This window comes from Pinus tabuliformis, chromosome 8, assembly GCF_031772625.1.
Source record: "Pinus tabuliformis cultivar Carrire ecotype Pingquan chromosome 8, CPIR1, whole genome shotgun sequence".
NCBI lineage: Eukaryota > Viridiplantae > Streptophyta > Pinopsida > Pinales > Pinaceae > Pinus > Pinus tabuliformis.
The window spans coordinates 825406889-825478977 of record NC_142294.1 but is presented as its reverse complement, the minus strand read 5'-3'; positions in this window follow the sequence as shown (position 1 = coordinate 825478977).

Genomic DNA, 72089 nt, shown 5'->3' with positions numbered 1-72089 from the left:
CTTTGTCGTCCTGCACAAAACCACGAGGTGCTAAGAGTGGGAGTCGTGTTCGTGATCTGTCTCGCTATAATCACAGCTCTGGATTCCTCAAAGTTAATCCGTGTTGGAAATTGCTGGCAGTTTCAAACAAATATTGAACAGAGGAAATAATTTGTTTCTGCCATAGGATCTTTTGCACAGGGAAGCCCCAAAAAAAATTCTGAACAAAGCAGAGTTTCTCAGCTAAAATAAACTTTTATTAATTTATAAACTGCCTGATACAATTTTCTTCCTCTGTTGATCCAGATTTAAACAGGAACGCAACAACTTACAGAGATAACCATATACACAAAGATGCAGCGGAAATAATACTTCATTTCATTAATGGAAAATACTGAAATATGCTTACAATCAGAAATGGAAATAAACCAGCTAGGGCGATGGTAGCTTATCTCTGAGAAGAGATGTGGTGGCTACATGCCTCTGAACTGTGTTACAATGAGGCTCGAAGGCCTATTTATTGTTGAGAAACAATGGAAAACCCTTAACATTCCAAAACCTAACCCTAGGAGATGAAACGCCAAACTGTGGGCCCCGTTTGGGGTAAATTGGTACATCAACTTCCCGGGGTCGTAACTTTGGCATATGATCTCTGTTTGACGCGTATAATAGCTCATTAGAAATATCTATCCGAGCACTATCATTGTTGGAACGGGCAACATCGATCCATTCCATGGACCCATGTTGCCCCTGGATTCCCCAAAAAATGTCGTTTAGGGCCTCAAAACAGCTCTGGAAGTTCAGGACCCGAAAAACTGCTAAAAATAGTAAGTTGTGCTACAATTAAGGAAACTGAAAATGCTGAGAAAGACAATGGTGGGGGTCCAGGTGGACTTGGCAGGTGGCCACCAATATCCACCTGGATCATTCATCCCCCCTTAGGAAGCAATGGTCCCCATTGCGTTGAGCTCCTACATGAGATGAGGAAACTTCTGCTAAACTTGTTCCTTGGTGAGCCACTTGCCCTGCTGAAGGAGTTGGCCTGCTTTGACAACTCGATACAGTTGGATATTCTGTTGGCGAGTATTCTTGATCTGTGTGTCCATGATCCGATCAGTTGCAGCTTGTTCCATGCAATCTAGATTTAATTATGTGGGTTTGAGCTGTTCTGCAATGTCGGATGTGTCTAGCAATGGTGGAAAGTATGGCCGAAGGCGGTCCACATTGAACACTGGGTGCAGGCCAAGGAATGGGGGAATGCTGAGCTCAATTGCATTGTCTCCCATAGCCTTAGTAATGGTGTAAGAACCATATCGGAGTGGTCTCAATTTCCGATAGGCTCCAGTAAGGCGTTCCTTTTGCAAATGCAACTAGACTTTGTCGCCCACCTGAAACTTATGTGGCACCCGATGTTGATCATGTCGCTGCTTGTACTTGGCATTTGATTTCTCAAGAATGTCATGGACTTGCTGGCGAATATGTTGGATGCGCTCAATGAAGCTGGTGGCCTTATCTGTTTCGGACTGGACATGAGCTGAATTCATGTGAGTAGCTGCAAGTAGCATGGCCACATCAATGGGGCATAGTGGATGGAATCCCAAACCCACTTGAAAAGGGCTATGGCCAGTGGAGCTGTGAAGAGCTCGGTTGTAGCTGTGCTGAACATAGGGGAGGCTCTCGTCCCATGTGCGTGGATGCTTTGAGTTATACATGCGCAGAATGTGCACAATCATCCTATTGACAACCTCTGTCTGGCCAACATTTTGAGGATGGAAGGCTGTGGACTTCGTGAGTTTGGTGTCCAGCATTGACCAGAGACTGGACCAAAATGTGCTGAGAAACCGACTGTCCCAATCTGAGATGATAGACTGTGGGATCCCAAAGTGCACCCACACTCGTTCAAAGAAGAGTTTAGTAGTGGCTTCTGCCGTGATATTCTTCTTGCAAGCCACCATAATGGCCATCTTCGAGAACCTGTCGACGACCACAAAAACACAGTCATTTCCATGCTTAGTGGAAGGAATGCCTGACATGTAATCCATGGAGATGGATTCCCACGGTCGACTAGGGGTAGGCAACGGGGTATAGAGGTTGTGCTTCTTAATGGTCGGTTTGGCAATGGCACAGGCAGTACATGATTGGATGTACTTCCCAACACCCTGTCGAAGATTCGGCCAATAGAAATAATTTTGCAGTACTGCCACTATTTTCTCGACCCCGAAATGCCCAGCAGCTCGACTATAGTGTGCTTCCCAAATCATCTTGGCACACTCGCTTGAAGGAACACAAAGGTGACCGAGGTGGCATAATAAGGCATCCTGGAGGTGAAAATCTGCAACATGCCGACCCTCCAAGAGTGTCTGGTATGTGTGGCCGAATTCTGGGTCGCTTTTGTAGAGAAGTGGCCAATCAGAAGTCTCGTGCCCATAAGAGTTGAGCACGGTGGTTAGCGCCATGATCAGTGGTAGACTGAGGCAATCTGCAACATTATTGGTGCTGCCCTTTTTATACTTGATATTCAAGTGAAACTGTTGCAGGTATGTAGACCACTTCTGATGGCGATCATTCTGCAATTTCCCTTGGGTCTGTATGAACTGCAGAGGTCGATGGTCTGTGTGGATGACCGTTTCCTTCCCCAAAATGTAATGCTTCCATTGTCGGCATTCCTGTACAATGGAATACATCTCTTTATCATAAGTGGGGTACTTTCGGACTGTGTCTGAAAGTGTTTCACTGTGATATGCCATTGGATGTCCATGTTGAGTAAGGACTGCCCCAATAGCATAGTCAGAGGCATCTGTCTCGACCTCAAATAATTGTTGTAAATCTGGTAACGCGAGCACTGGTGCCGTGCAGAGGCGATCCTTCAACTCCCTGAATGCCTTCTGTTGAGATTCAGACCAAAATAATTTTGCTTTCGCCCCGCCCTTGGTGACTTGACTCAAGGGCCAAGAAATATGAGAAAATCCCAACACAAACCTGCGGTAGAAGTTGGCAAGACCTAGAAAGCTGTGGAGCTCTGTTAGAGTGGTTAGAGAGGGCCAATCCCGAATGACTTGCATCTTGGCTGGATCGACATGCACCCCCTGTTCATCAATGATGTATCCCAGATACTGAACCTGGGTCATGCCAAAAGTGCATTTCTCCAAATTGGTACATAGCTTGTGTTGTCGCAGTGTTTAGAGAACCTGTCGGATGTGGTGGAGGTTCTCTTCCCAACTTTGGCTAAAGATCAGAATGTCATCCAAGTATACTACTACAAAGGAGTTGGTGAATGGCCACAAGATGTCATCCATTAGCCTCATAAAGGTTGCAGGAGCATTCGTCAATCCGAAAGGCATGACCAACCATTCGAAGAGGCCCTCCTTGTATTTGAAGGCAGTCTTCCACACATCGGAGGGTTCGATTGGTACCTGGTGATATCCTGACTTCAGATCGATCTTGCTAAAATATTTCGCCCCCTTTAGTTGGTCTAGGAGGTCATCAATCCGCAGGATCAGGTACCTATTACGGACAGTGATCTTGTTCAGCGCCCGATAGTCAATACAGAGTCTCCACGTCCCATCCTTCTTCTGTACCAACACGATCGGGCTCCCACAGGGTGATGAACTCGGACGGATGTGACCTTTCTGCAGGAGCTCCTGAATCTGCCTCTTGATTTCATTGTTCTCCAGAACGGAGCGTCGATAAATTGGTCCATTGGGTAGCAGCGCACCTGGGGTCAGATCGATGGAGTGCTTGACTTGACAGTGCAGAGGAACCCCTGCCGGGGAGGTGAAGATGTCCTCGTACTCCTCCACAACCTTGTCCATCTGTAGTTGTCGTGCAGAGGGACCCCGTTTGGAGGCCGCGGCCACTGTCTTCTTCTTTCCTTGAGGGCGTATCATCAGGAAAACAAATTTCCTGGTTTTGGAAATGATCTTACTGCATTGTTTCGCAGTAATTAAAGAGATGGCGGCAGGTGGTGCTACCTCTCGTATCCTGAACAACTTATTTCCCAATGTAATAATAATAGCACGGGGCCTTGATTCATACATAGCATGTCGCTTCCACAAGTATGGTTGTCCTAGTAATACATCACAAACTTCAAGGGGAGCAATGTCGCACAATGCCTCATTCGTGAAGGGCTTGATGTTGTATGGAAGGCGACACTGCTGGCTCACGCGAAGATCTCGTCCTTGGTGAAGTCACCCAATGGTGTATGGTTGTGGATGTGCTGTGGTTGGTAAGCCCAACCGCTTCACGACCTCTGCCGAAATGAGGTTCTTTTGACTCCCGCTATCAACAATGAACTGTATTGGGGAGCCCCTTACCCACATCTGGGAGTGGAAGAGACGCTCCTCCTCCTCTGGATCTTCGGGTTCATTTTTCTGGATCTTTGCGGTAGCAACAGTGGCGCTGGGATCCGCATCAATGATCTGCTTCCCTTTTTCACACCCCTTATCAGGTTTTGACTCAGAGTCGGAACATGCATCTGATTTTGAAACCTTTAGCTCAGCCACCAGTGACTGCTTGGCCCGACACTCACTTGTGTTGTGAGTGGAGCTCTTATGGAACTCGCACCATTTTCCAGTGTCCTTTCTCGGCTTCACGGCGCTGTTCTTTGCTTGCAGCTTCGGCTGGTTGTCTTGGGCTGTCCCGCCTTGGCTTTGTCCTTTGTTCTGTGGTTTCGGGGCACCTTTCCCGTGCTTTGGATTCGCAGATCCAAAGTCTCGCTTCTTTTGTTTAAACTTCTGCTCGACCTTGACGGCATATCGGTATGCTGCGCCGAGCGAGGGGATGTTTAGGAATTGTATTTCTTCCTGGATGTACTTGTGCAGGCAGCCACGATATTTGAGTATCAAATGTTGCTCCGAATCCTTGATACCCAACTTTGTGCGAAGGGTATGGAAAAGATTGGTGAACTCCGGCATGTCTTGGTCCCTTCCCTGCCGCAGCGTGGTCCACTTTATGTATTCATCCTCATAGCTTCCGACAGGGTAGTATTACTCCTTGATGGCATCCCGGAACGAATCCCAGGTGGGTGCGGCTGAAAATAGTGAGCCAGTACTTTCATCCTTCTGCTCGCAGTAGGTTTCCCACCAGTCCTTGACATGGGAGGCTGCTTTGAGAAGAGCAAAAACAATCTTTTCCTGACTCGAAAATTCATGAACAGAAAAATAACCCTCTAGCAGATTTAACCATTTATCTACGACATCTGCGTCTATCTGACCCTCGAATATGGGGATTTCAAAATTAACTTGTACCTTAAAGGGTGTGGCATTTCTAGAGTAGCTACTGGAAGCCGATGCGCCAGTTCTGGGTAGCTGCGGAAGGATCTGGGCAAAGTTGTCCATCATCGCGTTCCGTTGTCGCTCGAGGGCTTCTTCGAGCAAGATTTTGATGGGATCTCCTGCCCCCTCGTCTTTCTTCTCATCCGCCATGGGAGGCCGTCGGGATTTGCGAGGCTGGTCTTGCAAAGGTTCAACCAGTACAAGCCCCAACTCCTTATATCCCGACCTTGTTGGGGACATGCAAAGAAAAACAGAGAAAAAGCAGACCGCTCTGATACCACTGATCCGGATTTAAACAGGAACGCAACAAATTACAGAGATAAACATATACACAAAGATGCAGCGGAAATAATACTTCATTTCATTAATGGAAAATACTGAAATATTCTTACAATCAGAAATGGAAATAAACCAGCTAGGGCGATGGTAGCTTATCTCTGAGAAGAGATGTGGTGGCTACATGCCTCTGAACTGTGTTACAATGAGGCTCGAAGGCCTATTTATTGTTGAGAAACAATGGAAAACCCTTAACATTCCAAAACCTAACCCTAGGAGATGAAACGCCAAACTGTGGGCCCCGTTTGGGGTAAATTGGTACATCAACTTCCCGGGGTCGTAAATTTGGCATATGATCTCCGTTTGACGCATACAATAGCTCATTAGAAAGATCTATCCGAGCACTATCATTGTTGGAATGGGAAACATCGGTCCATTCCATGGACCCATGTTGCCCCCGGATTCCCCAAAAAACGTCGTTTAGGGCCTCAAAACGGCTTCGGAAGTTCAGGACCCGAAAAGCTGCTAAAAATAGTAAGTTGTGCTACAATTAAGGAAACTGAAAATGCTGAGAAAGACAATGGTGGGGGTCCAGGTGGACTTGGCAGGTGGCCACCAATATCTACCTGGATCATCTCTCTCAGAGGGATTCACCAAAAAAAAGACTCTGCCTCTTTTACAACTGATTTTTACACTGCTGTGTAAAATCTTCATTCACATTTACTGTTGTAAAAAGGATTTTTACATTTACTGTTGTAGAATAAAAATTATTACATTGATTTACTGCTGTAAAAGCAATTTACTTACATGGGTTTACTGCTGTAAAATAAAAAAAACTTTCACAATCACTCCCGTGTGAAATTTCTCTTTACATTCAAAATTCTGGGTTTTCACATTACATATAAAAAACTTTTCCATTCCCATTCGTTTCAACAAACTGCAAGTACCTGTAAAAAGGAATTTTAAATGTTCATTTGCTGTCGCAAGTTTTCTTTGGTTTCAATTTGTTCGCACTGCAGTGCTCCCCTGTTTTTATTTGCTCCTCTGTTTGTTTTTCGCTGCGGCGAACCCTATCTCATTTCATCCCTGTGTGCAAAAATTACAATACAAGGTCAACGCTCACACATTATATATGGGTTAACAAAAAAAATACATGCCGTATGAAAACTTTAAATATTTTACCTAAAACTATGACAAAACATTAAATGCATTAAATGAAACGGGGGTAAAAACAAAAACTAATGTTCTGGCAGGTTGAATGAGATCGAAGTACGTTGACCTGATCGGACGCTTTTAGGATCCTACAGCCACACAACCTAAACGAACTTTAATGTCCGGGAGATGGGCAGTTTTGTGTTTGTACAGTGGACGCGTGGCTGGAGCGGATTGTGTTGGAGGCCCTCTGACAGAAACCACATTGCTCGAAAGGTGGTGCGATAAAGATAAGTGGTTTTCTGAAGTGGTTTCGCTGGAGTTAATGTGGGCAGTTGGTAATTAATATTTCAACACTCCCCTTTAATTTCAACTACTGGGTTATCAGTCATACCCAAACATTTCCTCAAAAATTCAAAGCTTTTCTGGTCCAGTGGCTTTGTCAGAATGTCTGCTACCTGTTCCTGAGTCCTGCAATGTTGTAGAACAATTTCTCCATTGCTCACCAATTCCCTGATGTAATGAAACCTTGTGTCAATGTGTTTCGTTCTCTTATGAAACACCGAATTCTTGGATAATGCAATAGCAGAGCTATTGTCACAAAAAATCATTGTTGCTTTTGCCTGCTCTTGGCCTAAGCTCCTCAACATCCTTCTCATCCAAACTGCTTGACATGCTGCTGCTGTAGCTGCCACATATTCTGCCTCTGCTGTAGACAATGCTACAATGGACTGCTTCTTAGAAGCCCATGAAATGGCTCCTGAACCCATGTGAAAAACATAACCAGAAGTACTTTTCCGATCATCTACACTTCCAGCCCAATCACTATCAGTGTATCCAACTAAATTTGAACATTTTGAGATTGTATATAAAATGCCAAACCTTTTAGTACCTTTAACATACCTCAGAATTCTTTTTGCTGCCTACCAATGTGCTTCCTTTGGCCTCTCCATGAATCTGGAAATTAAACTAACAGCAAACATTATGTCAGGCCTAGTTGCACTCAAATACATTAGGCTGCCAACTATACTCTTGTACAAACTAGGATCAAAGTCCTTGCTGTTGTCCTCTTTGCTGAGTTTTAATCCCATTATTGTGGGAGTGATTGCTGCCTTGCACTCTTGCATATGGAATCTTTCCAACACTTCATTTACATATTTTACCTGTGAGATAAAAATTCCATTTTCATTTTGATCTACTTCTATTTCTAAGAAGTATCTCAGAAAACCCATGTCAGTCATTTCAAATTCTTCTTTCATGACTGTTTTGAATTGTTCAATGAGGTAGTCATCATTACCTGTGAAAATCACATCATCAACATATAACACAACAATTAGCAATTTACCATCCTTTTATTTGATGTAGATGGTGGGTTCTCCCTCACATTTGTCAAATCCATTTTCCAGTAGATAGGAATCTATCCTACTGTACCATGCTCTTGGCGCTTGCTTCATCCCATAGAGAGCTTTCTTCAATCAGCACACTTTGTGCTCTTGGCCTTTCTTCTCATAGCCTAGAGGCTATTCAATGTAAACCTCTTCCATTAACACTCCATTTAGGAATGTTGACTTCACGTCCATTTGATAAACTTTCTGCTTGTTTTGTGCTGCTATGGACAGCACTGCTCTCACGGTTTCCATTCTTGCAATCAGTACGAAAGTGTCCTCATAGTCTCTCCCATACTGCTGCTTGTATCCCTTGACAACTAGCCTTGCCTTGTGCCTTTCTATCTTGCCTTCAGCATTGCACTTGGTCTTGTAGACCCATTTAACTCCTATGACCTCTTTACCTTTTGGTAGTTCTACCAAATCCCATGTCTTGTTTCTCTCTATGGCATTGATCTCCTCATCCATAGCTTCTATCCATTTCTTATCCTTAATTGCACCTTCGAAATGAATAGGGTCATCAACATGACAATACAAAGCAAACAAGGAATCCATACCTTCATCATAAATGTCACTTAAATTTCTGAACTTCTTACCTCTTTCATTTGGTGTGCAAGTGCTTGATGATGCACTTGAATTTCCTCCTTGTGGTGTGCTTGGAGAAGCACTTTCATTTATCCTCAAGGGTGTTCCTTGCTGTCCTTGTGTTGGAGCTGCTATTTGGGGATGTAGTTCAGCTATCTCCTCATCATCTTCATCATGAGACAAACAGCTTTTAATGTTCACTGTTTTCTCTATGCTTCCATCCCAAGCTTCCTCCTCAATGAACTGAACATCTCTGCTCACAAAAAACTTCTTGGTGGATGGGATATACGACCTGTAGGCTTTGGATTCCTCACTGTATCCAATGAAAATACATTTCTCCCCTTTCCTGTCCAACATCCTCCTTAGCTGATCTGGAATGTGTGCATAAGCCACACATCCAAAAACTTTCATGTGGGTGACTCCTTGCTTTCTCCCACTCCATGCTTCTTCCGGCACTTTGTTCATCACTGCTTTTGTTGGACACCTATTCAAGATATATACTGCACAATGTACAGCTTCAGCCCAATAATCATTTGGCATATGCTTTGCCTTCAACATGCACCTCGCCATATCCATGATGGTCCTGTTCTTCCTTTTAGCTACTCCATTTTGCTGTGGAGTGTACCTTGTGGTAAACTATTTGTGTATTCCATTTTCTCTAAAAAACCGTAGGAATTCCTTGGAGATATACTCACCTCCTCTGTCAGTTCTCAAAACTTTTATATGCAGTCCACTTTGATTTTCTACAAGTGCCTTGAAATTTCGAAATTTTTCAAACACTTCACTTTTGTTCTTCAGGAAATAAACCCAAGTCTTTCTAGTAAAATCATCAATGAATGTTAGAAAATATTGGTTGCCTGCTAATGATGGAGTTTGCATCGGTCCACATAAATCTGAGTGGACAATCTCTAAGGGTGCCTTTGCCCTTATGCTTTTCCCTGATGGAAAACTTTCTCTGTGTTGTTTACCCAATATGCAACCTTCACAAAGGCTGTCTGGTTTCTCTATCAATGGTAATCCTCTTACCATTCCTTTCCTACTCAACAGGTTAAGACCTCCAAAGTTGAGATGTCCAAATCTCAAGTGCCATAACCAATTTTCATCCTTTGGTACGCTTTGGAAAGCCTCTTGGGTAACTTCTGCAATTACTTCTTTGTTTTTCAAATCTGCCCTTATTCCGAGAGGGAACATCCTGTTCCTTGTCATCTTCACTTCAGCAATACATCTTTTGCTGGGTGCTCTATCCATGATGGTGCATACATCATTCTCAAAGAAAACATTGTAACCCTTTTGAACAAGCTATCCAATACTCAAGAGGTTACATCTCATTCCAGGGACATAGCAGACATCTGCTATGGTTTTCTTCTCACCTTTCTTTGTAAATATTTTTACTTCTCCTTTTCCCATTATAGAAATTTTGCTATCAGTTCCTAGTGTGACTTCTGATTTCACATTTTTATCTAGGGAAGAAAACAGGGCTAAATTTCCTGTCATATGGTTGCTGCAACCTGAGTCTAAAAAACATATGTCTTCACTGTTTGTTTCAGCGATGTTACAAGCTAACAACACATTATCTTGACTGATGTTTTCTCTAGTGACATTTGCATTTGGTTTATTACTCATATCATGCTGCTTCTTCCTACATTCATTTGCATAATGCCCATATTTTTTACAATAATAACATTGGACATTGGATTTTTCATACCTTTGTCCTTGAGCATGATGTTGTCCTCTTTGTTGGCTGCTGCCTTGGCCTTGGTTCTGATTTGGATTGCTGCCCCTTCCTTGAGCATTTCCTGGACTGTTCCTTCCACCTCTATTTTGGCTTCTGCCTCTTCCTCTCTTGTTTCCTCTACCTTGACCTCTTCTTCTTCCAAAAGACATCTGGGTCTTGAAGGCTTGCTCTAGAGATGATTTTTCATTTCTACTCAACCTCTGCTCATGTGTTATAAGTGATGCATGTAGCTCATCAACTGAAAAGTTTGAGAGATCCTTTGTCTCTTCTATGGTGGTGACAATCACATCAAACTTTGAGGGTAGGACCCTCAATATTTTCTCTACAATCCTCCTTTCTTCAAGAGTTTCTCCATGAGTCCTTATCTGTGTGACCAGACCAATCACATGTGTGAAGAATGAGTCAATATTGTTTGACTCCTTCATGCACATGTTCTCAAAATCTTTCCTCAGCAACTGTAGTTTTGTTGTCTTCACTTTCTCCATGCCTTGATAGGTTGTCTTGAGAGTTTTCCATGCTTCTTTGGATGTCTTAGTTGTTGCTATCCTTGGAAACACACTCGGGTCCACTGCTTGATACAAAAATACAATGGCTTTTGAATCCTTCTTCCTATTTCTCTTCAACAGATCCTTCTCTGCCTGAGTTAATCTGTTAAATTCATTTTCATCTGCTGGTTCTTCAAACCCATATTCAACTAATTCCCATAGATCTTGTGAGACAAACAGGGCTCTCATGGTTATTTCCCAGTAATCATAGTTTTTCCCATTAAACTGTGGAAGGTGAGTATTAAACATGCCCATGCTAATGCTTGTGCTAGCCATTCCTTGCATTCTCAGCTATGCTTCTAAATCCTTGACTGTATATTAAAAAAAATTGACTGTTTCTTCAGCAATAACACAAAAACTGGTCTGAGAAATACCTGGATCCTTTTGCCTGAGACTTCACTTTGCTGGAGAGGATTTACTACTGCAACAAAAGGACCTTCCTTCAGCTTCTTTATCACTTTCAAAGAGCCTGGATCAGCTCTGATACCATGTTGGAAATTTCTGGTAATTTCAAACAAATATTGAACAGAGGAAATACTCTGTTTCTGCCACAGGATCTTTTGCACAGGGAAGCCCCAAAAAAAATTCTGAACAAAGCAGAGTTTCTCAGCTAAAATAAACTTGTATTAATTTATAAACTGCCTGATACAATTTTCTTCCTCTCTCTCAGAGGGATTCACCAAAAACTTTCACCAAAAAAAAGACTCTGCCTCTTTTACAACTGATTTTTACACTGCTGTGTAAAATCTTCATTCACATTTACTGCTGTAAAAAGGGTTTTTACGTTTACTGTTGTAGAATAAAAAATCTTACATTGATTTACTGCAGTAAAAGCAATTTACTTACATGGGTTTACTGCTATAAAATAAAAAAAACTTTCACATTCACTCCCATGTGAAATTTCTCTTTACATTCAAAATTCTGGGTTTTCACATTACATATAAAAAAACTTTTCCATTCCCATTCATTTCAACAAACTGCAAGTACCTGTAAAAAGGAATTTTAAATGTTCATTTGTTGCCGCAAGTTTTCTCTGGTTTCAATTTGTTCGCACTGTAGTGCTCCCCTGTTTTTATTCGCTCCTCTGTTTGTTTTTCGCTGCGGCGAACCCTATCTCATTTCATCCCCGTGTGCAAATTACAATACAAGGTCAATGCTCACACATTATATATGGGTTAACAAAAAAATACATGCCGTATGAAAACTTTAAATATTTTACCTAAAACTATGACAAAGCATTAAATGCATTAAATGAAACGGGCGGTAAAAACAAAAACTAATGTTCTGGCAGGTTGAATGAGATCGAAGTGCATTGACTTGATCGGACGCTTTTCGGATCCTACAGCCACACAACCTAAACGAACTTTAATGTCCGGGAGATGGGCAGTTTTGTGTTTGTACAGTGGACGCGTGGCTGGAGCGGATTGTGTCGGAGGCCCTCTGACAGAAACCACATTGCTCGAAAGGTCGTGTGATAAAGATAAGTGGTTTGCTGAAGTGGTTTCGCTAGATTTAATGCGAGCAGTTGGAAATTAATATTTCAACAATCCGGAGGTTTCGTTGGACAAGAGTTGTTTTCTTGGATGTGAAATGCCAGCAGGATTGAGAATCAGAATATTTTGACTTGCATGCTCTTGATCGAAATCCCCTGCGTCTATTATGGGGCGACACCACGACCTTTTGGATGTGTTGTTTCAAAAAATAAATCACGAGAGCTGCCTCGTCAACCATTCAAAGAAGCCATGGCAGATGCGTTGCAGACTCACATGTTTTGACGATATTTCATTGGTTTCCTACGTTTGTCTCTTCGCAGCAAGTAAACACAACGCAATTCAAATGCAATCTAATATTCAACCGTGCTTGTGCAAATGAGATCTTTGTTCCAATGACCCACTCAAAAGGATTCGACTTCATCCGTCAAGTTTCATAGTCGCTGCCACCTCGGGCAATATTTTCGGCATTGTGGCTCTATTGATGACTGCCATCTCATTGGATTAAAGACTGGTTCACTGCCAAGGTGGATGGTAAGTCGAATGAGAATAGCATGAGCGCTGGTCGAATTACATGGATGTTCTATTCTACATGATGCTATGTTGTTGTGTGTTTTGGAAGTGGGCAACAATATTAATTAGTAATAGATTTTCTATAAACCATTAGAATTTTGTTTTGTAAAAATATTAATTGATTGTGAATTCTAAAATTAGATAAGGATGTTATTTTGTAATAACTGATTTTAGATACATTTTGTATCTAGAAGATTTTTCTATACAATTAGTGAGTAGGTTGACACTTATGTATTTCGGTAAATGGGAGCTCATCCATAGAATGACTAGCAACTCAATTTTTATTGCAAACAAGTGATTGATTGTGTCTGAAGCAACTATTTTTAAAGATCAAGTGGTGTAAAACTCAATATGGATGGTTGTTGAACTAGTTTGGCATTCAATAATTGACTTCAAGAGATCCGTAATTCAGGAGTTCGAGAGTGGAACTCGGGAATCCAGTTTTCCAACCACACCTTCATGAGTGTTCTGAGACAACTTGATGGAGTTTTCTCTATGCCATTTCGAACATGTTTAAAGAAGCTAATGAAGACTTTGCATACATGAAGATCAAAGACAAATACTCGTTAAGGGAGAGACTTGGAGATTTAACTCCTACTTGTCTTGTGCACATTGGATGAGATTCATCATCATAAATGTAAGTGTTATGTGAGTGTTAGATTTGAGAGATTTAGTTACTTTGGTGTTTGGTTGAGATATTTTCTCAACTAGTTGATTGTATGGTTAAGAGAGAATTTCCATCTTAAAATAATACTTGTTGTATTTATATGTGATGTTTAATAGAATGCAAGTAGGTTTTGGTGTGAAATTGTTTTTTCAAATTAATATGCTTAGTGAATTAATCTTAGGATTAATTTAAAGTTTGTATATACATGGATAACCATCATACTCTTTGGTTGTGCCTTTGTGTTGGTCCTACTTAGATTTTGGTAAGGATGAATGCATGAAGATGGGTTACACCTTTTGTCCAAATGTGGCAATGAAACTTAAAATTTTCCTCTTTTATCAAATTGAAGCCCTCAAAATTCATATAAGCATTGTGAATTTTGATTTGGAGTAAAAATATAAAATGTGAAAAATTATGTTGTTGTCCTAATGATCTTTTTTGCAAAAAAAATAGTGTTGTATAATCTCTCAATTTTTCATTAAATGCAATACTTTTCCTTGCAAATTTTCACACATATTAAGAGATATGTGTGTGTTCACCTAGCATAACTTAGTTTAAAATGTGTAATTTCAGATATATATATATATATATATATATATATATATATATATATATAGCGATCCTCCCGTAGAGGCATTGGGGGAATAGCTTGTTACATTAAGAAGAACATCTCCCCCCATGTTAGGATTTATAAAAACGACTCTTACAACCAATATAGTTGGATAGAGATCAAAGACATTAATAATAAAAAGTCCTACATAGCAATATGTAATTTTCCCCCCATCAATTCTAACTTCTATAAGAAGAAGAATCTAGATAAAACTAACCCTTACAATGGTTTAGAGAATGATATTTCTAGCCTAAGGAATGATGGTAATATCCTTTTAATAGGTGACTTTAATGCTTGAACTTCAAACAACCAAGCTATTATTCTTAGCAATCATTCCAACCCTAATCCTCTTTGGTTAGACGAAGACCCTACTCTGGCTAGTAGGTACAAAAGGAGCTCTCAAGACCTCGAGGAAAATTTGTTTGGGTCGGAGCTAGTCAAGCTCTGTAGTGCTCAGGATCTCATAATCTCCAATGGTCTAAAGAAGTGGCCCAATTCCAGCAAGATGACCTGCATCCATGGACTTGGTAGTAGCGTGGTAGACTACATTATTTTCGATCTCCCATTATACAACGAAATGGTAAATTTTGAAATCTTAAATGACCACGAACCTGACTCTGATCATAGGCCTTTACTTATAACTCTCAATTTTGTCATGCATAGAGTTCCCATAGAAAATAATACTTACAGCCAAAACAACTTAATATTTGATAGAAATAAAAAATATCTCTTTCTAAATGAATTAAAAACTAATTTTCTTCCTTTATCTAGTATAGACAACATAGAAGACCTCTATCATAATTTTACTACAACCCTCTCATATTCTATTAACAAGTTCTCAATTGAAGTTTCAAATAATAAAAGAAATAACAAAACCAATCCATGGTATGACAAAGATTGTAAAAGTGCGAGGAGAGAAATTAAGGAAGCTGTTGATGATTCTCTTAATATGGACAAGATAAAAATATACAAAGCCCTAAATAAAAGGAAAAAGAGGCAGTACATTCGTCAAAAACAAGAGAATCTCTTACACCTCTCTAAGGTAGCTCCTAAGAAGTTCTGGAGGCAGATTCTGACTAGGAAGACTAAGGATAATAATAAAATTGCTCTTCACGACTGGAATTCTTATCTTAAAAAGCTTTATGAATCTCCAAATGTCATGGATAGTTTGGAAACCTTGCTCACAACGAAAGAAGTTTTCTAGTTAGAAGACATTAAGTTTGGGGTTAATCACCTCGCTAATGGGAAAGCTAAGGACATTAAAGGTTACCAGGCAGAAATCTTAAAAATTGGAAGTCCTGTCCTCATCCCTCACATCCACAAGCTTTTCAATCAAGCAGTCAAGCAAGGGTTCCCTAAACCTTGGACTGAGAGCCTCATTATCCCTATTTTTAAAAGTGGGGATACAAATAACCCCCTTAATTATCAGACAATTATGATTAGCCGTCTCTTAGCCAAGTTATATGGTAGTATTCTGGAAAAGAAGTTAAGCATATGGCTTGAAAGTGAAGGTAAGCGGGCTAAAGGCCAAGCAGGTTTCAGAAGGCATCACTCAACAACAGACCATCTTGTTACGCTTAGGATCATTGTGGAGGAATGTCGTAATGATAAATCCAATTTATTCTATTGCTTTGTGGACTTTAGAAAGGATTTCGATACGGTTCCTAGATACAACCTTTGGAATAGGTTAGCAGAGGTAAAGGTTCCTCTTGAGTTGAGAGCTGCTGCTATAAGGTTATACGAGAATGAAATTTCCAAGCTAAAGAGCAATGAGGGGTGGTCAAAAGATATTAAGTGTAACATCGGAGTTAAACAAGGTTGTCCCCTCTCCTTGACCCTATTTGGCATTTACATCGATAATCTTGAAGGCTATTTAGAGGAAGTAGGATGTGATGGCACGATCTTAGCTGGGATAGTCATTATCCTTCTTCTCTATGCTGACGATATTGTTCTATTGGCAAGGTGCCCATCTGATCTTGATAAGCAACTCAAGCTTCTTAAGGATTTCTGCTCTACCATGGGTATGACTGTTAACACTGACAAAAGAAAAGTTATGATTATCAAATCCAAGAAGGACACTTATGCTAATTTTATGTATGACAATAATAACATGGAGGAAGTGTAATCTTACAAGTACCCAAGAATTGATATCCATCACAAGCTCAACTGGAACCATAGCATTGAGAAAAGGATTAATGGGGGGTGGAAAGCTTATTTTGGTCTTGAAAATAATTGTAAAACAACAAACCTTGTAATGTGGGATAAAAAGAAGTTCCTCTTTGAAACTTTAGTCACTCATGTTATCTTATATGGTTGTGAGGTTTGGGGTTGCAGCATCTCCAGAGAATCATGGAGAAAGATTGAGCAAATCCAGAAGCGTTTTATAACTTATAACCTGAAAATTAAAGGTAATACGCCCTATCCTATTCTTCTTATAGAAGCAGGTCTTTCCCCTATTGAGAGCCTAGCTATGCTTAGGTTTCTATTGTACAAGCACAAACTCAATAACATAGACGATCATAGACTTCCTAAGCTAGCTTTAAATTCCAGCCGAAACCACCTAAGGCTCAATCTAGGGTGGCATAAAGAAACAAGGGCCTAGTTAAACTACTGGGAGATCAACGAGAATGATGCATTGCAAAACATAAATAACATTAAAGATATTGTTACTTCTAAGTTCAAAGAAAAATTGTGGTGTGAGAAAGATTTAGTGACTAAAAGAAAATTAAGTTATTATAAGAAGGTCATCAACCCCACCCTAGAAGATCAAAAGTATCTCCCTATTTTAACTAGCTCAAAGAAGAAAATTAATATAGCAAAGATTAGAACGAATTCTCATGAGCTCCATAGTGTAACAGGTCATTGGGCAATTCCTAAAATGCCATGGATGGAAAGGATCTGCCATATATGTGAGAATAAGAGCATCGAGGATGAAAACCACTTCCTCTTAGAGTGCCCTGCGTACAACCACATTAGATCTCAGTTTCACAATATTTGTTACAATACTGACCTTCCTAGCCTTTTACAATGTCAAAATTATAGTGAGCTCGGGAGGCTTCTCTCTAAGCTTTTTGAGCATAGGAATAAAATCTTAAATCAAAATAAATAATTTGTTTATTTAGGTCCGATAGATCATTGTTTGGTCTCAGCAGACGTTAACCATCATCATCATCATCATCATCATCATCATCATCATCATATATATATATATATATATATATATATAGATATATATATATATATATATATATATATATATATATATATATATATATATATATATATATATATATATATAATTTACACGGAGAGAACTAAGTTTTCAAATTAAAATTTTATTTTTTATGCAAAATTATATTTTTTGTTGGCGAAATAATATTTCAATTGCATTTTGGAGACACATCATGTGTTCGCTTAATATTTTTTTCAACACTTTAAATAAATTCAAAAAGAAAGAGTAACGTTTTGAAGAGAACTCGTAAATGAAGATAGTGGTATTTTTTGAAATTTTTCTTTGTTCATTTTTTATGTTATTGATTTTTTATTCAGCCCCTTTGAAACTATCTAAAAAAATTTCAAACATTATGTTTACAAGAAATTAAATGAAAAATATCATATGAATTCGAAAGTGTCAAACTCATATGCCATTGGATAGAGGATTCTTTTACGAATCCAACATGATTAATTCTGCCACTTAAAGACAAATTCTACCCTAAATCCACTAGGGTACAAAATGAGGTTGCAGGAAATCTGCATAAGGGGTGTTGAAACTGTGATTTCTGCATAACGAGTGTTGAAACTATGATTTTTTAGGACTTCAGGAGCTAGATCTTGCGCTTAAAACGCTTGATCGAGCGCTTAAATTCATAATTCAAATTGCTCGATCAAGAAACTCTCAATCACGTCATATAGATGGTTAACCAACGGTTCGATCAAGCCATTAAAAAGTTACCCACCACTAACTACCTACCATTATATATATATATATATATAAATATATAGATTATAAATATCATAACTATAATATATATGTGTATGTATGTATTGTTTATATATATATATGGTTAATAAAATTTAATTAAAAAATTTAAAAAAAGGTTTTGTGCTTCTAATTTAGCTAATATTTTATTTGAATATTTTTATTTTTTAAAACAAATTACCATATTTATTTGAAATATACATTTAAAATATAAATATATTTAAATTTAAGAAAAAATGAAATAAAATTTCTTATATGATTTAATAGAGGTTTATCATGAGTAATTATATTCATTATGTTAATCTAAAGTTTTTAATTTATTTATTTATTAGTTATAGTTTAAATGTTTTTTGTTTTGGAATTTTTTTGGCATATTTCTGATCATATTTGTTAGAAATTTAAAATGCATTTTTTATAACAAAAAATCATTTATTTTATTTTTTTCACTAAATTTCTAAAAGAACTTTAAAACCTACAATAATTAAAAATTAAAGTTTTTACTATAGATAATTTTTATAATAAACATGCTACTATTACAGATAACTTCTTTGACAAAAAAAACATAAATTATAGGTTTTTGGGGTGGTTTTCAAGGGTTTTCTTAGTGGTTTTCTAGGTTTTTTTATGTGGTTTTCAAGGGTTTTGTTGGTGATTTTTTGTGATTTTCATGATTTTTTTTGTAGTTTTTGTATGGTAGGTGTTTTTTCAAATTAATTTATTTTATTTTGCAAAAAAATTAAATAAAAAAGAAAAAAATGGTAGGAAACCTACCTTGGCTTGAGCCTCTGGGTAATTAACAGGGTTGATGGGCCCATCTCGGTCAAGCTTACAAATATTTCGCCAAAATCCTTTTTTCCTAGCGGCCTAAGCAAAATGACTTGCCCAGGTCGCATGTGCGGTTTTTAATAAGAAATAATGCTTGATCGAGCCAAAGCGCTCGATTGAGCCTCTAACTCGAGTTAGAAAAAGACTCGATCGAGGGTTTGTTTAAGCACTCGATCAAGTTATTTTTAAGTGCCTAAAAAGTTCGATCAAATTTTCTCGATCGAGGGCTTAAAATTGCTTGGTCAAAGATCCCTTTTTCACCAAAACGCACTCTCGCTTTGCCAAAAAATATAACCCAAAATACGAAGAGATAGTTTAAAAAACTCAAATTAACATAAAAATAATAAATCAATTAATAAATAACAACTTTAAAATTTTGAATATTTTTAAAATATTTATTTTAAATTATTAATATACATTTTTTAATTTATTGTATAAAATAATCTCAATTATTTTTTAATAAAAACTAAATCATTTTCACTCTAATAATAATAATAATAATAATAATTAAAACTCTTTAAATAAACATCATACATACACTCTTACTTACAAAAATCACTTTGCAATGATTTGAGGTTACCCATGCAATTTCAACTTAACAATTACAATGGATAGAGAATGCCGATGTGCATAAGAAACTTTTACCAAAATACCCTAGATCGATTTCTCAAAACTTACGATTATGTTTGCATAATGAAAAAATTGTGATGAATGATTTATTCAAACTAATAAAGTTGGGAAATTTTTTAACATATATTTTTTTAAATTCTTTAAACAACAAAATAATAATGATGCATATCAATGAGATTTTATGTATTAACATATACAATTCAACACCATGGATATTGTGCGGTTGGATAACTATTATTACAAGAAACATTTATACATTTATAATCAGAAGACACCTTTTTATTAGGTTAATTTTGATTATAGTATTTTGGAAAGATTCACATCTTTCTCTTTTCCAAATATTGTTTCTTAACTTATTTATCAAAATATGATCCCCGTGTTTATAGTGATATTTTCAAATTCTTGTGTAGAATGATTAAATAGATAGTTGTTTAGATTATTGTTTCTTAACTTATTTATCAAAATATGATCCCCGTGTTTATAGTGATATTTTGAAATTCTTGTGTAGAATGATTAAATAGATAGTTGTTTAGATTATTTTTGTAATTTTTAATTATATAAAAAATAATAGGTCATACAGGGAAAGCCATGCCATTTTTTAAAAAAACTATTAATTTTTTTTAAAATTTAGATGATGGATGTACTTGCAACAATAAAATATTATTCTTTAAATTATTTTACAATAAATTTATTTATATTAAAATTAATATATATTAATAAATTTATAAATTAATAGAATTAAAATTAAGTGGAGAGAAAATTAAACTTACTAAATACCATTTAGTTAATATACTTTAACAAAATTTATTTAAAAAAATAAATAAATTAACATATTATTTGTGAAACACTATTTCTACTACTTTATCTAATTATTATATAAATTATTGAAAATTTCTTCACAAATTTCTATTACTTTATTTAATTATTATATAAATTATTGAAAATTTCTATTAGAAAAAATCAAAAGAAATAAATAAATATTTAAAATTAATTAAAAAAATATTTTAATTATAATATTTTAATATGCAATTCAAAGTTGTTACTTTATTGTCATAAAATATGAAAAATTATAAATTTGAATAATAATGATGATGGTTAACATTCACTGAGACCAAACTTTGGTTTATCAGACCTAAAGAAACGAATTATTTAGTTTGATTTAAGATTTTATTCCTATGCTCAAAAAGCTTGGAGAGAAGCCCCCCGAGCTCACTATAATTTTGACAATTTAAAAGGCTAGGAAGGTGAGTATTGCAACAAAGATTTTCAAACTGAGATCTAATGTGGTTGTATGCGAGGCACTCTAAGAGAAAGTGATTTTCATCCTCGATGTTCGTATTCTCATATAGATGGCAGAACCTTTCCATCCATGGTGTTTTAGGAATTTCCCAACGACCTGTTTCACTATGGAGCTCATGAGAGTTCTTTCTAATCTTGGCTATATTAATTTTCTTCTTTGAGCTAGTTAAAACAAAGAGATACTTTTGATCTTCTAGGGTGGGGTTGATGACCTCCTTATAATATCTTAATTTGCTTTTAGCTGTTAAATCTTTCTCACACCACATTTTTTCTTTGAACTTAGAAGTAACAATATTTTTAATGTTATTAATGTTTTGCAATGCAACATTCTCATCGATCTCCTAATGGTTTAACCAGGCCCTAGTGTCTTTATACCAACGTCGTTTGAGTCTTAGGTGGTTTTGGCTAGAATTTAAAGCTAGCTTAGGAAGTCTATGGTCTTCTATGTTATTGAGTTTGTGCTTGTACAATAGAAGCCTAGTCATAGCTAGGCTCTCGATAGGGGAAAGACCCACTTCTATAAGGAGAATAGGATAAGGTGTGTTTCTTATAATTTTGAGGTTATACGTTATAAAACGCTTCTGGATTTGCTCAATCTTTCTCCAGGATTCTCTAGAGATGCTACAACCCAAAACCTCACATCCATATAAGATAACCGAAGTGACTAAAGTTTCAAAGAGGAACTTCTTTCTGTCCCACATTACGAGGTTTGTCATTTTACAATTATTTTCAAGACCAAAATAAGCTTTCCATCCCCCATTAATCCTTTTCTCAATGTTATAGTTCCAGTTGAGCTTGTGATGAATATCAATTCCTAGGTACTTGTAGGAAGACACTTCCTCCAAGTTACTATTGTCATACATAAAATTAGCGTAAGTGTCCTTTCTAGATTTGATAATCATAACTTTTGTTTTGTCAATGTTAACAATCATACCCATGTTAGAGCAAAAATCCTTAAGAAGTATAAGTTTCTTATCAATATCAGATGGGCACCTTGTGAGAAGAACAATATCATTAGCGTAGAGAAGAAGGATGATGACTATCCCAAATAAGATTGTGCCTGCACATCTTGCTTCCTCTAAACAACCTTCTAGCTTATCGATGTAAATGCCAAATAGGGTAGGGGAGAGGGGATAACCTTGTTTAACTCCAATATTACACTTAATATCTTTCAACTACCCCTCATTGCTCTTTAACTTGGAAATTACATTCTCGTATAACCTTATAGCGACAGCTCTCAACTCAAAATGAACCTTTAGCTCTTCTAATTTGTTCCAAAGGTTGTTTCTAGGAACCATATCGAAAGCCTTTCTAAAGTCCACAAAGCAACAAAAGAGATTGGATTTATCATTGCAACATTCCTCCACAATGATCCTAAGCATAACGAGGTGGTCTGTTGTTGAGTGTTGCTTTCTAAAACCCGCTTGGCCTTTAGCCTTCTTACCTTCACTTTCAAGCCATATGCTCAACTTCCTTTCCAGAATAATACCATATAACTTTGCTAGGAGAGGGTTACTCATAATTGTACGATAATTAGAGGGGTTATTTGTATCCCCACTTTTAAAAATAGGGATAATGAGGCTTTGAGTCCATGGTTTAGGCAACCCTTGCTTGACCACTTGATTGAAAATCTTGTGAATGTGGAGGATGAGGATAGGATATCCAATTTTTAAGATTTCCGCCTGGTAACCTTCAATGTCCTTAGCTTTCCCATTAGCCAAGCGATTAACCCCAAAATCAACGTCTTCCAATGAGAAAACTTCTTTCGTTGTGAGTAGGGTTTCAAAGTTATCTATGACATTTGGAGATTCATAAAGCTTTTTAAGATAGGAATTCCAGTCGTGTAAAGCAATTTTATTATTATCTTTAGTTTTCTTAATTAGAGTCTGCCTCCAGAATTTCTTAGGAGCTACCTTAGAGAGGTGTAAGAGATTCTCTTGTCTTTTACAAATATACTGCCTTTTTTTCCTTTCAGTTAAGGCTTTGTATATTTTTATCTTGCCAATTTTAAAAGATTCATCATCAACTTCCTTAATTGCTCTCCTCGCACTTTTACAAACTTTTTCATACCATGGGTTGGTTTTGCTATTTTTTTTATTACTTGAAACTTCAATTGAGAACTTGTTAATAAAATATGAGAGGGTTGTAGTAAAATTATCATAGAGATCTTCTATGTTGTCTATAATAGATAAAGGAAGCAAATTAGTTTTTAATTCATTTAGAAAGAGATGTTTTTTTATTTCTATCAAAGATTAACTTCTTTTGGCTATAAGGATTATTTTCTATGGGATCTCTATGCATGAAAAAATTGAGAGTTATAAGTAAAGGCCTATGATCAGATTTAGGCTCGTGGTCAGTTAAGATGTCAAAATTTGTTATTTCGTTGTATAGAGGGAGATTGGAGATAACATAGACTACCACTCTACTACCAAGCCCATGGACGTAGGTCATCTGGCTCAAATTGGGCCACTTCTTTAGACCGTTGCAAATTATGAGGTCTTAAACACTACTGATCTTGACTAGCTCTGACCCAAACAAATTCTCCCCAAGGTCTTCAAAGCTCCTTTTGTACCGGCTAGCCAGAGGAAGGTCTTCGTATAACCAAAGAGGATTAGGGTTGCAATGATTGCTTAGAAGAATAGCTTGGTTGCTTGAAGTTCAAGCTTTAAATCCAACCATTAAAAGGATATTGCCTTCATTCCTTAGGCGAGGAATATCATTCTCTAAACCATTGTAAGGACTATTTTTATCTAGATTCTTTTTCTTATAGAAGTTAGAATTGATTGGGGGGGGGGGGGGGAATAACAGATTGCTATGTAGGTATTTTTATCATAAATGTCAGTAATTTCTATCCAACTATATTGGTTGTAAGGGTCATTTTTATAAATCTTAACATGGGGAGAGATGTTCTTCTTAATGTAACAAGCTATACCCCCGATGCCTCTACGGGAGGATCGGTTAGTCCAGGTAGACCATAATGTAAAGCCATCTATGTTAGGGACCTTAGATTCTTCGTGCTCCCAAGTTTCAACAAGCAAAATAATATCAACGTTATTCGAGATGTTGATATATATAAATAATTTTGTTGGAAAAAAATATAATTTTTAAATATCTATAAATATTTTCTAAAAATTATATATATATATGATAATTGAATCTTTAAAAATTATATTTATATGCCTATCTATATATAAAATCTAATAATTAAATTTTTTAATTGTGAAGTGATGAGTTATTATTTATTTTTTTCCCATGATTTAACTTTAATCTATTTTAAAAAGGAAAGAAAAGATGGAGAATAAAAAAATTAGATTGTATTTTTAATTACTTGTAACTCTGATTAGAATAGGAAATTCTTAACTATTTCATATGACATGTATGTATATGGCATTTACAAGATCTCTTGATTGTGTGACAAGGAACTCACTTTCCCTGGCTAAATTTATGAAGGCATACTTACTCTATCGCTTTGCTTTTGAACCTTTGACAAAAAAACATTGTTTTAATGATTAAACCCACCCAAACAAAAATTGTAAACACTATCTCTACATAACTATGAAAAAAAGGTCACCAACGGGGAATTTTTTTTTGACAAAGTTGACAAGAGAGGAACCTGACGTACTCTTCATAAGCCACTAATGACAAATGTACAAAACATTTTGCCAATACCAATTATTTCATTATTTTATCCGGTACACACTTTAACCAGATATTTCATTGTTTATCTGGACGGTCTAACATTGCATTTGAAAAATCCACGAACAGCTTACATTGTTCATATTGAAGCAATGGTAAGGATGATAAAGGCTGTTAAAACCCAGTATGGCCTTGTATAAGAAAAATGGAATAATTTCGACTTGCCTCTAGGAACCTTAACTCCGGACGGTCGCCATCCAGAACATTGGCAGAGTTGGTGTGGACTTTAAAAAGTCCAGACCACCACCATCGCATGCAATCTTCCAAGGGAGCACTCCACTGCTTTGCTCCACCTTTTTCTTCTGCCTTCCTACGGCCTTTAACTTATTCTTTGATGAATTTTCGTCGTCAGAGATTGGACTGCAAGATGTCTTCTTAGAGCATTCGAGGATAGCTGCTGTCGACGATGATTTTTGTACGTAAGTGGCCTCTGCCCGGGCTCAGCCCTCCCGGAAGCTTCTGAAATATTGCACTATATAACTGCGGGGATCCAAGTCGGGCTGGGTATCACAGCGATGCGAAACTAAGGGTAAGTCTCGAAGCCATTGAGTCTGAGTTCTTAGTCAACTAACAGACATAATTCATTTAATGTCTGCACCGCAACATTTGACAGGGAAGGGTTAAAATGGCCGCAGCGTTTGAGTCTTAATTCTCAGTCAACAAACGGACATAATTCAGCCGCACGGTTGAATCTTAGTTCTCAGTCAAATAATGGACGTAATTCATTTAATGTCTTCAGTGACCACAACTTTTGAAGTTAAATTGGCGTTAATTAAAAACTTTTTTTATATCATAAAATTTTAGATTTTTTTTTTATTACTCTGATGGAAATTTTAGTAATATTATTTTTGTAGATGGATTTTTGTAAATCTAAATTACATTGGTCAAACTTTAAGATTTTGGGTGTCTTTGAAATTTTTGATGGCGCTCAATACATTTCCACCAAAAATATGATTCAAACATTACTATTGAGAAATTTCTTGAATTTTTTTTAATCCAGATTCCAACCACTTTTGATCATCTAAACAATTTATCTACATCTATAAAAAAAATGCTAATCTTTTCAAAAAACCCAAAAAATAAACACTACTTTTAAAATAGTAAATTAATCCTTTGAATTTGAGATAAACAACGCTATTAAAATATGGAAATAATCATTTGATTTCATTTGGAATTTCCCAAAAAATAAAGACTACTATTAAAATAGTGAAATAACCATTTGAATTTGTGATAAACAATGCTATTAAAATATGGAAATAATCATTTGATTTCATTTGGATTTTTATTTTTATTTTTAACTCAATGCAACAACTACCAGCTGAAAAGTTGCATCGTATCGGTAGTAATATTTAATTTTGTAAAGTATGCTTTGGCAGATTTGGTTAAACATATTTATAACTTTTTCAAATGGATATATAAACTGTGTTACACGCATTGACCCCACTTGTTACCACCAATTTCTAATGTACCAAATTGTCCTAAATAGAATCTGGATGTTTGTATTTGAATGCCTTTAATTTTAGATCTAAGACTTTTTTAATTTATATTGTAGATATAAGTCTTTCGAATTAATCACATTGTTAGGATTTGGTCGATGTTTTGAACTAACTAACGTGGTTCATCCTCAGGACAAGTTGAGAAATCAATCAATCTAAAGGAATAAATAGCATGTATGCATCATTGTCCATGGTTAGCCGTTGAGAGTTAGACAATGGCTAACTCCTGTGTCAAGCTCACGAACCACACATTCTTTTGATCGAAATACAACTTCATTTCCTTGATCACACATTTGACTAACACTCAATAAGTTATGTTTTAATCCATCAACATACATAACATTTCCAGCTTTAACCTTTTCTTTTAGATAAATAGAACCTTTACCCTTAATGACAGCTGGTGTGTCATTTCCAAAAGAGACATTCTTTTCCTTTTCTAAAGAATTTTATGAAAGGAGTTTATCTTTATCACTTTTCATGTGTTTAGAGCATCTGCTATCAATGTACCATTGATTTTCTTATCCTTCTGCAAACAAAGCTATGCCACATTTTTCTTACTATAGTTCCTTCTTTTTCCATACCTTGTAGTTTGATGATGTTTGCTCCTTTTGATATGTTCACCGAAATTTTCCCTTGCATTCAGATTCTTCATGACCAAAGTTATTACTAAATGAACATTCAATTTCATCTTCAAGAGGTGAAAAATTATTATAAGATCTCTTCTTGATTCCTGTCATGCTCATTTTTTCTTACTTCTCTAGTCATGATAATTTTGTAAGCAACACATTAAACAACCTTATGACCAAAGTTATGGCATGAAAAGAATTTTCCATTAAAGAAGAAGTTTATGTGATCATAAAATCTTTTGGTATTGTTCACCTTTTGGTTAGTGCTTCTATTGATGTTCACCCTTGGAGTAAAATGAACATGATCTACCTGGGGAGTACCTTTGGAATTTCGCTGAGGATTGACGCATTGTTGACGGGTTTTTGTTGCATCAAGATAGCTTCTGGTGATGGCTGAAGACTTTTCTGGTTGGGATGTTTCTCCAGTGTATCCAAGACCAGTATTTATAAGAGGAGAACGTTGAACCTTAGTGATTTCTTCTAAGTTTTCTGTGAGTTGATGTGTCAAATTGTCTATGACTATATTATTTTATTCCAAGCAAATTTTCAGTTGAGTGATTTCTTCAATAAAATCTTCTTCTTCTAAGGCATCCATAAACTTATCATTTTCATAAGCCATGCGAAGTTTAATTTCTTGATCAGATTCACCTTCATCACTATTAGATAGGCCATCACTATCTTCATGAGTACAATAACTTCTTCTATTAAAAAATTGTTTCCTATTACCTTTTGCAGAATCCTTTCCTTTGTCATGGTTATCTTTATGAGGACATTTAGCAACATAATGACAAACTCTACCACAAGCAAAACATTTGAAGGGAAGCTTACCTTTCAATCTTCCGGTACCTTTACAGAGACTTTGAAAGGGGATTCTCTGATTTCTGATTGACCTCCTTTTCTCATTTCAGAGGTATTTAAAATTTCATGAAGTTGAACGATAGTAACAGATTGTAGATCTAGATTCTCTTCAATGGCAGATACTTTTGACTCAAATTTAGGAGATAGAGATCTTAAAATTTTCTCTACTATAATAGCCTCCTTTATTTCTTCACCCAGATCCTTCATACGATTTACAATCTCATCTACTAGTAAAAAGTAACTAGCAATACTTTCATCAATATGCATTTTGAGAGTTTCATATTGAATTATGAGAGTTTGGAGCTCAACATGTTTTACGTGAGAGTCTCCTTCGTAGCTCTAAATGATTTTGTCCCATATTGCTTTGGCTGTGTTGAGCTGCATGACTTTGACGAATTCTAATTCTGATAGACTTCTCAATAATGCATTGACGACTTTGCCATTGGTTTCATATGATTTCTTTTCTGCTGGATCTGTGGGGACTGCTACTAGATATTGATATCCTTCTTCCAAAATTTCCCAAACATCAGCACCAATTGACTGAAGATAGGCTCTGGTTCTTGCCTTCCAATATGTTAAGTTATTTCCATTGAAGATTGGTTGTCTGAAAGATCCCATTCCTTCGTGATTGCTCATCTTGAGAGATCTTCCTTCAAGCAATCAAGCTTCTTCTGAAGGACCTGCTCTAATAACAATTGTTGGGAAAATACTTAGAGAGGGGGGGAGGGGGTGAATCAGTATTTAAACTTTCACAATATTTTTTTTTTCTTTTCACACTGTATACGCGATTTACAAAAACCAAACAGCGTATGTCCATGACTATAATGAACGAAACCAGCGTATAGATAATAAACTTGTAAAACAACTAATTCATTGTCTATTGAACTTAAATCAGAGTGTGATGCATTTGTTAAGCAGTAAACAGATGCAGTAAGAACAAAATATATCAACACACATAAGCAACACACATGAACACTCGGATTTTTCAGGTGGAAACCCAATGTGGGAAAAAACCGTCGTTGTTGTCGTCTCAGTCTTCCATCTTCTTATTATAAAAAGTGTTTACAAGTTTTGTACTGGTGCATACTTTTTGCAGTATGCAGTGATTTGAATTTAAATAGAAATGCAACAAATTACAGATATAACCATAAATACAGTGATGAAGTAGAAATAACACTTCATTTCATTAATATCAAATACTGAAATATGCTTACAAATAGATGGAAATAAGACTAGTTCAGGCGATGGTAGCTCATATTTGAGAAGAGATGTGGCGGCTACATGCCTCTGAACTGTGTTACGATGAGGCTTGAAGGCCTATTTATTCTTGAGAAATAATAGAAAACCCTAAACATCCAAAAACCTAACCCTAGGAGATGAAGCGCCAATCTATGGGCCCTTGTTGGAGAGGTAAATCCCCTCTGCGGACAGAGGCGATCCCACTAGCCCAAAATGGGTCTAGCAACAATCAATCAACGCTACCATGCAAGTTCCTAGTTGCAAATTGAAAGTGGATTATGAGAACCAACCTGAAGTCCAACGCTAGTGTCGTGGAAGAGTTGATACTCCCATTCCCTTGCTCCAGCAGGTCACGATCCTCATGATCTCCGCGAATGGATACCTGCACATGCAAAGAACGAAGCAAATACAAGCATAAAATCCACTAAATACAACCATATATCGGTCAGAAAAGATATAGATCAAACGTTATCATAATGAACAATAAGATCGGAACCACAATGATAGTCGTTTATTAATGGTAATCAACAGAGAAAAGTACAACCAAGGTTCTGACGTTGAATCCCTCCTCTGGCTGGGCGAACAGCTACATATGTCTCGCAACAAGCCTTTCTCTCTCTTTGTTATGAATGTAAAGCTCAGACTTCTGATGGTATAATCTCCCTATGCTCCAAAACTCTTACTATCACTCAAAAACTAGCACTATCACTAGCTTGTCAAATGCATGAGGACAGGCTTTTATAGATGGAGGAGGGGAAGAAGATACAATGAATCAAGACACCCATTATGGATTGGCATTATCCCCAAAAAGCCATTGTGGATAGATGTAAGGGATAGATGATGAATCTCGACATCCAAGAGATTAGCATTATCCTCAAAAACTTCATGATTTGAAGGGAAAAAACATCCGGGCGCGCGTTTGTTAAAAATCTTTTCCAAACTTGGTTGGCGTGGGCGTAACTCTAAGACAGAGTGCCAACTGGCGTGCCCTCTTTTGAGGATTTCCCTCATTGGCGCGAGTAGTACATTGTGGACCCGCGCTAATGGAAAAAAGGCACTTTTCAGGGATATTTTGCAGGAGATGTCTTCAAGGCACATGAAGTCCATACTTAGGGGAACATAATGCAAGTGTTTTTAAGTTATGTCACTTCTCACAGGTCCCGAAATGAATCCTCCAAAGTGCGGGAAAGGGGTAATAGGGACGGTGACAAATGGTGACAAATTACTGTGTAACAGATGCCCCCTAAAGCATGAGGCCCGAGAGAGAGAGAGAGGTGAAATGCTTTACAAGAACACATGCAGCTGCTGCTAGAAAATTTGCAGAGAGGTACAACTGAAAGCTCAAGTACATGATATATGTGGCATGGTCGCAGCCATCCATAACAGAGTACATAATAAGCTAGATCCAAGGTATGGACACAGCCATCCGGTGAGGATCGATGAATAGACTCAGGTATGGTCGCAGCCATCCGATGAATGAGTCATGTAATAATCATAATAATCCACAAAAATCGCAGCCTGGACTTTTAACAGACAAAATCCAGGGTCTTGCGCTCCATCTCGACCCGAAAAAAAGTACAAGTTCAAGCATGCGAATACATGAGTTGAAGTCGAATATGCATGAACATTGTCTAATTACCAGTCAATAATGAAAACTGTTAACAGACGTGAGAGGTACCACCAATAATGATAATGGCCCTCAAGGTACTATAGGTACAATCTACGGCGTGCGAATCAGTGAGCTGGTGTCGAACACCCGTAGAATCATTCGATCGGAGGCCAATGATGAAAACCTCACGTAGAACACGAAGAACCTGCCATTGAGGCATGCAGGCTCCAAGGCACCGGAAGGGAGTCTCTAGATCAGCTTCCTGGATAATGAGCTGAAGTCGACAAGAAGTGACCTTGATCGAAGGTGGGCCATAATGTTTCCCACATCATCGACACGAGACAGAGAGATAATGTTGTGAATCAGAATTATGTGAGCTATCAGAGGGAGGTTGTTTTTCTGCAGAGGTCAACTTCTCTTGAACATATCAGTGGCACGACAGTGGACTTGGTAGTATTTGACATCAATGAATCAAGGGTCATGGTGACGAGGCAATGAGCAGATGAGAGGTCAAACAGGATTACCCAAACCCACGGAGGCAAGTATCAAACGAGATGAGATGTTCCCACCCAGACACGAAGCAGACAAGTGCCATGTTCAAGAGCGACATACTGTCCTCACGACAATTATTATTGTTCCATTTTTCCCTGCCATTTCTAGCGAGTACCCCAGTTATTTTTAAAAAGCTTGATGGGGATAGCATATGCTTGTGAGGCATCATTTTGACGGAATCCGATGTCATCAGGTTTTAACGAGTCTAACAAAGGAAAAACTCGGCATCTTTTCATGTTTAGAGAGTTTGAAAAGACTATGGAAAGAAAACTCCAAAGGTGTCCTTTTTTGTAAAGTTGTGTCTCTCGAGCCCAAAAAAGTATAAAACAATGCTCAAAATAACCGTCCGACCATTACGATCGAGGAGTACTTTTCATAAGTAGTGATTTCGACCTGAAAAAGTAAAAAAACGATCGAAACCACGTCGTTTCGAAACCGTTAACGAACCTGAAATGACAAAGGTCTGACGATCTTTTCGTTTTTACACAGTGAGAAAAAGAGTTTGAAGACTACCGCCTCTTATTTACGTTTAACAAGTCAAGAGGGGAAAACTCGGCAATCTTTTCTTCTTTAAACAGTCGGAAAAGAGCTGAAAGTAGACCTCCATTTTTATTCTCTTTAACGAGTCAAAAAGGGAAAATACTCGGCAATATTTTCATATTTTACGAGTCAGAAAAAGAGCTTAAAGGCGACTCATCCTAGAGGAACGAGTGGTATAAAGGGTAGCAACTGGTTCCGGCAATGGTGGAACTGCTCAAAACATGTAATGATCAAGAGGCTGGCTAACAAACCACTCATCGCTGCGGTTCCTCAGGAAAGGATAAACAACCAAGTGAAAGCATATGATCAGCCAAAGAGATGGTGGCGATGGAATGAAACAACCAAGGCTCATCTAACAGAATTTAGCATATAAAAGGCAATCACAAGATGTAAATTGGGTATGGGTTCATTTTTACATAAGCTTGAACCATGGAGAACTCTGCTTGGATTCGGTTTATTGTTTACACAAGCTTGAAACGAAAAACTATGCTTGTTATCAGTTCGCATGCCCCCAGCATAATAACGCAAATCGAGGTACATGCCCCCCAAGCTTCATTGCATTCAATAAAGTGGATGGAATGAAGGTTCACTCTCGAGATCTATGAAAGACTCGACTTGCATTTTACGAGATCTTAATCAAAGACTCGATTTGGAAAGGAGGAGATGTTTCATTTTTTAATGAGGTTAACCTAGGAAAAGAACTATCCTCATAACCCTTATTTCATTTTTTAACAAGGTCGCCACAAGGTCAAAACTATCCTCAGACACCTAGTTTCATTTTTTAAGGAGCTTGACATAAGAAAACGAACTATGCTCCGCCCAAACCTAGTTTCATTTTTTAAGGAGCTTGACACCGGAAAGGAACTATGCTCCGCCTGAACTTCATCATAATGAATAGGAAGTCGAGGTTTCCAAGAGTGCCACTCCGGGTGGAAGGGTAACATCTCAGAAGTCAGGACCCAATGCCCCCAGGACACTATGCACAATGGCGGCATCGCTGGATACAGGCACGGGATAGGTGGCCACGTAGTTGATCTGTGGTGGGACAGATGCAACTGGTGGATGAAAACTAGGAGGGGATGATGACTGCGCAGGAGGGACCCGTGGACGAACGAACGATAATTGATCTATAGTCACGATTCTTCCATCGTGTGGAAAGCAAACCACACGGAAAAGGGAAGAGACAAGGGCCCCCATGGCATAAACATAGTCACAGCCAAGGAGAAGACTGAAATCTAAAGCACCTTGGTTAACCGATATGTCTATATAGACGATTTTGCCTCCCAAAGTAATAGGGAACTTTGGAAGGATCCCTAATGGTTGACTAGTTCCTCCGTCAAAAGCCGTCAGATTCGGTGCGACTGTCACAAGATGTGGGGAACCCAAAGCTTGCCAAGTAGTGGCAGGCATAAGACTGACAGATGCAACCTCATCCAAAACAGTGCCAGGTATCACCTTATTATAGGCGTGTACCGTGACCCAGAAAGGCACATGGGATGGAAGGCGAGAGGTGGTCAAACGACTCCAGTTGAAGGAAACGACTGAACTACTTGGTGGGGGGATCGTATGATTGGCCCCCTGCTCTAAAGGGACCGAAGCAGGACTCTCGGGAGCAGCTGGGATAGGAAAGTCATTTCCGGATTCAGGAGAATCTGAGGAGACGAGAAGAACATGGGAATTATGCTCTTCCGAAACAGATTGATCGGGTGGTGAACTCGAGTGAACACTCTTTCCGACAAATGGTTGGTCTAGAACAGGCTTGGCAAAGCCAGGTTCAGGAAGAGGAGGCTGGACAAGAGAGGAATCTTGGTCGATCTCTTTGTCAGCAGGGGAATGATCTGCGGCTGCAGATAGACATTGATAGCCAATGGGTAGTTGGGGAGAAGGAGCTGTGAGACTTTCCAAGACAACAGAGGCTTTATCCATGAGCGGACAAAGGTGAAGGGGATGATTGCCTTCACAAAGTCTACAAGGGATTCGAATCTTCCCTTTTCCCTTACCATTTCTAGCTGATAGAGTAGCATCGCCGTGAGCTTCAAAGGACAATGAGGGGCGGGCCGGATCGCGAGACCATACTTCTAAGACCCTGGGAATGCCAGGACAATCGCGAAGAAGGTGGTCCTCCTTGCACAACCTACAAGGAAATTTGACCTTTCGCGGAGGAGCAGAAGGTGGCTCGACTTGAGTTGTACTTTTAACCTCTCGCTTAGGAGTCTTCTTCTTCTTCGTCTTCATCTTCTTCTTCTTAGCCACCTGGTCACTTGAATCCAGACTTTCCTAGGCAAAGTAGAAGATGAGGACGAAGAAATAGGCAAAGAAGGGGAGAGGTACACCTTGGAATCAACATGATGTTGTTCGGGTGGAGGAGACGGTGGAACAGGAATCATCACACTCGAGACCACTGAGGTTGAAAACAACCATACGGGAAAACTGATGGTTAACCCAGGCAAAGACAAAGTTGCCATATACGGAGCACCGGCATTTCCAAAAGAAGGAAATGGACTAGGGTTTCCATCCGAGGGAACACCTTGGCCGGTAGACTCAGGGAAGGATGCCATTGAAAATGAGAAAGAACCCTACTCAAGCTAACGCAAACAAGATCTAACCGGGTAAATGTGAATCGTGGCCGAATAAATTTTAAGACACGAGGAGATAACTTGACCTTTTCATTTTTTAAGAGTCGAGGAAAGGACAAAAAGATGACTCTAGTCGCCTTCGAATGTTTAATGAGCCTGAAGTGACAAGTGCTCAGATGGACCTTTTCTTTTATGGAGTCCGAAAAGGAACGAAAGTGACTACTCTAGAGAAACTAGGCAAAAGGTTTACCAGACAATCCGTAAAACTGCTTATACACCTTGGCAATCGTATGAAAACCAAGGACTTTCCACACGGCAGTCAATCTTCCCGAATTTTGTGTTCAGTGCGTTACGGCTTGTAAGGCGGCAGACACGGCTTCCTATGGATAAAGGATGATAACCTAGTGGGGTCTCCCCATATACTCGACGATACGTGGGAGCTCAAATCCGTGCTAGACCACTATTGCGTCACAAAAGGAGGAATCACCCAACCTTGAGTGAAACAAAAGTGACTAGGTTTAACGACGCCGGAGCACGTCTCTAGCCTAGACCTCTAAATGTGTGTGTTATGTTCCAATGCGTTGTTAGATTCATTCAGTTCATTTTACAGTTGATCTTTGATTAGGTTTCAGTTTTCAGGTCCTACCGTATGTGATCTCTCACAATTTCCTAAATGCAAGCTATATGCCAAAATATATCATTCCATTCAATGAATGCTAACTACAGAAGAGTTGAGATCTTTCAAACAAACAAAATGATCATCAAACAATCAAAAAAGATCCTAATGCAGCTAATAGCAATAAATGAAACTTTTTCTTTTCTTTTTTTTTTTAAAGTGACTAATTGCTAATAATTGTGAAGAATGCTAACTAATGTAATGCAAAAAGATCGTTTGTTTTTTTTAATGGCATAATGCACTTAAACAAATTTTGAGAGATGATAACAAAGAGTAAACAGACAAATTTCACTCAATGAAAATAGAACCAAGTCTGAAACACTAAGACAATATGTCAAGCCAAGGAGAATCACAAAGACCTCAATGAGCTATGTGATCTAAGCCCAAACGAAGCCAAGTGAAATCCAAATGATCAAAAGGTGGATTGCTCGAAGCACACAATAAAAAGTTCTGACAACCACTAGATAAGTGCAAAAAAGAGCCAAGAAGTTGACTGGACAATCAAAGAACCAAAAACTCCCACGGAAGGCTCGATGTACAAAGCCATTAGATGCTCTAGGGTTGGGATATGATATCGATGGAAAGAGGCAAACACCCGAATGATGAAGGTCAAAAACCAGTCAAACAGAGCTCTGACACACTCCAGTAGCTGAAAAAGATGTGAAAAATAGAAATCTGAATTTAGAAGGCTTCCAAACAAGCAAACTGGCAAAGTTCACAAGACTGGCGCGACTGTGAGTCTGTAACTCGCACTATTAAGGGATTAACGCGAGTTGCTTTTGTGCAACCTGCGCCCACTGGCACGACTGTCAGGTAGAAAAACGCGCTGATAAAGTTTGCTGGCTTAAAAATAAATCAAGCAGTCCAGAGTCTGATCGATAGTATCCAGACAGATCAAGCAGCAAGAAACAACTTAAAAATATAACCCAGAAAGCTTATTTAAGCAAGCAAACAAGAGAAAACCAAAGTGCAAGACAAACTCCAAGTTGTTCGGTTCGTAAACCAAATCGGAGATTGACTGAAGTGGTGTTGATCTACTTCGCTAATGCAGAGCAATAGCGTTTCGAAGGCTACCTGGTCGTACTTCAGGCTCTGTCCAAAGTTTACAAATCAAACAACAAATTCGATCCCCAGCGGAGTAGCCAAATTGTTGGAGAGGTAGATCCCCTCTGCGGAATACAACTTTTGCGTGACCAACATTGGTCTGTAACCCATGTTTTTCCCATTTTTCCCAAAAAATGTCGTTTAGGGCCTCAAAACGGCTCTAGAATTTTAGGACCCAAAAAACTGCCAAAAATAGTAAATTGTGCTACAAATAAGGAAACTGAAAAACTGAAAGAAACAATGGTGGCGGTCCAAGTGGAATAGGTGGGTGGCCACCAACATCCAGATGGATCATTCCTCTCCCCTTAGGAAGCAATGGTCTCCATTGCGTTTGAGTTCCTCCATGAGATGAGGAAACTTCTGTTGAACTTGGTCCTTGGTGCATTGTTCTGCAATCTCTAATGTGTCTAGTAATGGTCTGAAGCATGGTCAAGGGTGCTCCATATCGAACACTCGATGCAAGCTAAGGAATGGGGTAATGTTGTAAGGACCATATCGGAGTGGTTTGAGCTTCTGATGGGCTCTTGTAAGGCACTCTTTCTGTAGATGCAACTAGACTTTATCGCCCGCCTGAAACTTGTGTGGCACCCAATGTTGATCTTGTCGCTACTTGTACTTGGCATTTTCCACAATGGAGTGACGATATATCGACCTGTTTGGTAGAGGTGCTCTAGGAGTCAGATTGAATGAATGATTGACCTAATAGTGCAATGATACCCCTGTGGGTGAGGAGAAGATGTTCCTGTATTCTTTCATGACCATGTCCATCTGTTGCTACTGCGTGGAGGAACCCTTCCCGGGGGTCATGGATGTGGCGACGATCTTCCCCTTGATTTGAGAGTGAACCAGAAAGAAAATAAATTTTGTACTCTGGGAGATGATCTTACTTAATTTCTTAGCAGAGATCAAAGATGTGGCGGTAGGTGGGGCTACCTCTGGTATACTGTATAATGTATTATCCAAAGAAATAATAACACCGCGAGGCCTTGACTCATATAGAGCATGTCTCTTCCACAAGTATGGTTGGCCTAATAATACATCACAAACATCAAGAGGTGAAACATCACATAATACCTCATCTGTGAAGGTCTTGATGCTGTAGGGAAGGTGGCACTTCGGGTAGACCCAGGGATCTTGTCCTTGGTGAAGCTGCCCGATGTTGTACGGTTGTAGGTGTGGTATGGTTAGTAGGCCCAGATGCTTCATGACCTATGCCGAAATGAGGTCATTTTGGCTCCCATTGTCGAAAATGAATTGTAGTGGCGAACCCTACACCCACATTTGTGAGTGGAAAAGACGCTCCCCCTCCTCTGGATGTTCGGGCTCATTCTTCTAGATCTTGGCAGTGGAAACAATGGTGTTGGGCTCTGCATCAACGATCTAATTCCCTTTGTCATTCCTCTTGTCGAGTTTTGACTCAAGTTTGGAACATGCATCTGATTCTAAAGCCTTCAACTCGACCACCAGCGACTGCTTGGCCCGATACTCACTTCTGTTATGAGTGGGGCTCTTATGGAACTCACACCACTTTTCTGTGTCACTATTTGACTTTGTGGTGGTGTTAATTTCTTGCAACTTCGATGGGTTGTCTTGGGTCACACCATCTTGGCTTTGTCCTTGGTTATGCGGTATGGGGAAGCCTTTCCCTTGCTTCAGATTCATGGATCCAAAGTCTCACTCCTTATGTTTAAACTTCTGCTTGATCTTGACAACGTATCGATATGCTGTGCTGAGCGAGGATATGTGCAGGAGCTCCATCTCGTCCTATATGTATCTATGTAGGTAGCCACAGTACTTGAGTACCAAATGTTTCTCAGAATTCTTGATACCCAACTTCATGCCAAGGGTATGAAAAACATTGGTAAACTCTGGCACGTCTTGGTCCCTTCCATGCTGCAGTGTGGTACACTTTATGTATTTGTCCTCATAGCTCCCAACACGGTAGTACTTCTCCTTGATGGTGTTCTAGAATGAATTGCAATCGAAAGTAGCTGAAAACAGTGAGTTCGTACTTTCATCCTTCTGTTCGCAATAGGTTTTCCACTAGTCATTGACATGGGGGACAACTTTGAGAAGAGAAAAAGTAATCTTTTCTCGACTGGAATAATCATGAACAGAAAAATATCCTTCTAGCAGATTCACCATTTATCTACAACGTCTACATCTATTTGACCCTCAAATATGGGTATTTCAAAGTTAACTTGTACCTTAAAGGGTGTGGCATTTCTAGAGTAGCTGTTTGAAGCAAATGTGTCGCCACTGGATAGCTGCTGAAGGATCTGGGCAAAATTATCCATGATTGTGTTCCTTTGTCACTCGAGGGCTTCTTGGAGAAATATTTTGATAGGATCTCCTACCTCCTCATCTTTATTTTCATCTGCCATGGGAGGCCATCGAGATTTATGAGGCTGGTCTTGCAAAGCTTCGACCAGTTCAAGCCCTAACTCCTTATATCTCGACCTCATTGGGGACAAGCAAAAGAAAGACAGAGAAAGAGAAGACTACTTTGATACCACTAATTTGAATTTAAATAGGAACCCAAAAAATTACAGAGACAACCATAAATACATAGTTGCAGTAGAAATAGCACTTCATTTCATTAATATCAAATATTGAAATATGCTTACAAATAGAATGGAAATAAGACTAGCACAGGTGATGGTAGCTTATCTCTGAGAAGAGATGTGGTGACTTCATGCCTCTGAATTGTGTTACAATGAGGCTTGAAGGCCTCTTTGTTGTTGAGAAACAATGGAAAACCATAAACATCCAAAAACCTAACCCTAGGAGATGAAGCGCCAAACTATGGACCTTGTTTGGGTAAATTAGTACATCAACTTCCCGGGGTTGTAACTTTGGCATACGATCCTCGTTTGATGCGCCCAATACCTCGTTAGAAAGATCTATTCGAGGACTACAACTTTTTCATGAGAAAAATTGGTAGAGGAGTCATGTTGGTCCCAGTTTTCGCAAAAAAATGTCGTTTAGGGCCTCAGAATGGCTCCGAAAATTCAGGACCCGAAAAAACGCCAAAAATAGTAAATTGTGCTACAAATAAGGAAACTGAAAGAAAAAATGGTGGGGGTCCAAGTGGAATAGGTAGGTGGCCATCAATATCCACCTAGATCATTCCTCTCCCCTTAGGAAGCAATGGTCCCCATTGCATTGAGTTCCTCCATGAGATGAGGAAACTTTTGCTGAACTTGGTCCCTGGTGAGTTGTTATGCAATCTCTGATGTGTCTAGTAATGGTCTGAAGCATAGTCAAGGATGGTCCACATTGAACACTCGATGCAAGCCAAGGAATGGGGGAATGTTGTGCTTCAAAAAATTATTTCCCACAACCTTGGTAATGTTGTAAGGAACATATCGGAGTGATCTAAGCTTCTAATGGGCTCTTATAAGGTGCTCTTTTTGCAGATGCAACCAGACTTTATCGCCCACCTGAAAGTTGTGTGGAACCTGATGTTGATAATGTTGCTACTTGTACTTGGGATTTTAAACAATGGAGCGACAATATATCGACCTGTTGGGTAGAGGTTCTCTAGGAGTCAGATCGAATGAATGCTTGACCTCACAGTGCAATTGTACCCCTGTGGATGAGGGGAAGATGTTCCTGTGTTCTTTCATGACTGTATCCATCTACTGCTACTGCGTGGAGGAACCCTTCTCGGGGTTCATGGATGTGGCGACGATCTTGCTCTTGATTTGAGAGCGAACTAGAAAGAAAATAAATTTCCTAGTCTGGGAGATGATCTTACTGCATTTCTTAGAAGAGATAAAAGATGTGGCAGTAGGTGGGGCTACGTCTAGTATCCTATATATAGTATTACCCAAAGAAATAATAACAGCGTGAGGCCTTGACTCATACACAACATGTTTCTTGCACAAGTATGGTTGGCCTAATAATACATCACAAACATCAAGAGGTGCAATGTCACATAATACCTCATCTGTGAAGGGCTTGATGCTGTAGCGAAGGCGGCACTGCTAGAAGACTCAGAGATCTCGTCCTTGGTGAAGCCACCTAATGTTATATGGTTGTGAGTGTGGTATGGGTAGTAGGCGTACACATTTCACAACCTCTACTGCAATGAGGTTCTTTTGGCTGCCACTATCGACAATGAATTGCAGCGGCAAACCCTTCACCCACATTTGTGAGTGGAAAAGACACATCCCCTCCTCTGGATCTTCGGGGTCATTCTTCTTGATCTTGGCAGTGGCAACAGTGGCGCTAGGCTCCGCATCAATGATCTTCTTCCCTTTTTCATTTGTTTAGTCAGGTTCTGACTTAGGGTTGGAGCATGCATCTAATTTTGAAGCCTTCAACTCGGCCACCAATGATTGCTTGGCCTGACACTCACTTGTGTTATGGGTGGGGCTCTTATGGAACTCACACCACTTTCCTTTGAACTTCTTTGACTTCGTGGCGGTATTCTTTTCTTGTAGCTTCGACGGGTTGTCTTGGGTAACACCATCTTGGCTTTGTCCTTGGTTATGCAATTTGGGGAAGCCTTTCCCTTGCTTCGGATTCACGGATCCAAATTCTCGCTTCTTCTATTTAAACTTCTACTTGATCTTGATAGCGTATCGGTATCTCATGCTGATTGAGGAAATGTAAAATAACTCCATATCAGCCTGGATGTATCTATGTAGGTAGCTACAGTACTTGAGTACCAAATGTTTCTCAAAATCCTTGATACCCAACTTCGTGCGAAGGGTATGGAAAAAATTGGTAAACTCTGACACATCTTGGTCCCTTCCATGCCACAGCGTGGTCCACTTTATGTATTTGTCCTCATAGCTCCCGACAGGGTAGTACTTCTTCTTGATGGTGTCCCAGAATGAATTCCAAGTGGGAGAGGTTGAAAACAGTGAGTTCGTACTTTCATCCTTTTGTTCACTATTGGTTTCCTACTAGTCCTTGATGTGGGGGGCGGATTTGACAAGAGAGAAAGTAATCTTTTCTCAGCTAGAAAAATCATGAACAAAAAATATCCTTCTAGTAGATTCAACCATTTATCTACGATGTTTGCATCTATTTGACCCTCGAATATGGGGATTTCAAAGTTAACTTGTACCTTAAATGGCGCGGCATTTCTAGAGTAGCTGTTGGAAGCAGATGCGTCACCCTTAGCTAGTTGTTGGAGGATCTAGGAAAAATTGTCCATCATTGCATTCCTTTGTTGCTCGAGGGCTTCTTCGAGAAATATTTTGATAAGGTCTCATGCCCCCTCATCTTTCTTTTCATCCGCCATGGGAGGCCATCGAGATTTGTGAGGCTAGTCTTGCAAAGGTTCGGCCAATTCAAGCTCTAACTCCTTATATCCCGACCTCGTTAGGGACATGAAAAGAAAAAGAAAGAAAGAGCAGACCGCTATGATACCACTGATCCAAATTTAAACGGGAACAAAAAAAATTATAGATATAACCATAAATATAGAGATGTAGTAGAAAAACACTTCATTTCATTAATATCAAATATTGAAATATGCTTACAAACAAAATGGAAATAAGGCTAGCCGGGCGATGGTAGCTTATCTTTAAGAAGAGATGTGGTGACTACATGCCTTTGAAATATGTTACAATGAGGCTTGAAGGCCTATTTATTGTTGAGAAACAACAGAAAACCCTAAACATCAAAAAATCTAACCCTAGGAGATGAAGCGCCAAACTATGGGCCCTGTTTGGGTAAATTGGTACATCAACTTCCCGGGGTCGTAACTTTGGCATACGATCTTTGTTTCATGCAACCAATACCTTGTTAGAAATATCTATTTGAGGACTACAACTTTTACATGACCAACATTGGTCCAAGACACATGTTGGTCCCAGTTTTCCAAAAAAACATCGTTTAGGGCCTTAGAACGGGTCCAAAAGTTCAGGACCCGAAAAAATGCCAAAAATAGTAAATTGTGCTACAAATAATGAAACCAAAAAAGTGAAAGAAACAATGGTGGGGTCCAAGTGGAATAGGAGGGTGGCCACCAATATCCATCTCGATCATTCCTCCCCCCTTAGGAAGCAATGGTCCCCATTGCGTTGAGTTCCTCCATGAGATGAGGAAACTTCTGTTGAACTTGGTCCTTGATGAGTTGTTCTGCAATCTCTGATGTGTCCAGTAATGGTCTGAAGCATGGTCGAGGGTGGTCCATATTGAACACTCGATGCAAGCCAAGGAATGGGGGAATGTTGTGCTTCAAAACATTGTTTCCCACAGCCTTGGTAATGTTGTAAGGACCATATCAGAGTGGTCTGAGCTTCTGATGGACTCTTGTAAGGCACTCTTTCTACAGATGAAACCAGACTTTATCACTCTCTTGAAACTTGTGTGGCACCCGATGTTGATCATGTTGCTGCTTGTACTTGGCAGTTTCCACAATGGAGCGACAATATATCAACTTGTTGGGTAGAGGTGCTCTAGGAGTCAGATCGAATGAATGCTTGACTTGACAGTGCAATAATACCCCTGTGGGTGAGGAGAAGATGTTCCTGTATTGTTTCATGACTGTATCCATCTGTTGCTGCTGCGTGGAGAAACCCTTCCTGGGGGTCATGGATGTGGCGACGATCTTCCCCTTGATTTGAGAGTGAACTAGAAAGAAAATAAATTTTCTATTCTGGGAGATGATATTGCTGGATTTCTTAGCAAAGATCAAAGATGTGGTGGTAGGTGGGGCTACCTCTGATATCCTGTATAACGTATTACCCAAAGAAATAATAACAGCGCGAGGCCTTGACTCATACACAACATGTCACTTCCACAAGTATGTTTGGTATAATAATACATCACAAACATCAAGAGGTGCAACGTCACATAATATCTCATCTATGAAGGGCTTGATGATGTAGGGAAGGCGACACTGCGGGCGGACTCGGAGATCTCATCCTTGGTGAGGCCACCCAATGCTATATGGTTGCGGGTGTGGTATGGTCAGTAGGCCCAGATGCTTCAAAACCTCTGCTGAAATGAGGTTCTTTTGGTTGCCACTATCAACAATGAATTGTAGCGACGAACCCTTCACTCACAATTAAGAGTGGAAAAGACGCTCCCCCTCTTCTGGATCTTCGGGCTCATTCTTCTTGATCTTGGCAATGGAAACAGTGGCGTTGGGCTCCGCATCAATTATCTGCTTCACTTTGTCATTCCTCTTGTCAGGTTCTGACTCAGGGTTGAAACATGCATATGATTCTGAAGCCTTCAACTTGACCACCAATGATTGTTTGGCCCGACACTCACTCGTGTTATAAGTCCGGCTCTTATGGAACTCACACCACTTTCCCGTGTCCTTCTTTGACTTCGTGGTGGTGTTATTTTCTTGCAACTTCAATGGGTTATCTTGGGTCACACTGTCTTGGCTTTGTCCTTGGTTATGTGGTTTGGGGAAGCATTTCCCTTGCTTCAGATTCGCGGATCCAAAGTCTTGCTTCTTTTGTTTAAAATTTTTCTCGATCTTGACAACGTATCGTTATGTTGTGCTGAGCGAGGAGATGTACAGGAACTCCATCTTGTCCTGGATGTATCTATGTAGGCAGCCGTGGTACTTGAGTACCAAATGTTTCTCAGAATCCTTGATACCCAACTTCATGCAAAGGGTATGAAAAAAATTGGTAAAATCTGGCACATCTTGGTCCCTTCCATGCCGCAGCATGGTCCACTTTATGTATTTGTCTTCATAGCTCCTGAAAGGGTAGTACTTCTCCTTGAAGGCATCCCAGAATGAATTCCAAATGGAAGTGGCTGAAAACAGTGAGTTCGTACTTTCATCCTTCTATTCACAATAGGTTTCCCAGCAGTCCTTAACGTGGGGGGTGGCTTTGAGAAGAGAAAAAATAATCTTTTCTCGGCTGGAAAAATCATGAACAGAAAAGTATTCTTCTACCAGGTTCAACCATTTATCTACGGTGTCTGCATCTATATGACCCTTGAATATGGGGATTTTAAAGTGAACTTTTATATTAAAGGGTGTGGTGTTTCTAGAGTAGCGGTTGCAAGCATATGCGTCGCCCCTCGATATCCGCTGAAGGATCCAGGCAAAGTTATCCATCATCGCATTCCTTTTTCACTCGAGGGCTTCTTCGAGCAATATTTTGGTAGGATATCCTGCCCTGTTGTTTTTATTTTCATCTGCCATGGGAGGCCTTCGAGATTTGCGAGGCTTGTCTTGTAAATGTTCGACTAGTTCAAGCCCTAACTCCTTATATTCCGACCTCGTTGCGGACATGCAAAGAAAAATGGAGAAAGAGAAGACCACTCTGATACCACTGATATAAATTTAAACAGGAACACAACAAATTACAGATATAACGATAAATACAGAGATGTAGTAGAAATGACACTTCATTTCATTAATATCAAATACTGAAATATGCTTACAAACAGAATGGAAATAAGACTAGCTCAGGCGATGGTAGCTTATCTATGAGAAGAGATGTGGCAGCTACATGCCTCTAAACTGTGTTACAATGAGGCTTGAAGGCCTATTTATTGTTTAGAAACAATGGAAATCCCTAAACATCCAAAAACCTAACCCTAGGAGATGAAGCACCAAACTATGGCCCCAGTTTGGGTAAATTCATACATCAACTTCCCGGGGTCATAACTTTGGCATACGATCTCCATTTGACACACCCAATACCTCGTTAGAAAGATCTATTCGAGGACTACAACTTTTGCGTGATCAACATCAATAAATGACCCAACTTAGTCGCAGTTTTCCCAAAAAACATTGTCTAGGGCCTCAAAATGACTTTGGAAGTTGAGGACCTGAAACACTACCAAAAATAGTAAATTGTGCTACAAATAAGGAAACTGAAAAAATGAAAGAAACAATGGTGGGGGTCTAAGTGGAATAGCTAGGTGGCCACCAATATCCACTTAGATCATGCAGGCATCTACCTGCTGAAGGCTACAACCTTCACTCGTTTTTCAGCTTCTACTAGAAGGGAGCTCCAACCCCCTAGCTCTTGTACTGGTTGATATATTTACCAATACATAGGCATCATCCTACAGAGGGTTACCACCTTCACTCTTTCTCAAGGGACCATGTTTCATAAATTTTTAGACTAGATACTCCCGGTACACATCAACACAATATGTAGGCCACGTTTCATCAAATTTTCATACTGGACCCATCAGTAACATTGAAGCTCAATCACCATTGCAATACAACCATTAAATACAACTGCATCACCCAATCACTGAAACCCATCAACACAATCAATCAATCAGAATAGTCAAATCACTATCACCAGAACATAGAGTTGAACCCAAAACACTGCATCAACAACCAAAACCAACTGCAACCTCAAAAATCATATGTTAGAATGTATACACTACTTCAATGAGGACAATCTGCATGTATACACTACTTTTTGTAACCCAACCTATGTATACCTCTAAATATACTGAATCATAAAACTTTTGAACCAAAAACTGTACTACCCAAAGACATTCTGAATATCTATTGTCATATTACAGAGTTCTAAATAGATAGCAGCAAAGATCACCCTTCTTACTCAATCAATCAGCCATCTAGACTCAATCTCCTTACACAATCAGTTTTACTTTAGATCTAATGAAGACATCATTAACAAACAATAGTAAAACAATAGCACTGATCAGATAGATCAGTCATTTCTAAACAACAAGCCCTCCCTCTGCATACACTACTTGGAAGTGTCAAATCCACGTGTATACGTGCCTTCACCGAGGTGAACTTGTGTATAAATCTGCAAATAATGACTTATAACTTCGCAGTTTTTCAAGACTTTAGATATACCTAGATCATAGAATATAAAGGATAAAGCATGTGTTAGCACTCAGATCTAGCCTATCCATTATCAGATCATATAATGATAAGTCATTTTAGGTGTCATGATCTGGATCCAACATTGTATCCAAGGGTGCACAAGATGTTTCAGATTTATATCATAACCATAGCCCTTACAACAAAAAATATACTTCAGATAGAAGTATTCATGAAAAACCCTTTCACTTGCACACTTAGCCCTTTGATCTTCTCCTCCTTATATACATAGAACCTTTGTCAATACCATGCACCAAAACAACACTTAGAACTTATGGTATTCTTAGACAGGATCAAGTAACCATTATTCCGCTCAATATTGTGGGCTAATACCATGGTATGGACCCTTGGTATTCTTTAACCTTAATTTTCCATCCCATACACGCTTTTCCTTCTGTGAAACTACATGCATACGTATATGCGCCTTTTATTTTGTGTACCTATGTGTATATGTGACTTGGACTAGGTTAACCAGCGTATACCACTTAAAACATTCTCTTTCCACAATTTCTTGATTCTAATCTATAATCCTTTGTCCCATAACTCTGTTCTTCTGTGTCATTACTCTGTTACCTCTGAATTTACCTATTACAATGTGAGTTTCCATCAAGGACAACACATGTACCATAATGCCAACAAAAAGATGAGCATATATGGATGATATGCACATATAAGAAAGTTATGCATATACAGAAGATATGCGCATATACGGAAGTTGTGCATATACTGTAGATGCACATATATGGAAGTTACATATACTAAAGTTGCACATACATGGAGGTGATGCGTATATCCAGAAGTTGCACATATACTTGGAAGATATGTGCATATAGAAAATTTTCGCATATACGGAAGATATGCGCATATCTTCCGTATATGCACAATTTCCGTATATGAGAAATTTCCATATATGGAAGTTGCACATATACGATAGATGCACATACATAAAAGAAGTGCATATATGGAAGATATGCACATATAAGAAAGTTACACATATAAGGAAATATCTTCTGTATATGCACAATGTGTATAATGTGCAATTTCTGTATATGGAAGTTTCACATATATGGTAAATGCACATATATAAAAGACGTGCATATACGAAAGATATGGACATATAAGAAAGTTACGTATATATGGAAGTTGCACATATATGGTAGATGGACATATACAAAAGATGCACATATACGGAAGATATGCGCATATCTTCCGTATATGCACAATTTTTGTATATGCAAAATTTCCATATATGGAAGTTGTGCATATACGATAGATGCACATACAGAAAAGACGTGCATTTACAGAAGATATGCACATATAAAAAGTTATGTATATATGAAAAATATGTGCATATCTTCTGTATATGCACAATTTCTGTATATGGAAGTTGCGCATATACGGTAGATGCACATATATAAAAGACGTGCATATACGGTAGATGCACATATATAAAAGACGTGCATATACGGAAGATATGCACACATAAGAAAGTTACGCATATACGAAAATTGCGTATATACGGTTACTACACATATATAAAAGATGCACATATACAGAAGTTACATATACTAAAGTTGCACATACATGGAGGTTACGCGTATATACAGAAGTTGCACATATGCCTGGAAGATATGTGCATATAGAAAAGTTTCGCATATACGAAAGATATGCGCATATCTTCCGTATATGCACAATTTCTGTATATGCGAAATTTTCATATATTGAAGTTGCGCATATACGATAGATGCACATACATAAAAGACGTGCATATACGAAAGATATGCGCATATCTTCCATATATGCACAATTTGCGTATATGCATGATTTTTGTATATGGAAGTTGCACATATACGGTAGATGCACATATATAAAAAATGTGCATATATGAAAGATATGAACATATAAAAAGTTATGCATATACAGAAGTTGCGCATATACGGTAGACGCAAATATACAAAAGATGCACATATATGAAAGTTACCTATACTAAAGTTTCACATACATGGAGGTTATGTGTATATATGGAAGTTGCAGATATACGGTAGATGCACATACATAAAAGATGTGCGTATACAGAAGATATGCACATATAAGAAAGTTACGCATATACATAAGATATTCACATATCTTTCGTATATGCACAATTTCCATATATGCGCGAAAATTCAGCCTCTATATAGGTGCAACCTCTGTATATACACATCTTCTATATATGCGCAACTTCCGTATATGCGCATATCTTCTATATATGGACAACATTTGTATACGCACATATATGAATGTTGTGCATATACAAAAGATATGCACATATATGGAAGTTGCACATATACAAAAGATATGTGATAAAGAATATGTGCACATCTTTCGTATATGCGTAACTTTTGTATATGTGTATATCTTACGTATATGCACTTATTCAGTATATGTTCATATTTGAAAGTTTCACATTTATAATAGATGTGCATATATGGAAGTTGCGCATGTACGAAAGAGACGCACATATACGAAAGTTGTGCATATACAAAAGAGATGTGCATATATGTAAGTTGCGCATAATCGTAAACATATTTGTACAGTCCAAAAGACGCCCAAAGTCATCCAGTAGAATGCACAAGTGAATATTTTCCAGCTGGTGAATATTACTACAGAAAGCAAGTAATCCCTACCTCCCTTGCATCTTGTAGGCGAACATGGGCTAGCATATGAAAGTCTTCTTAGCACACTTGTGTTTTCCACCTCCCTCTAGTCACACATAGTGTAGTAGGAGAAAGAGTAAGCAGCCCATTATCTACACGTCATTTTTTTCATGCAAGGAACAATTGAAATCTAGTGTAATTAGGAAGATATTGGGACAGATCACCGAATATCCACATCTTATCACACTTTTCATGCTCACTTTATCACTTGCACATAGTTACACATCACAAACTAAGCTTCTATAAGCCTTTTAGTAGAAATTAGATTATCTTTACTTTTATTTTTATTTGCAAATTCTCACATAGCTTAATTAGGGGGAAAAGTAAGTGGCCAAATTCAACACATATTTTTCAATCTATTTTGCTAGTTTTTACAAATCACATAGCTTAATTAATAAAAGAGTAAGTTGCCTATCAGCCACAAATCTTGTTACTAACCAAAGCATTTATTCATTTCATTAGTTTTGGGACTAGGGCCAAGTGTCGCTACAGAAAGCAAGTAATCTTTGTTTCCCTTGCATCTTGTAGGCAAACGTGGGCTAGCATATGAAAGTATTCTTAGCACACATGTGTTTTCCACCTCCCTTTAGTCACACATAGTGTAGCAGGATAAAGAGTAAGTGGCCTATCATCCACAAATCTTGTTACTAACCAAAGCATTTATTCATTTCATTTGTTTTGGGACTAGGGCCAAGTGTCACTACAGAAAGCAAGTAATCTTTGCTTCCCTTGCATCTTGTAGGCAAACTTGGGCTAGCATATGAAAATCTTCTTAGCACACTTGTGTTTTCCACCTCCCTTTAGTCACACATAGTGTAGTAGGAGAAAGAGTAAGTGGCCCATTATCCACACATCATTTTTTTTTCATGCAAGGAACAATTGAAATCTAGTGTAATTAGGAAGATATTGTAACAAATCACCGAATATCCACATCTTATCACACTTTTCATGCTCACTTGATGGCTTGCATACAATTACACATCAAAAACTAAGATTTTATAAGTTTTCTATTAGAAATTAGATTATCTTTATTTTTATTTTTAATTTTATTTGCAAATTATCACATAGCTTAATTAGTAAAAGAGTAGGTGGACTATCATCCAGAAATATTGTTACTAACCAAAGAATTTATTCATTTCATTAGTTTCGGGACTAGGGCTAAGTGTCACTACAGAAAGCAAGTAATCTATGCTTCCATTGCATCTTTTAGGCAAACATGGGCTAGCATATGAAAGTCTTCTTAGCACACTTCTGTTTTCCACTTCCCTTTAGTCACACATAGTGTAGTAGGAGAAAGAGTAAACGGCCCATTATCCTGACATCATTTCTTTTTCATGCAAGGAACAAATGAAATATATTTTAATTAGGAAGACATTGTAATGGATCACCGAATATCCACATCTTATCAAACTTTTCATGCTCACTTGATCACTTGCACACAGTTACACATCACACACTAAGCTTCTATAATTTTTGTATTAGAAATTAGATTATCTTTATTTTTATTTTTATTTGCAAATTCTCACATAGCCTAATTAGGGGTAAAAGTAAGTGGCCAAATTCAACACATATTTTTCAATCTATTTTTCTAGTTTTTACAAATCACATAGCTTAATTAGTAAAATATTAAGTGGCCTATCATCCACAAATATTGTTACTAACCAAAGAATTTATTCATTTCATTAGTTTTGGGACTAGGGCCAAGTGCCACTAAAGAAAGCAAGTAATCTTTGCTTCCCTTACGCCTTGTAGGTGAACTTGGGCTAGCGTATGAAAGTCTTCTTAGCACACTTTTGTTTTCCACCTCCCTTTAGTCACACATAGTGTAGTAGGAGAAAGAGTAAGCGGCCCATTATCCACACATAATTTCATTTTCATGCAAGGAACAATTGAAATATAGTGTAATTAGGAAGTTATTGTAACAGATCACCGAATATACACATCTTATCACACTTTTCATGCTCACTTGCACACAGTTACACATCACACACTAAGCTTCTATAAGATTTGTATTAGAAGACATCCAGTTTCTGGAGCTTTTGATACTTAGTTTATTTTAGCCTACATCTCACACCCTAAAGAAAAGTAATACCTTAAAAAATACCATAACTTTAGCCAACTGAATTCCCCACCAGGGCCACTAAATAATTTATAGTTCAAGTTAGGACCATCGGGGGTAGGTATTCCATAAGCCACCATGGTCATGTTACATATTTGAAACATAGTAGTTGAATTTTTAGGGAGATTAAAACCCTTCAATCATCCCACGGAAAAGAATACCTGAGCACGACAAAGACTCGATTCAGAGGGAGTTCAACTTAGGTCTAATGCACGCGGTACTATTTGGGGCTACCTGACACGTCTAGTGCTTGATACTGGTAACTTACTACCAAGAAGCTAAATACTCGAGTGCTCACGTGGGACTAAGGTACTTTAGTGGCCAAAATCTAAGGCTTCCATCCCTATAGGTGGACGTGTGGGCAACACCAAAGCCTCATCTGTTACCTTGGTCGATTCTTCGGCTACTAGAAGGCGTCACCAATTCTTTCGGGACATTGCCCCAGTACCCATCAGAAGATATATTTGCAAGGCCCAATTACTTTGAGAGTGGCAAGGACAAATAGGTCTTCATAGGATCTTTATTCATATGCAAAAACAAACGAAAACCATTTTTTTGTTTGATTGATCACATAGTCTAAAGTTAAAGGGAAAGTAATAATTTTGTTTTCTCTTTGTTTTATGTATGTGATATATTTATTTTGAGAATCATCTCTTTCCCTCAATCACGCAAAGTAGCACACACTCTACTCGACACCATAGGGGACCCGATGGCTCCCTGTCGATCTATAAATTTTCTAAATCTCCCTCCATTACCAAGAGGAGTGCCAAGTCTCTCACCGTTTAGGTGCAAAAGACGCCATACAACTACCGTTATAGGATCTTCCTTTATCACTGATTCTTTGCTTGGAAATCCTCCTTGTCTCGTTTTTTGTAACTTGGGAGACAATCTTTGGTTGAGAAGAGATCAGTGCCCAAGACATTTATTCGAAACTGTAAAAAAATTAATTGAATGTCCCATCATTTCATAAAACCCCAGAAATTTTATTAAAACCCTTTAACTTTCCATATGTGAACAATGTTTCCAAAGTGGCCTTCTCATGTTGAATACAAATGGAAAAATTTTTGGTTTCTTAAAAACCCAAAACCACCTGCAGGACCATCGATTTTTTGAATAGGAGGTTTGAGAAAACCATCTAGGGTGGCACACCTCTATATAAACCTCATGCAATTTGTGCCAACTGAGTTTCATCGATGTGAAGAGACTGCATTATTAACCATTGATTTGCTAAGTTTTATCTCTTTGAATTCTTTATTGTTGCATGATTTAACATTAACAATCATTACATCAATCTTTGGATAGTGCACACCTGGAATTTACATTTACTATTGCAGCTGCTACCACCCTGAAATGAAGAGCTCTTTCTCTTCTTCTTCCATTTACTGGTTGTGAACCCATTGTTGCGACTACAGTCTGTTTCTAAACAAAACTTGTTTCCCTCTGTTGAATGTTGATCTGTCGGCATACCCACAAAGACTCGAAGGGTTTGATTATATGCCCATTATTGTTAATTTCATCCTACGCAGTGAAAGGTGGTTTAAGTACCAGATAAGTTGTAGTTATTTTCTTGTGTTTTCCTTTTGAAAGACGTGCTGTTGCTTTTCACCATACATTTGTTTTGTTGAAGATCATAATCCGAGAGATGCTGATCTGTAATGCTACTGTGGGGTATCCATGGAGCTTGACTAACTTGTGTAATACAGTCTTTACCATACATAATGGTTTATTTTCAACTCCTACTCTTCGACGAATTTATTCCATTTCAAGTTCCTGTAAATATACATGTATGTTATGAAGAATGTGGTCAAGATTTAAATTAAATGTTTTAGCCACCTTTGCTGATGAAGACAACACAAGTCAATATGATTCCTACTCTGTTTCCTCACATTTAACCTGAGATTCAATGACAACCTTGTCTATAATAGGACCCTTTGGTTGGAACCCTCTGCTTAGTTCTAACCCCCAGACAACTTCGAATGGGAGCAATGTTTCTGGTATGCACATACTTATTAGGAGCATCCTTGCCCCTATTCATCCTATTGTACAATATGTGTAACCAATTCTCCCACATTTAACTAGTAACTCAACCCACAACCATAAGGAACATGAGCACCAATTAGAAATAACAAATGGGAAAACCCACAACACCATGGTTATCCACGAAATGGCAAGGCAAGGCTAAAACCACTGTCTATCCAAGAAATCCTCCATGTCATTGACATATCATAACCAAGAAACCACATGCATTTACCATGCACTAAGAAAAACATACATGCAACCTGTTACATGCAAAATAATCCAACTATAGTTGTTGATCCACCTGTTCCCTTGCGCTTTCCTGCCTTCCTTTTCCTTCTTTCCCCAAATCCAAAGTATGCCAAGAAGCTCCAAGAGTGTTGCAAAAAAACTCTAGGTGTGCAAGAGTATAATGACAGAATAGATAGAGAGCTCGAAAACAGAAATGATAAAAGGTTGTGAACTGCTCCTCAGAGTCCTTTTTATCATTGAGGCCTATGTTTTCTTCATTTTCCTCTATTTTTCCTTCAATTTTTTCCTCATGCAATCTAAACTTTCACCTTCTTTTTCTCCTATTTTCCTTTATTTCATAAAACAATTCCCCCAAAATCAATTATTTTCAATGCAAGAATCCATCTGTTTATGCAAGTGCTTCTGTATATGCAAATAGATACGCAAACATATATAGAGAAATTAAATTTTATAAATGCGCTTTCGACTTTTGTATATGTGTGACTTTTGTAATTACACAAAGATATATCAACATGCATATCTAGAAGCCACACATGTAGATGAGGAAGCACATATAGGAAAATATTTATAAAAGCTTATTGTCATATTTGTTTTTCTCTTAATACTTCAAATTTTTATAGGTACTCTATAAATGGGAAAGTGGGATGAAATTATGGAGTTGGACACTGAAAACCCAGAAGATATGATAGAATTTTCTACTAAATATCTAACATGGAATGAAATTGAAGGGGATCAAATAGTTATTATTCCTTATAGTTGACTAGACGATTTTATAAATGGAGAGAAATCATATGAATATGCTCCCACTAAATTTGTTGTTAGTACAAATCAATCTAAAAAAGTGGAGGATGTTATATGTGCTCGCATTAACACATATATCGAATATACCATGTGAGTCTTTATTTGTTCAATTAATTAGATACATCTAATTCAAGTTCAAATGAAGTCATAATCATTATCCAAACTACCTAATATTTTAAAAAATATATTAATTATTAATAATAAAAGTTGAAAACTTAAATATTGAAAATTTTAACAATTTCAAATTGGAATTTGAAAATGATAATATTTTATTTAAAAAAAAACGAATTCAAAACTCCATTACCAAATGAGCTTTCTGTTGTACCAAATAATTACACTGCCATTTTTCTATTTTTCTACAGCAATAGTCCAATTTATTTGAGGATCCTCCTAATAAAAACTTATATTTTCCAACGATGGTAGTTCAAGCCATCGGCTTAATAAATTTCAAAAAATGACACGAGATTTTGCATTGCTTATGGTAGTACTACATGCTTGGAGAGGCCAAAAATATTGATTGTTCAGTCCTATATTACTTGGATCCATGCTATGGTGATAATTTATTCATTCTTACACTATAAATAGGATTTAAAAGGCATTTCAATACATATTAGTCTAAGCATATGATAGCTCATCGATTTTCCGAGAGTGGAAAGAGAGCTTCTTGACATTCTAGATAATAATGTGTCTAGGTATTAAGGTTAGTTAACAGAGACTTTGTTTAGCCTTCTTTTGATTGATAACATTGGGCTTAATCAAATTTTTTCCAATTGAGTTCTTGAAAGTGTGAGTTTCATCTTCATTGCCTAGAAATGTTACTAATTTGGTGTTCTGTTAGCTGGGTCTGGGCAAGAACTACTTCTGTTTGAAGTCTCGGATTGGTTTACCTTGCTCCTTTAGCCTTCTGCCAATTGGGTTTAGCAAGGGATTGATGCTAGCAACTTCTATCAATTGGGTTTAGCAAGGGATATATGCTCTGATGGAGGTGCCAATGAGTCTAAAATCCCTATATTTTGGTTAAATTTTGCAGTTGTGGGACAATGGATTTGACTATTAGGGATTTTATGCTTTGCACAAAATTCACTAGCAACAAGGAATACATAGGTTTGTACAAAATTCACCGGCAACAAGGACTACATAGCTACCAAAAAAATCTTTATCAACACTAGCATTTTTTTATTATTATTATCATTTCATGGTGCAATGATATCAATTCATTGTAGAAACTATATAACAACACTAGAATTTTTTTTATTATTATTATCATTTCATGGTGCAATGATATCAATTCATTGTAGAAACTATATAATGAAGTTTGTATTCATCTTCAGTTATTTGAGATTATTGTATATTATTGAATTTGACTCTATAACTTCATTTGTTTATGTAATCTGAATCATTGTAAACTTCATTTCTAATTTCGACACAAGGATCTGTAATTTGGGGGCACTCAAGTGCACCTTGCAGTGGAATATACGCTCTAATGGAGGTGCCAATCAGTCTAAAATCCCTGTATTTTGGTTAAATTTTGCAGTTGTGGGACAATGGATTTGACTATTAGGGGTTTTGTAGTGCGCCCATTTGATTCTCTGGATGATGAAGGTGAGTGAGAAGAGTGACGTATACAACTTTGGGGTGGTGTTGCTAGAGCTTGTAAGTGGAAAGAGAGCCATGGGAGAGACAGAATATGGGGAAAGCCTCAACATCGTGGGATGGATGCTCATCAAATTAAGTCGGAGAGAGGAGGAAGAGTTGGTGTTGTTGGGAGTACTGGACTGACGAATTATAGAAGTTGAAGACATGTTACAATCCATGGGAACGAGAATGAGAAGAATTATAGAAGGCGAAGCCATTATATTTTCACAAATTATAACGAATTTCATGATATCAGTGAGTAAAAAATGGGGAAACCAACCTGTTCTTTTCTTGCTCATGCTCCACAACCTTTTTTGCTCCTGCTCCTGCTCCTTCTCATGTTTTTGCTCCTGCTCGGTAACCAGGTAGTATTGTATTCAGAGAATGCTCAAGCGATTTCTGGTATGGCTCTCGCACTAGGTAGGTTTTCAGATATTAAACAACTCGATGTCTGGTAGTTGGCAATCCATTTCACATTAATTGATAAGAGCATTAATAAGACCTGGTCAGATGTCATCCATTTCCCATACAACAGTCGCATTAATAAGTCGTCAATCAACACCAATGTCCGGTCGACCGGAAAAGTTTATCCATTCGCTGAGAGATATGTAATTGCCATCCATACCATGCATGCATATTGGTCAGTCACTAAGCTAATGATTGGCTTAGTGACTTGTTGTTAATATTTGCCTCGTAACTCTAGGAGTCTGACCCAACTTTATTGCCACTAACTCAAGACTTTTACTGGAAGAGCCTTGGAGGAATGAATAGATGAATTGAATTTTGATGGTGGTTAGAGAAAAACGATAACAACTGAACACCAAAGCTGCTCAGGATTCAAAAGGGGTGTGCTCGGGGACCATAGCTCCGAGTTGCAGAATCAAATTGCCGTAATTTTCTCATTTGCTTTATGAAACTTAAAGAAAAATACTTTTATCAATTTTGGATTATTATGTTTTTCCAAAAAAAGATATATTAGACATTGATTAACTAAATGCAAAAACAAATGTAAAAATATTATATTTGACTTGATAATTTAAAAAAAAAAACAAAACAAGACGCTCAATAAATTTACAATTTATATAAGAAGAAATTCAACCACCAAACCTATTTTAATTCATCATTAAAAGTATTAGAGATCCGCCTCCTCATTATTAATATATGGTGTTATCATTATTAATTATATTTCAATTTTTAAATTTAAAAAATGCTATTTTTTAATATTACATTTTTTTTTTTTAATATTAGAAATAAATTGTTTTATTTTAAATTTATTATATATTTATATTATAAAAATATTTCAATTTTTTAATTTAAAAGATAAATAAGTTCTTAAAATCATTTATATTTATTTACAAATAAATGAATTATAAAAATTTAGTAAATGTAATAATTAGATTTTTCCATAAAAATTACTCTACGCTATATCTTATTAACAATTTATATATTTTTAGTGAATGTATATATTTATTTCACATTAAATTTTATTATTAATAAATCTTTTAATTATAATTTTTTTTGGGCACATTTGCCTAAAACTTCAACTTCCTTGCTTTCAACTTTTTGTCTAGTTTGCAAACATATTTATTCCTTTTGAACATGAATCTAACAAGGGAAAATCCCCTTCTGTCTATAGATGTAAAGATTTTGTGCTTGACAAGTTAATCCATATGTCCACATCATTAAATTTTGTGAAAACAATCATTTTAACCCCTTCAATAATGCTTTTACCCCAAGGTCTTCCACTCAAAGCCTTGAGTTTGGTCAATTGGCGTCTCAATGGTTACATGCCTTTGGCCTTCTCTAAGAGAAATGGATACTTGGATGAAAAAAAATTGATACATATGATTCAATGTAATCTCTCATATTATTTTTGTCAATTTGGTATTAGATCGAACTGTTGCGAGGAAAAATTATTATTCTCCCCACTCAGGGTTCAAAACCCACATGGTGACATGTATACTCTTGGTGAGTTGATTCTTGATGATATACAAATGATATATTCAAAAATTCACATCTTCCTCTCTTCCCATAAGATTTTCCTCTTTGCTAATCTAAGTTCTACTCCTAAGTAGTCCTAAGACTATCTTAATACATTTTTCTCCTAAAGGTGGTAACCTTAATACACATTAGTGTTTATTTTCCTACATCTCAGTCGTAAAGGCATTCACAAGAACTTTGTACCAAGTTAGAAATCCTTTTTTTTTATCAGGAGAATCAATAGACCTTCAACCTATCAACAAGGTGGATCAGGGTTGAGTTGGAGGGACTTCCCATATACTCTTGAGCTTAATGGAATATCCCACAAGCCATGCTAAGTAGGTTAACCAAGTTTTGCACCCCAATATTAGTCAACAAACACTTTCGTGTGTGAGATATCCACTATTTAGCCGAGTTCGATGGGATATTGAATTAGAAAATATGATTCCCATGTATATAGTGATATTTTGATATTCATGTTTAGAATGATTAAGTAGATTATGATCCCCTTGTGTAAAATGATATTTTGATATTCATGTTTAAAATGATTAAATAGATAATTGTTTATATCACTTTTTTAATTTTCAATTGCATAAAAAATAGCATGTCATATATGAGAAGCCATGACACTCTTCCAAAAAAATTAAGAAAATTCTTTTAAATTTAGATGTTGAATGAACTTGCACTAATAAAATATTACTCTTTAAATGATTCTACATTAAACTTTTCTACCTATATCTTAATAAATCTATAAAAATCTATAAATTAATAAAGAATGAAGCTTCATCTGGTTACTATTAAAAAAAAAAAATAAAATAAACCTACTCGATACCACTAAGTAATATTCTTTAACAAATTATATATATATATATATATATATATATATATATATATATATATATATATCATTTTTTAATCACTATTTCTATTACTTTATTTAATTATTATATAAATTATTACCAATTTTAATTAAACAAAAAAAAAAATAAAAAATAAAAAATAAAAAATAAAAAAAAATTAAAAATACAATTCAAATTGGTTACCCCACTTTCTTAAAATATGAAAAAATATAAATTTAAAAAATAATAATGATCGATAAATATTTATATTTATATTGAATACATCGTACTAAATTATAATTTATAATTTTATTGAAAAAACATATATAATTGAAGCTATAAGTTATTATTAATTTTTTTTTTCTCATCTATATCTTGATTTAATTAAAAAAAAGTTAAATAAAGAGAATTATCTGGGAAAAAAATTTGATGTTGTTTTTAATGACTTGTATTTGTGACTATTACTAAGAATATTCTAAAATATTCAGTAGAGGTTAAATCCCTACCATTCATCTCATAATTAGCACAACCACATATATACATTTAAAAAAACATGTAACAATATTTTTAACCATGGAGATTTACCTCCCATGAAAATTCTTAACTTGTAAATAGTTTTTTTTTACAATACCATGGGTTATCAACACCACATGTCCAAAAAAAAAAAACTCATTTCATATGACATCTGTGCATGTGATATTTTGTTTTTAATTAATCAATTTGATTAAAAATTTTGAAAAGATATAATTTTTTTGAGGTAAATCAAAACCTTTGATTTATAACTACTACAAACCATCAACCTAATAACTATAGATAATAAAATTAAAATTCTAAAAATTATTTTTCAAAATAAAATAATATAATTATTAATAATTAAATTAAAATTAAAAAAACCCATTTTAAAATAAAAATACTTAGTAACCATAACAAAATTTATAGGTGGAAAAAATCAATGAAGCAAAGAATATGAGATACACATGTTAGCATGTTTAAATCGAGATAACGAACTGGAATGATAAGTAAGTATACATGTGTGTAGAGATACCATATCAAGCACTCATAAAGGTTTATGAAAGAAAAAATGAAAATGCCTAATATGTATGTGTTCGGTAAGTTTGGTGGGAAGAAATGAAAATAATTTGTATTAGTTGTTGTTATTTCTTTTTTAAATTTTATATATAAATTGTATTTACGTGTACACGTAAATAAGAAGGGGATATGGGAGTTTAGATATAGAAATGGATAGTGTTATCACATTCAAAACGATGAAAATTGTAAATAAGAAGGGGATATGGGAGTTTAGATATAGAAAAGGATAGTGTTATCACATTTAAAACGATGAAAATTGTTTATAAATGTCAATTTATTTGAATAAATTCTTCAATATGTGATTCATAAATGAAACTATATACCATGAATAAAAGAAAATTTTAAAATTTTAAAAATTAAATTGAAAATGTAAAAAATGAAAAATTATATATTTATCTAAATAGATAGAAGGAAATAATTTTGATAGGGTTCTAAGGATCATAAGTAGTTGCATGCACTCCTTCCTTATTTGCAATACATTTCCTCCCCATTCTTTCTTGTTGAATTCATTTTGAGTTGGTCATGGCTAGCCATTAACTTCATGAAAAAACTAATAGAGAACTTTAAATGGCCTCCCACTCATATAATAATGTTTGTAATGCTCCCACTATCTTAGTCTTGCTAGAAGGAACCATGTTGTTGGAAGTAGTGATAGTAGGTCCAACAAAGTCACAAATGGAAATCTCTTGAACATGATCCCAACTTTGGGGTCGGAAATAGTCAGGGCTAATCTTTTGGTTTTCAATGTAGTTCTCCTTCATTCTTAGCCAAATGAATTAATTCCAACATTTAAACATGGGGTGACTTTGACTCTAAGGGAAACATCATTTGATAGCACAATCTCTTAATATGATAAATATGGTATTTGTTTTTAGGAACATTATAATATTTCGGGAGATTTGACACTAAAATAGCATGTAAGATTTTTTTTTCCTTGATGGACTCTTAAAATTGGCTATCTTGCATCCAATGGTATTTTATGTGGATGTTTATGAATTATGTTTTTTTACTATAATTATAATTATATCCAAATTGTAGGTACTTAATGTTGTCTTAGCTCCTATCCTATATCCATGCACAAGATTATTTTGCTGTCATCTTAATTGTTTTCAATGGGCTTGATCAAATCTTATTATCCTCAAATCATAGCCTTTCTATCCACCAAAGATACAAATCTTTTTACGATACATATGAAAACAATACTCTAATAGGATACATTATAGAGTATACATTTGGGTTCTTATCGTTTAATAGTTGGGAAGGATGAACATTTTCAATGATATATCTAGAAATAATTGCTCAATTTTATTGATTGAAGTCTTCATCTCTTCACCATCAGCTTTGGATTCATTGTCACATTCCATTGCATCCACCTTTTTTATTCTCTCCACCATCCTTCCACCACCATATTTCTTGTCCCCATGACACTACCTTCTTCTCCCCTCCTTTCTTTACATCATCCTTATTGCTCCCTAACGTTTCTCCATTGCTTTTCTATGGGATGACCACCCGTTGTTTCCCAGTCTTTTTTTGGAGATATTCCACCAAGTTATTAGGATCCATCACTCCTTGACAATTTCCTTATCATTCTTCACTTTATTTTATGCACATTGCATTCTTGTGTAGTTTTTATGCTAAGGTATTGAGATGTCACAGTGGAGTGATTGGAGGTGAGAGGTCTTATTTCCTTTCCACTCACAATCTAGTTGTCTCAACATTTATGCTTGGGTGGAACAAGGGGAGAGCAAAGGAGGTGTTTTATCACCCCAATTTCTCTCACCTCCAACATTTAAGTAATTTTAACCAAAAACATTAGAAAACATCATTCAAAAAACTTAATACACTTGAAAACATGGTTCATATGCCAATTACATGCCACTCACGCTAGTGAAAGATGTAGTCGCTTAAATCAAGGTTCATGCGAGCTTTCTCATTGAAAGTGTGTGCTTGTGTGGGTTATCCTTTCATACAATTGAAAATCTTACAAATATGTTAAATGAAGAATTTTGTGGCTGATAAATGCCCAAGAATGACTAAAAATCACTGATTGTTGAGTGTAGGTTTGGTTTAAATTTACATCTTGTAAATATTTGGGCATTTAATCTTCCTTTTGGTTGAATCAAACACATAAAATCCCATGCAAAAGACTTGGCCATTTCCACTTGAAATGTTTCTGCTGCAAACTTAGCTTCAATGCATAAATAAGAATTAATATCCATGCATTTCAAAAGAACTTAGTTGAAGTAATTAAGTTAAAGAACAAGATTATCCTTTCCTATCTAATGTCTACTTACTTCTATGTGAATAATTTTTCCTTCTATATTTATATATAAGGGTTAAGCCAGGCTCATTTTTATGTGAATCATTTTTCGTCCTATAAAGCAAAAGTGATTCTTATTCCTTATCCAATATTAACTTTTATGTAAATCATTTTTCCAAAAAGTGATTCTTATTCATTATCCAATATTAACAAAACTATTAAAAATTTTAAAAACCCTTCCACGTAAAACAAAACTATTAAAAGTTTTAAAAACCCTTCCACGTAAAAGATGAATACCACATGGTTCCTCTCACATGATGCATTTTATGTTATATTGCTCTTCGATTACATAATAAAAAACCGGAAGTTTCTCCCTTGACTTATTTGATTGTGACTCACATTCAACATGACATGGGAGAAGTCTTGCATGCAAAATTGCACAATGTTTATGTATACGAATTTAATATGATCCAAGGTTACCATAACTCTATGAGTCTGACCCGACTTTATTGCCAGGTAGACCCTTTAGTTGAATTGAATTTTGATGGCGGTTAGAGAAAACACAATAACAACCGAACCCCAAAGCTGCTCGGGATTCAAAAGGGGCGTGCTCGGGAACCATAGACTCCGAGTTGCAGAATCAAATTGCCGTAATTTTCTTGCTTTCTTTATGAAACTTAAAGAAAAGACTTTTATCAATTTGGGACCATTCTGTTTTTCTAAAAAGTAATGTATTGGACATTAATGAATTAAATAAAAAAACAAATGTAGAAAAGTGTTATATTTGACTTGATGATTAAAAAAAATAAATAGAAAAGATGCTCAATAAATTTATAATTTATATAACGAGAAATTCAACCACCAAACATATTTTACTTCATCATGAATAATCATTAAAAGTATTAGAGATCTTCCTCCTCCTCGTTATTATTAATATATGATTTTTTCTATTTCTTAAATTAAAAAACTGCAATCTTTTAATATTTTATTTTATTTATTTATTTATTAATATTAAAAATAAATTGTTTTATTTTAAATTTATTATTATTATTATATTATTATATTATTTTTATTTGTATTATAAAAATACTTTAATTTTCAAAAATTGAAAGTATAAATACATTTTCAAAATCATCATATAAAAAATTAGTAAATGCAATAATTAGATTTTTCCATAAAAGTTGCTCTATGTTATATTTTATTAACAATTTATATAAATTTTTAAATGTCATTGAATGTATAAATTTAATTCACATTAAATTTGATCATTAATAAATCTTTTAATTATAATTTGTTTTGGGCACATTTGCCTAAAACTAAAACTTCAACTTTAATGCTTTCAGCTTCATTGCTTGTTTGCAAGCAGATTTATTCCTTTTGAACATGAATCCAACAGGGGAAAATCCCCTTCTGCCTATAGATGTAATAGACATTCAAGCTTAGATTTTATGCTCGACAAGTTAATCCATAAGCATACATCATTAAATTTTGTGAAATTTTTCACTTTAACACCTTCAATAATGCTTTTGCCCCAAGTTCTTCCACTTAAATCCTTGAGTTAGGTCGATTGGGGTCTCATTGGTTATATGCCTTTGGCCTTCTCTAAGAGAAATGGATATGTGAATGAAAAAAAAATGATACCTATGATCCAAGGTAATCTCTCATATTATTTTTGTCAATTTGGTATTAGATCGAACTGTTGCGAGGAAAAATTATTATCCTCCCCACTGGGGGTTCAAATCCTACATGGTGACATATATACTCTTAATGAGTTGATTCTTGATGATATAAAAATGATATATTCAAAAATGCATATCTTCCTCTCTTCCCATCAGATTTTCCTCTTTGTTAATCTAATCTCTACTCCTAAGTAGTCCTAAGACTATCTTAATACATTTTTATCCTAAATGTGGTAACCTTAATACACATTAGTGTTTATTCTCCTACATCTCAGTCATAAAGGTCTTAGCAAGCACTCGGTACCATGTTAGAAATTCTCTTTTTTCTTTGTATCAGGAGAATCAGTAGACCTTCTACCTATCACCAAGGAGGGCCAGGGTTGAGTTGGAGGGACTTCTCTTATACTCTTTGTTGGCATTATGATACAAGGATGACACAAGTGTTGTCCTTGATGGCAACTCTCTCAGATGGAAGATCATAGTATAGCAGGTAAATAGCAAGAATGAAGAAAGTAAGGTATACGTAGGTTCACTATAGACCAAGCTGCGTGTACACACAGGTTCGTATACCAAAAGACGCATACAGCATACACACGCACTTTCACAGAAGGAAAGGCGCATACATGTTGGAAAACTAAGTTTTGGTCTGTGGTATTTGGTCCATGGTATTAACACTAGGTATTGGGTCCAAGGTATTGGTCCTATGTGGTTGAGAGAGGCCTAAACCTATATAAGGAGAAGAAGATCATTAGGCCAAAGTGCAAGTGTGCAAGTGATGAAGATCTAATGAAGTGTGAGATCTAGTATGCTGGTTATGGGTATGTGATGCTTTGCTAAGGATGCACCTATGTGGCGAATGAAGGTTGATGAACCAGGATCATGAAGACTAAAATGCATTATCATTATATGGTATGATCTGAATAGTTCAGATCTAAATATTGATGTGTGTCTTATCCTTTATATCTTATGTTCTGGGTATATATGAAGTTGAAAATTGTAGCGAAGGTATAAGTAATTATTTTCAGATCTGTACACGAGTTCCCTTTGGTGAAAGAGCATATACATTCTTGTTCAACACAGCCAAGTAGCATATACAGTATGATATTTGATATTTGAGGTTGTTGTTGGTGCTAGTGGTTGTTGTAGAGTTCTGTGTTTTGCTCTGTGTTCTAGTGACTGTGTTTTGATGACAGGGTTTCAGTGAGTCATTTGTTGGGTGATTCAAAGATTGATGATGTAGATATAGTTTATGGTTGTATTGCAGTGGTAATTTCTTTTATATTAATGGATCCAGTCTGAAAATTTATGAAACGTGGTCCCTGGAAGAAAAGAGAAGGTCGTAGCCTTCTGTAGGCCCGTGCCTACATACTAGTAAATATATCGACTAGTACAAGATCTAGGGGGTTGTAGCTCCCTTCTAGTAGAAGCTGGAGAACAAGAGAAGGTTGTAGCCTTCTGTAGGTGGGTGCCTGCGTATTGGTATGAGTATGCACCAGTACAAGATTGTAAACAAATTTTTCTTATCTTAAAGAAAACAGCAGCAAGTGGTTTTTGTCCCGCATTAGGTTTCCACCTTATATCATGGTGTTCATGTGTGTTCTTATGTGTGATGATCTGTTCTATTTTGTTGCATCTGTTTACTGTTTATATGATTAATGAAGTTCTAATGCACTGATTAAAGGTGAACATATAATGGATTAACTGAATCATAAGTTTACTGGATATTCGCCAGTTGCATTAAACATAGTTGCGTATACACGCGGGTTCCCTTAACTGAAGTAGCGTATATGAATCTAAGTATGGAAATGAAAAAGTTATTGAGTTGCTAATACTGATTCACCCCTCCGAGTGTTATTTCCAACACTCTTGAGCTTAATGGAACAACCCACAAGCCATGCTAAGTAGTTAATGAAGTTTTTCACCTCAATAGGACCCCAATATTAGTCAACAAACACTTTCGTGTGTGATACATCCACTATTTAGCCTAATTCGATGGGATATTGAATTAGAAATCCTTGCTCTTTTTGTTTGTGTTTCCACATTAGGAGTATTAGAGAGTGACTACGCTTGTTTCCTGACTCCGGAAGCCCTCACACCTTTGTTTGTTATTGTCATTCTCTGATTTGGCTCTTCTCTTCAATCCATTTAATACCATCTAACTATATTATTTCTCTACATACCCTCTCTTTTCCTCTTTAACCCTTCCACTGCCTCTTCATTCTTTTCCATGAGTTGTACAGTTAATCATCAAAATTTAGTCGTCTCTCAAACTCGTTTCATCTCCACGACCTCTCTCAAACTTTCTTGTGCATGGGTGCTTATGTTTGAAGAGAATTTGGTGACCAAGATACTTCGTTTATACCCTCCTTTGACAATACTTCAAACAACTATGTTTAGAGGGGATTTTATCAAAGTGGAGTTCAAAAGACATCATCTCCAATCTAATTTGTCCCCTCTAAAGAAATTCTATGACACATGCCTAAGGGAAAATTGAGAATAAGAGATGTGTTAATATTTGGTCCATCATCGACTATATTCTTGTATTTAATTTATTTATTCTTTCCTTGATCAATAAAAGTTTATTTTGAAGTCTTCATAATCCTGAAAAGTAATGGATGTGTAGATTTCAGGATCTTTTTCTTAGAAAATTATATTGAACTAAACTATTTTTTTTTATTGTTTATAATGGAGTTAGACACCATCTTTTTTGTGTGAATGGATTAATATATAAACATGGACTAGACATTGAACATCATACAATCTAGCCTACATTGTTGAAACCTCATGCATAAGGAATAATATTTTTCATATTTCTATATCTAGTTGCAAAAAATGCAATCTCTCATCTCCATTATTGGCATATTGCTTACTAGAAAATAGAACTACTTAGAGTGGTCCAAAAATATCAAACACACCCTCATCTTCAATTATTTATGGGGTGGCATCTATGAGGAGAAGCTATCACTCATAAAGGTGAGGAGGAAAATGGACCTAACTAGCGTATATTAGACAAAGAGCTAGCCACATGGAAGAACAAATACAAAAAAGTGTATGCCCTAATTGCTATGATAGTAAGTGAAGAGGTGAACCATCATATTATTTGCATTAAAGATGCCTATGGTGCTTTAAATAAATTAAAGGACTTTTATGACTCACACTAAGAACTGAAATTTATAAAACTACTAGTGAATACCTTCGACCTAGAGTTGAAGGATGATGATCCCATGGCTTTAGCTTCAAATATTAATGTTATCATGCATGGTATATATGTAATTGAAGTGAAGATAAACCTTCCTCTCACAACCTTCATGAAGGCCCTCTATGTTACGTATTCTCACTATGTTGAATCCCTGCAAGCTAATGGTCAATTAAAGTCCATCATATTTGAACCTTTGGTGAAGAAGGTTGTAGAATGTAAAAAATCCACTAGAAACAAGAAGAAAACTCATACCATTGGAAATATTGTGTCCCTTTCTCTGAATGGGAAGAATCAATCAAATGATTCTTTTAGAGAAAATGGCAGTAAAAGAGGACATGGAATAAAGAATTCTAGAAGTGTGGGGTGGACACATTCAATGTGAGAGATCTAATCTGCATTATGTTCATTGAGGTAGAAATGGACATGACGGAATGACATGTAGAATCCCTTTGGGGAAGATCAAGGGAAAGAAAGATCATGAATAACATAAAGGTAATATCAAACCCTATGAAAGGTATACCACCTAAATACAATCATTACATTGTTTACCATTGCAATATTGGAGTGATCAAATATTTATTTCACACTTCATTTGATTTTTGGAGAGATTCATGGTTGCTTGAAATAGGTGAAACGTACCATATGACCTTCCAAAGAGACTTATTTGAACAATATAGATGATATATTTTATTTTTCATATAAATCAAGTTTCAAACCTTTAGGATTTGGTACCATTAAGCTTAAATTATCTAGATTCCTAGATTTTCTTTTGCAAGATGTGCCCTATATTCCAAATTTATGAAGGAATTCGTTGTCCCTTGTGCACATTCAATAGCAAGGCCATTCCAATCATATATTTGATGAAAATTTTGAAATAAGGAAGGCTTTTGACAAATTTATTTTCATGACTAGAGTGGAGGATGAATAAATTCAACATGGCTCTCTCACTATAATGAAGGTACATTTCCATATAATCTTCTATGGAATGTTATATTTGAACATATTAATCAAGATATCATTGGTTTATTGAAAAAGGATGGTGTTTCTGGTTTTCCTACTATTCCTAGAGAATTGAAACAATGTGATGCTTGTATCCTTGGAAAACACAACAAAGAACCCTTCCATGAATCCACTTCTAGAGAATGTAGAAAAAATGAATTGATACATTATTGTTTGTTGTGGCCCCAATGTTGTTACATCTACTACTGGAAATAAACATATCATTTTTTTTATTGATGATTACACTAGGATGTGTTTATTGTACTTGTTAAAAGATAAATCACAAATTTCCATAACTTTTAAAAACTTTCATGTATGTATCCAAAATGAAGCATAATCACATATTGACTCTCTTCATACTAATAGTGGAGGAGAATATACACCTAATAAATTTGAAAATTATCTTCACCAACACAAGATTCAACATCAAACTATAATTCCACACAATCCTCAACATACTAGCATTGTTGAAAGAATGAACATGACTACTATAAGTATGGTTTGTTCCATGATGTTTTTAAAAAATGCACATTTGATGGTTTGGGATCATGGAAAATTTTAGGGGCTAATGTTTGCCCAGTGGGCTAATTTTCCATGATTTTTCCATAAAAAAGATTCACCAATTTCCAATTTTTATAAAAGACAATTTGCCCAAATTTTACAATATAAAATTATTTTACCTTAAAAATTGCCAACATTATATAGAGACTATATATAAAATCATTATCAATTTGAATAATTTTACAAATATATCAATAAACATTTTATAGTTTGCATATTAGGGATTAGTGGGATTCGCCAATGTTTTTAAGCTTCAAGAAAAATTTCCATCCTTAAAATTTTCCTTGTTTGGGATGATGCAGTTCTATGTGCAATATATGTGAAAAAATAATGTCGATCTCATGCTCTTGGAAAAAATACTCCATACGAAATATGGCATGGCTATATTCTTTTGGTGAGGCATCTCAGGGTCTTTGGTTCACATATTATGCCTTGATTCCTAATCAACAAAGAAACAAGCTTGATGCAAGGAGTCCGAAGTGCATCTTCTTGAGGAACTCAAATACGACCTAGGCACATCATCTTTATGATGATGCATATAAGAAGTCCAATCTTTCCCGCAATTAAATGTTTCTTGAATCTTCCAAAAATGTCAAACAAATTGAGTAACAGCTTGATCATCTAGATAGATTTGATGTAAAGACATATCATGAATTTGATAATGAGATTCCACATCTTGAAAGGGGTATCCCTTTCTTGGATCAATCTCTAAAATATTATTTTGAAGCACTATTTTCCCCCTCCCCCATGAAGTTTCAACCACTGCATTAGAACATGAAGATCCATTGTATGATGTGATTGGCAAGATTGAAAGGATAAACATTGATGGAAATGCAAGAAACATATTAATCTATGGGGCAATTTGGACTATCTAAAAGAGGTCCAGATTTGTACTATCTAAAAGATGAAGGAAACTAAGCCTTGACATCCTTGATGATTTCCTTGTTGTTTGCAGTCAACAACACATCATCAAAATGAAAAGCCGGATAAATAAAATGATCACCAACATGGTTAGAATACACACAATAATTATATTTATTTCTTGAGAAAACAAGTCCCAATATGTATGTATTAAACTTTTGATACCATATTCTTGGTTATTGTTATAGTCCATATAGGGACTTCTTCAACTTGCAAACCAATTCCTTTCCCTTCATTGCAAAACCTTTTTCTTATTTAATATACATTTCTTCTTCAAGATCTTCAATAGGATACTATCATCACATCCATTTGATCCACTTTAATATCAAAAGAAATAGAAATAGGGAAAATAAATATAACAGAAGGTAATTTTTCCATAGGAGAAAATAATCTCACAAAACTCAATTCTCTCCACCTGGAAATATCCCTTTGCTACTAGGAAATATGTGTACATGTCCACCTTATCTTATGCGTTCAACTTCATCTTAAAGACCTATTTTATACCAATAGGTTTTCTTCTAACTAACAAATCAAATAGATCCCAAGTCACAATTTTAATCTAAGACATCCATTTCTTCAACCACCCCCTTCTTCTAGAGTCTACTATCTTGTAAAACCACTACCTTCCTAATATTTATAGTATCATTATCAGTAATGGAAATAAAAATAGAATGAAAAACAAGTGGGAGATACTTCTTTTGTTCCTTCTATCTCAAAATCAATCTTTTCAAGTTTGGAGTCTGAGATTCTTCCTCTTCTAGTACATCTTATTTTATTGAGTTGGATTCTTCACCCTCCAACTCAAACTCTATTATCTCTGATTTTGGATTTCCTACTTGGGAACAACTTTAACATCTCTAATTAATACAAATCAACTGTAAATAATATTCTTTATTATTGGGTTCCAAATTTTATAACCTTTTATACCATATTTATGAACCAATAAATATACATTTTTTTTATTATCTTTATTGTCCATCTTACTCCTATTTTTCATTTGAAAGAGCAAATAAGAATTATAAAAGAAAAATAAAAAAACTTTAATATGTTTAAGTGTGGGGTTTTACTACTCCATGCCTCGTGCAATGATTTATCTACCAATGTTGATATTAATGATCAATTTACCAGGTAGCATGCGGTACCCAATGCCTCTACCCAAAATTCATGTGATAACCCTGCACCATTGAGCATATACTTGCCTTTTCCATCACAATCATGTTCATTCTTTTTGTATCTCCATTTTGTTGGGATGTGTATGGAGTAGTCTTTTTCCTTAATATAAAATTCTTTTTACAAAATCCATGAACTCATTTCATAAAAATCACCACCATTTGTCCTCAACACCTTTATTTTCTTCTCTTTATGGTTCTCTATGAGAGCCTCAAACTCTTTATATTTACCAAATATCTAAAATTTCTTTCAGAGGAAATAGACCCATGTGTTACTTGAGATATCATTTATGAATGAAATAGTACATAAACTTGGCATTGATTCTTTTGGTGAGGTTGGATATTCCCAATACTAGCTTCTTATGTTCTCCTCGGTCCTTTGGCCTATCTTTGGTTTGAGTTTGTTTTCTCTCGTTGATCCATCTTGAATTGGGAGAAGGAATTGTCTCAGTCTACTGTTATAGAAACAATTACAAGAATTGGTAAATAATGGTAGGTCATGGAAATTTTGAACATTATGTCCAAATATGAGACCTCTAATTTGCAAAGACCTCACTAAATATGTGAACATCATGTCACTAAAATCTAGAAAAAAATTCTCCAACAATCGAATGTCCACTCAAATTGAAGATAATAGTTCAAGGGACTTATAAATAACCAAGACCTTGGCTCATCAAAGAAAGAAACTTAAGAAGATTACATGGATAACACTCATACTTCTTGATTGTGACTTTTAATGTGTTCATTGTTTCTATTTGAATTGTGGTGAAAAATGAGGAAGTTCAAGAAGATCAAGGCAACACAGAGATGGGAATTGTCGATAGAAATCCCAACCTTAATTATGACATCAAAGAAGAAGCCCTTAATGAGCATGACTTCAAAAAGGCTCAAGTTTTTAATTTTTTGAAAAGTAGTATTTTTGTTAGCTCGATATGTTAGGAGATACTACAAGTGGTTGTAATTGTTTATCATTAGGATAACAAGAACATATTAATTAATAAGTAGCAATTTTGAAATCTTGGATCTCTTTGAAGTACTAGTTTTATAGCTATTATTCTATGCTTTGTATTAACTTGTTGTATGATATGAACATAACAAGCTTTTAATACAAAAGAAAGTCATTTTGTTAATTAACTCAGTGAATGTTTGAATGGTGATCATAAATCTTGTTTGGCCTACAAAATCACTTTTTGTTGATTTGAGGATTCTCATCAAGTTTCAGCTTACCAAGTGCAATGAATAGAGAATGGATCTTCTTAAGAAACTTTCTTATAGGAATCCTATAGATGGGTTTCTCAAAATTTACAAATGTGTTTGTGATATGAAGGAGGATAAAATGTGATTGATGATTCATTCAACTTATAGAGTTTGGATTATTTTTTAGCTAATTTTTAACAAAAAATAGTTGAACAACAAAATAAGAATGCATATTAACGATATTCTACATATAAACATAAACAATTTAAGGCCATTTAAGAAGGACACAATGCACTTAGATAAATATAATTTCAAAACCCATCCTTATTTTGTTAATTTTAATTACAATATCTTGGAACAATTCACATCTTTCCATTTCAAAAAATTTTCTTCTTAACCCATTTTAATTACTTTCTCTTTTTTGAAAAGCTATTGCAATTGAAATTAAAATATGATCCCTATTTTGATAATGATATTATGAAATTCATGTGTAGGGAAATCAAAGAAAGAGTTCATTTATTCACATTTTTTAATTCTCAATTACATAAAAAATAATGTATGTCATATGTGGGAAGCTATGGAACCAAAATTATTAAGAAATTTATTTTAAATTCAAATGTTGGATGGGCTTGTAACAATAATATTTTAAACCTTACATGATTTGAAATTAAAATTTTCTACATCAAAATCAACATATCTTAACAAAATTAGAAATTAAAAGAAATGGCTCCATTTCTTTACAAATGTTTTTTATCTTGTTACAGGAAAACAAAAATGTCCAAAATGCATAGATGGGAACTTATGCTAATGTGTAGCCTTCTAAAGCTATGAATAAAGTTTTCTTTAAAATTTTCATGTAAGAGGATACTCTCAGTTGATTTGTGGTATCATGGG